At 46.6% G+C, this 60,948-nt stretch overlaps 1 protein-coding gene across 1 annotated transcript; it reads left to right on the top strand.

Annotated features, from left to right (window-relative positions):
* Window positions 1-7,766: 7,766 nt before the first annotated feature.
* PSME2 (proteasome activator subunit 2) lies at window positions 7,767-40,138 on the top strand. Its single transcript, XM_063913641.1, has 11 exons — window positions 7,767-8,500; window positions 18,621-18,653; window positions 21,127-21,189; window positions 34,779-34,865; window positions 35,540-35,576; window positions 35,652-35,749; window positions 35,832-35,900; window positions 36,053-36,120; window positions 36,300-36,354; window positions 36,532-36,618; window positions 39,716-40,138. The coding sequence occupies exons 1-11, from the start codon at window positions 8,453-8,455 to the stop codon at window positions 39,794-39,796; spliced, it is 726 nt and encodes a 241-aa protein (XP_063769711.1). The 5' UTR covers window positions 7,767-8,452; the 3' UTR covers window positions 39,797-40,138.
* Window positions 40,139-60,948: the final 20,810 nt, after the last annotated feature.

The following is a 60,948-nucleotide window of genomic DNA, read 5'->3' as shown; positions in this document are numbered from 1 at the left end:
ACGCCTGGACAGGTACTAATTTGTTTGCCGGCCGTCTCATGTCGTCAACCGACCTTGCATCGTGTTGACATTATCACGTAATTCCTAAATAAGCCATCCATTCCGGTGTCGACTCCCTAGAGAGTGACATCACCAATACAGGCAATTTGCTCCGCCTCCTCACCAACATCGTCCTCCTACATGTCGACACACACGTACCGACACACAGCACACACACAGGGAATGCTCTGATAGAGGACAGGACCCCACTAGCCCTTTGGGGAGACAGAGGGAGAGTTTGCCAGCACACACCAAAAACGCTATAATTATACAGGGACAACCCCTTATACAAGTGTTTTCCCTTATAGCATTTTCACATATGTAATCATATCGCCAAATAAGTGCCCCCCCTCTCTGTTTTAACCCTGTTTCTGTAGTGCAGTGCAGGGGAGAGCCTGGGAGCCTTCCTCACAGCAGAGCTGAGCAGGAAAATGGCGCCGTGTGCTGAGGAGAATAGGCCCCGCCCCCTAAAACGGCGGGCTCTTCTCCCGGAGTTTGTGAGATCTGGCAGGGGTTAAATACATCCATATAGCCTCAAGGGCTATATGTGATGTATTTTAGCTATAAAAAAGGTATAATACATTGCTGCCCAGGGCGCCCCCCCCAGCGCCCTGCACCCTCAGTGACCGCTGGTATGAAGTGTGCTGACAACAATGGCGCACAGCTGCAGTGCTGTGCGCTACCTTATGAAGACTGAAAGTCTTCTGCCGCCTGTTTCTGGACCTCTGGACCTCTTCAACTTCGGCATCTGCAAGGGGGGTCGGCGGCACGGCTCCGGGACGAACCCCAGGGTGAGACCTGTGTTCCGACTCCCTCTGGAGCTAATGGTGTCCAGTAGCCTAAGAAGCAAATCCATCCTGCACGCAGGTGAGTTTACTTCTCTCCCCTAAGTCCCTCGTAGCAGTGAGCCTGTTGCCAGCAGGACTCACTGAAAATAAAAAACCTAACTTAAACTTTTATTCTAAGCAGCTCAGGAGAGCCACCTAGATTGCACCCTTCTCGGCCGGGCACAAAAATCTAACTGAGGCTTGGAGGAGGGTCATGGGGGGAGGAGCCAGTGCACACCACCTGATCCTAAAGCTTTTATTATTGTGCCCTGTCTCCTGCGGAGCCGCTAAACCCCATGGTCCTGACGGAGTCCCCAGCATCCACTTAGGACGTTAGAGAAAATATATTTGTATATTTTCGTTGGTGGATTGCTCTGGCTCCTGAACTCTGATCCCCAGGTCCCCAGCACCTCCTGAAGGAGGGGGGGGAGGGGGGGATAGCTACTTTTTTAATCTCATTCAAAGTTAAAAAAAAATCTATTTCCAGGAACTTAAGATATCTGCAGTCAAGCAAGCTGCCCTCCCACCAGAAAATGATGAATATTAAGCCCACTCCACTATCCACCACTCCCCTACATATTAAAAAACCCCTACCACCCTGGAAGTCATGTACCTAGGCCCCTTCATTCAGCACAATGTAAACTTTCTACAGTTTAGTGTTCACCCTCCCACCACATCACTGACCACCTGTGCAGTAGAGGAGTAATTAGCAGAAATTACTGCTCCAGGTCCTACATGCAGAGTGGAATATAGGGCCTGGTTCAGGTTCCACCACCCCCCTTTTCCAAGCAGAAATTGCGATCACACCGCAGGGGACCTGCCTCCATCTTTTTGATTGCGGTGGCTGCGTGTGACGTCACGCAGCCGCCCCAATCATGCCCCTGTCATGTCCACCCCATTCATGCTGGCACGCCCCCCAATTCCAAGCCACGGCCCTGCAAAGCTAAGTCTCTGCCTTGGAAAAGGAGCGTTGCCGCACCCTGCCCCACGAACACTTCATTTGCATTTTCTGCGGGCGCACACAGAAAATGCGGGCGCAGGACAGGCCCTGTGCATGCACCGCATCCTTTTAGTAATTTTTGCGTTTGGATTGCGTATTGCGATCCGTCCTGAATTGGGCCCTGGTTTGTGTGTGTGTGTGTGTGTGTGTGTGTGTGTGTGTGTGTCTGTGTGTGTTATACTTACTTCAGCCTCCAGAGCAGCTGCTTCCACCTGGCTGCCGGTTTGTCAACCGCGCTATGTTCTTCTCCTACTGCGGACATTGGGAATTGGGAGGGGCGGAGCGTAGGTGGTACAGGATGCTGCAGTCACTGCAGCGTGCCAATGCAGGCTGCCTGTCACTGTGTGAGCAGGAGCCGGTATAGTACAACACTGGCGGGGCAGCGACGGAAGCACAGCTGTGGGGGTGCTGAGTATCTAAGGATGTATGGGTGTTTTTGCACCCCGTTCCAACACCCAGAACGATCATCTAAGGTGGTCTGCGTCCAATTCTGGCACCCAACAAGGCTATCTAAAGATGTCTCTGTGTTCTGCACACTAGCACGGTACCCAGAATAGGTATCCAAGGTGGTCTGCTGCCCGTTTCGGAAACCCAGAATGGGTATCTAAGGTGGTCTACATCCTATTCCGGCACCCGGAACAGCTATCTAAGGTGGCCTGCGCCCTATTCCGGTACCCGGAATGGCTATCTAAGGGTGTCTGGGTGTTCTGCACACCATTTCGGCACATGAAACAGCAATCTAATGTGGTCTGCACCCTGTTCCGGCACCCGGAACGGTTGTCTATGATGGTTTGAGCCCTGTTCCGGCACCCGGAACAGGTATCTATAGTGGTCTGCCCCCTATTCTGGCACCCTGAACAGTTATATAAGGTTGTCTGGGTGTCCTGCACACCATTACGGCACATGAAACAGCTATCTAAGGTGGTCTGCATCCTGTTCCGGCACCCGACACACTTGTCTATGATGGTTTGAGCCCTGTTCTGGCACCCGGAACAGGTATCTAAGGTGGTCTGCGCCCTATTCCGGCAACCGGAACAGCTATCTAAGGTTGTCTGGGTGTTCTGTACACCATTCCGGCACATGAAACCGCTATAAGATGGTCTGCATCCTGTTCCGGCACCCGGACCGGTTGTCTAAGATGGTTTGAGCCTTGTTCCGGCACCCGGATCAGGTATCTAAGGTGGTCTGCGCCCTATTCCGGCAACCGGAACAGCTATCTAAGGTTGTCTGGGTGTTCTGTACACTATTCCGGCACCTGAAACCGCTATCTAAGATGGTCTGCATCCTGTTCCGGCACCCGGACCGGTTGTCTAAGATGGTTTGAGCCCTGTTCCGGCACCCGGAACAGGTATCTAAGGTGGTCTGCGCCCTATTCCGGCAACCGGAACAGCTATCTAAGGTTGTCTTGGTGTCCTGCACACCATTCCGGCACATGAAACAGCTATCTAAAATGGTCTGCATCCTGTTCCGGCACCCGGACCGGTTGTCTAAGATGGTTTGAGCCCTGTTCCGGCACCCGGAACAGGTATCTAAGGTGGTCTGCGCCCTATTCCGGCAACCGGAACAGCTATCTAAGGTTGTCTGGGTGTTCTGTACACTATTCCGGCACCTGAAACCGCTATCTAAGATGGTCTGCATCCTGTTCCGGCACCCGGACCGGTTGTCTAAGATGGTTTGAGCCCTGTTCCGGCACCCGGAACAGGTATCTAAGGTGGTCTGCGCCCTATTCCGGCAACCGGAACAGCTATCTAAGGTTGTCTTGGTGTCCTGCACACCATTCCGGCACATGAAACAGCTATCTAAAATGGTCTGCATCCTGTTCCGGCACCCGGACCGGTTGTCTAAGATGGTTTGAGCCCTGTTCCGGCACCCGGAACAGGTATCTAAGGTGGTCTGCGCCCTATTCCGGCAACCGGAACAGCTATCTAAGGTTGTCTTGGTGTCCTGCACACCATTCCGGCACATGAAACAGCTATCTAAAATGGTCTGCCTCCTGTTCCGGCACCCGGACCGGTTGTCTAAGATGGTTTGAGCCCTGTTCCGGCACCCGGAACAGGTATCTAAGGTGGTCTGCGCCCTATTCCGGCAACCGGAACAGCTATCTAAGGTTGTCTGGGTGTTCTGTACACCATTCCGGCACATGAAACCGCTATAAGATGGTCTGCATCCTGTTCCGGCACCCGGACCGGTTGTCTAAGATGGTTTGAGCCCTGTTCCGGCACCCGGATCAGGTATCTAAGGTGGTCTGCGCCCTATTCCGGCAACCGGAACCACTATCTAAGGTTGTCTTGGTGTCCTGCACACCATTCCGGCACATGAAACAGCTATCTAAAATGGTCTGCCTCCTGTTCCGGCACCCGGACCGGTTGTCTAAGATGGTTTGAGCCCTGTTCCGGCACCCGGAACAGGTATCTAAGGTGGTCTGCGGCCTATTCCGGCAACCGGAACAGCTATCTAAGGTTGTCTGGGTGTTCTGTACACCTTTCCGGCACATGAAACCGCTATCTAAGATGGTCTGCATCCTGTTCCGGCACCCGGACCGGTTGTCTAAGATGGTTTGAGCCCTGTTCCGGCACCCGGAACAGGTATCTAAGGTGGTCTGCGCCCTATTCTGGCAACCGGAACAGCTATCTAAGGTTGTCTTGGTGTCCTGCACACCATTCCGGCACATGAAACAGCTATCTAAAATGGTCTGCCTCCTGTTCCGGCACCCGGACCGGTTGTCTAAGATGGTTTGAGCCCTGTTCCGGCACCCGGAACAGGTATCTAAGGTGGTCTGCGCCCTATTCCGGCAACCGGAACAGCTATCTAAGGTTGTCTGGGTGTTCTGTACACCATTCCGGCACATGAAACCGCTATAAGATGGTCTGCATCTTGTTCCGGCACCCGGACCGGTTGTCTAAGATGGTTTGAGCCCTGTTCCGGCACCCGGATCAGGTATCTAAGGTGGTCTGCGCCCTATTCCGGCAACCGGAACAGCTATCTAAGGTTGTCTGGGTGTTCTGTACACTATTCCGGCACCTGAAACCGCTATCTAAGATGGTCTGCATCCTGTTCCGGCACCCGGACCGGTTGTCTAAGATGGTTTGAGCCCTGTTCCGGCACCCGGAACAGGTATCTAAGGTGGTCTGCGCCCTATTCCGGCAACCGGAACAGCTATCTAAGGTTGTCTTGGTGTCCTGCACACCATTCCGGCACATGAAACAGCTATCTAAAATGGTCTGCCTCCTGTTCCGGCACCCGGACCGGTTGTCTAAGATGGTTTGAGCCCTGTTCCGGCACCCGGAACAGGTATCTAAGGTGGTCTGCGCCCTATTCCGGCAACCGGAACAGCTATCTAAGGTTGTCTGGGTGTTCTGTACACCATTCCGGCACATGAAACCGCTATAAGATGGTCTGCATCCTGTTCCGGCACCCGGACCGGTTGTCTAAGATGGTTTGAGCCCTGTTCCGGCACCCGGATCAGGTATCTAAGGTGGTCTGCGCCCTATTCCGGCAACCGGAACAGCTATCTAAGGTTGTCTTGGTGTTCTGTACACTATTCCGGCACCTGAAACCGCTATCTAAGATGGTCTGCATCCTGTTCCGGCACCCGGACCGGTTGTCTAAGATGGTTTGAGCCCTGTTCCGGCACCCGGAACAGGTATCTAAGGTGTTCTGCGCCCTATTCCGGCACCCTGAACAGCTATCTAAGGTTGTCTGGGTGTTCTGTACACCATTCCGGCACATGAAACCGCTATCTAAGATGGTCGGCATCCTGTTCCGGCACCCGGACCGGCTGTCTACGACGGTTAGAGCCCTGTTCCGGCACCCGGAACAGTTATCTAAGGTGGTCTGCGCCCTATTCCGGCAACCGGAACAGCTATCTAAGGTTGTCTGGGTGTCCTGCACACCATTCCGGCACCTGAAACCGCTATCTAAGATGGTCGGCATCCTGTTCCGGCACCCGGACCGGCTGTCTAAGACGGTTAGAGCCCTGTTCCGGCACCCGGAACAGGTATCTAAGGTGTTCTGCGCCCTATTCCGGCACCCTGAACAGCTATCTAAGGTTGTCTGGGTGTTCTGTTCACCATTCCGGAACATGAAACCGCTATCTAAGATGGTCGGCATCCTGTTCCGGCACCCGGACCGGCTGTCTAAGATGGTTAGAGCCCTGTTCCGGCACCCGGAACTGGTATCTAAGGTGTTCTGCGCCCTATTCCGGCACCCTGAACAGCTATCTAAGGTTGTCTGGGTGTCCTGCACACCATTTCGGCACATGAAACAGCTATCTAAGGTGGTCTGCATCCTGTTCCGGCACCCGGAACGGTTGTCTAAGATGGTTTGAGCCCTGTTCCGGCACCCGGAACAGGTATCTAAGGTGGTCCGCGCCCTATTCCGGCTCCCTGAACAGCTATCTAAGGTTGTCTGGGTGTCCTGCACACCATTCCGGCACATGAAACAGCTATTTAAGGTGGTATGCATCCTGTTCCGGAACCCGGAACAGGTATCTAAGATGGTCTGCCCCCCATTCCGGGACCTGGTACTGATATCTAAGGATGTCCTATTTCGGCACCCATAGCATATAAGTTTGTCTGGGTGTTCTGCACCCAATTCTACCAACCGGAATGGATATAACGGCGCCCCACCCCACAGGGGCGTGGAAAGCCATGCTGGGCCCCAGTAATGTAATGCGGTGTGGCCTAAATTGGGTGCGTATCTACACCTCTGAAAGATATGATTAATTAAAGTATTAATTGTGTGCAATTTATTCAAAGGGGCCAGGTTGCTTAATCGGAAGCAGGTCCCTCCTCTTCGGCCGACGGCGCCATCTGCCCAGTGACATCTGGGAACATGACGCATGTGCACTACAGGACGCTGCCCAGTACCGCGAAGCGTAAGTATATTTGGGAAGGGGGATGTGGACTCCCCTGTCCGTCCAGCAGCCTGGGACAGGGTAATTAATACCTGATTACCCGCCTCTTGGCACCACCACATGTGGCACTGCTCATAAATATTAGTTTTAATTATATTTTTTTATAAAGGCGGCGTGGTCACACCCCCTACCCTCCCAACAAAAACAATGGGCAAGTGGTCATTTATTTTTAATTATTTATTTATATATTTATACTGCTCTAAAAAAGAAAAAAAACCTGCCTATGCAGCCAGTGTGTTAGATGAGCTGCAGCAGCAGCTATGTCCGTTCTCCCCCTCCCTCCCTCTGCCCGAGTGTAGTACCAGCGGGGTAGGTGGGAGTGCAGCCGGGATCCGGATTGAAAGTCGACAGTAACTAGGTCGACAATGTCTAGGTCGACCACTATTGGTCGACAGTAACTAGGTCGACAGGGTGTCTAGGTCGACCAATAGTGGTCGACCTAGACATTGTCGACCTAGTTACTGTCGACTTTCAATACCACACCCGTGCAGCCAGTGTGTGAAATAGATGAGCTGCAGCAGCAGCTATGTCCGTTCTCCCCCTCCCTCCCTCTGCCCGAGTGTAGTACCAGCGGGGTAGGTGGGAGGCTGTCAGCCCTGCACAGCGGTTCCCCGTGTGACAGCAGCGCACAGACAGCGCCACTGTGCAGGGCTGACAGCCTCCTAGCAGTGCAGCAGCCTCGTGCGGGAGTCTGCAGTGATTTCTCCCTCCCCGCTGACAGGCCGTCCGCGGACCCGCCCCCCGGACGGGGACGCGCTTTCACAGCTTCCCAGCGGCAGAGGTCGCTGCAGGGAGCTGATCCGGTCCGGCATTCCGGAATTTGGTCCGGTCCGGTTTTCACCTAATCCCAGTGGACCGTGTGTGTGAAGGGGAGCTTTCACACACGTTTTTTTTTCAAGCCGTGTCTAATGCTGCGCATGCGCACAGCATCACACGCGGCTCAAAGCCGTTGTGTGTACTCTGCCGGATGGCAAAAAGCCGGACGAAGTTTGTCCGGCTTTTTGCCATCCAGGAGAAACCAGTGCGTGTGATACAGCCCTTACTAAATCGGGTCCATAATCCGTGAGCTAGCAATGAAGAAAGCAGCAGTCACTGTCAGCTAAGTGTCCACAAACAGCCAATCACAAGATGCTAACTAGTGCTGTGTCATTATCAACTGTCCACCTGCAAATAATACAGCTTTCCTGGGCACATGTCTCTTTTACCTGTATGCATGTGTTGGAAAAAAGGCAAACACACCCTTAATGCACTTGGCCTAATTGTACACTCAGCACATCCAGTTGTTAATTAAAGACAGTCATGCAAATCTGCATGGGCACATAATGGACGAGCACACTGTCCAGGGTAAACACAGTGTGAATTCGTGTAGTACTCGCTCTGCATCAGCTCCATTGTATAATCTCTCACTCCCTGTTTAGTACTGGAAATTCCCTCTTCTACACTAGTCACTCACCCCCCTTCTCGGAAACTGCAACACTAATCTAAAGAGAAACTGAAAGTTACAGAGTCAGAGGGAGGCAGCAAACACAGAGAGACGGAAGATACAGGAAGACTTCACGGAGAGGGGTAAAGACAAAAAATATACAAGAGTTAGCCGGACAGGGTGGTGAGATCAGGATCCAGAGTTGGAGAAAGAGAAGACCGACAAGAGACGTTATAAAATCTAACGAGATGGCTAAAGCATGCACCCTGAAGATTAGCCCTGCCAACAAGGAAAAGGTGAATGTGTTTCTAACAAGCGTCTGCAAAAAATGTATAAATGGGGGTGGGAGAGATACTGTAGTTTATGTTTATGTAACAGATACTGTAGTTTGTTTATGTAACAGTTGTTTGTTTAGGAATTAGATTTTCACTTGGATGTTGGATAATTCTATGTGAAAGATCAGTGACTCTGCTTTTACATCAGCTCAGGCCCATGAATATTTTTAAACAGGAAGACATTGTACATTACTCACTGACCTGAAAATGTACAAAGCTGTGAGTCTAGAAAGGGTTGTCTGTAGTATACACTTCTGGATAATTATTCTATGCTTGGGAACATGCAGACATGTAATCTTAAACACTCTTAAAGGGCCCTACACATTTAAAGATCCGCCGCCGAGCTGCCCGACCCTGCATGCACAGCCGACGGGGCACCAGCGATGAACGAGCGCGGGCCACGCATCGTTCATCACTGTTGCCTCCACACTGCACGATATGAACGTTATCTCGTTCATATCTTGCAGTCAGATCGCCCAGTGTGTAGGGCCTATAAGACAATGGTAAGGTTGGTGTGAAAAGCACTACATGAGAAAACATGCAGGTTACATTGCAAATAGTGTGATAAAGCTTGCAGTATTTATGCATACCTCCCAACCATCCAGATTTTAATGGGACAGTCCAGCTATTTGTACCGATGTCCCAACCTCGGGCCGTAGTGTCCCGTGGGCGGTCACGAAGTTGGAGGACATGCTATCAATGCCAGTGAGGGTGAATGATCATGTAGTTATGCCCCAAAAACGTCATTATTCAGGGTGCGTGGTATAGCTGATGAGGACACGTTTCCTTTTGGGCCCAGTTTGAATATCTAAAATGTTGGGAGGTATTTTATGTGTTCAAAGTATAAGCAAGGTTTAAGACATAAGGAAAGATTTATCAAAGCTTGGAGAGAGAGAAAGTGGAGAGAGATAAAGCACCAAGCAATTAGTCTGTCATTTTTTTCAAACACTCTACAATACAGATTGGGTGCTACTTTATCTCTACCCACTTTATCCCTCTCCAAGCGTTGATAAATATACCAAATAGTATATTTAGTGAGCACTAATACAAAAATGTAAAGGTTTAACTCCATTTTTATGTGACTGCGGAGTGACATTGCATTATTGGAGCTAAAGGCCTGTGAAACACAGAAATACTGTTAAAAACAAGACTTTCATTAATTTTAAGTGGAATCTAGCCATCTACACATTCATAATATTGGGGGGTGATTCAGACTGGAACACTGCAGCGGCTGCATTTGCAGTCCGGTCTCCGGTGTGGTGTGCGCACGTGAAGCGGCCGCACTACGCGTGCGCACACAGTGAGATGCTTGATTGACAGGCAGAGGCGGTCGTGGGCATGTTGACGACTTTTGGGGGGGGGGGCGTGACCGTGTGTGTTGGGGGGGGGGCGTGGTCTGGACAATGCAGGCGTGCCCGGACCGTTGCTGGGGTGGGTCGCGGCAGCTGCGTGACCTCCGCAGGGAGCTACTCGGCAGGGTTTTTTAGCACATCTACAATCGGCTCTGAATCACCCCCATTGTTCCATGCTTAAACTTAAGGGGGTACACACTAAAGAGATGTGTGCTGAGCGATCTATCACAGACCGCTCAGCACACATCTCTCTCCGGGCCGTGCATCACTATCGCTGGGGGGCATACACACGACAGATCCGTGCTTAAATTCTAAGCAATCTAGTCAGATTGCTTAGATTTTAAGCACGGATCTCCGTATGTACCCCCCTTTACTCATCACAAAGGTCCAATTATATGTCACATTACACCGCAAGCCACGTGACATATGGCTAATTAACAAAATGACTGACCCAGAAAGAGTCGTGTTAAAGGGATATTAAAATATAATCCCCTGTGTTAGTGTTGTTACCACGCTTGGGTTTACAATTGCTCCCTGCTAATCTAATATCTTTATTTGGCAATAGCATTATGGCAGTATGTACCCAGCTTTAGTTCTGTGAATAGAGTTAAACACTGAGGACGGGATGTACTAAAGCAAAAATGCTGTAAAACCCCCGGGGTTTTACCGCATTTTCATATTTACTAACACCCTACCGCCGCGTTTTCGGCATCCAGGGTATCGCCATCTCTGGATGGCGATACCCTATAGAAGCCTATGGGCTTCTTTTCGCCGACTGCTGCAACCCACCGACACCGCCGCGCCCCTACCCCCCAAGCTTACCTTCCTCCAGGCTGCCCTGGACCCGGAAGGTAATCTCCTCCTCCCCCTAGCAACGCAGCCGGACGTCCTTCCGGCTGCAGGGGGGAGGAGGAGGCGCCGGGGGCAGCCTGCTGCTGCTTCCCGGCATCTAGTCTGTGTGGGGACCCCTGGGAGGTGACGGAGACCCCCCGCAGACCACCTAACAGGTATCGCGGGGGGCCTCCGTCACCGCATTGCGATGTTGATCGCATATGTTAGTACATTTGCGATCAACATCGCTGCAGTAACTGGCGAGGGGCGGCGATGTATGTTAATACATCCCGCCCAGAAAGTGAAAAAGAGATGCAATACTGAGTGACCAGGTTCTTGTTGCTATGTTGCTTCTTTAGGCCTTAATGTAGTAGATTATTTACATTGCCGTTTTTCTGACATTTAGATCGCAGTAGCTCCTTGGGTTATTCCCGGCAAAATCTATTTTAGTGGTTTTAGGGAGTTTTCTGAACCTGAGGCCCTGAAGAAATAATTCACAATGAGGGAATTTCCATTATCTTCCAAGAAGAATGCTGGTCTTCTGCATTTACATGGTCCACGCATAACTTTACATATTATATATTCTCTTCCCCTGTATAAATAAGTGTTGATAAATAATATGAATAAATAGGCTTACAATGCTATCCCTTTAAACCCGGACACTCATAAATCACACAGGTTCTGTGGCTGGCTTAATTCAAATTTGCATTTCACCTGGTTTTAATGAGCCATAGAATCTATGTAATTCCTGAGTGTCCCAGTTGAAAGGGATGGTATGGTAAGCCTATGAATAAAGCACTGGTTTCTAGTAAATGAATAGTGTCTATATTTAAATTATCAATACAGACGCCACCAGACTGAAAGAGCTAGAGTGACACAGCAGACATCTTTGTAGCAGCCTTTGCTTTCACTAATCCATTGGTTAAATAGGTGCCATGGAACATCATGTGATCTTCGCTGGGCTGCTATTAATGACGTCAGGCTTTCTGTTACACCACAGGCCAATTGCAAAAGGCATACTGGCCCAGATTAAATATTTCACGCCCTAAAACACTTACGTTGTTGAATCGCTCCATCTTCTATGAATAGTAATAATAATAATTATTATCATTATTTACGTGGTGCAATCTGTAGCAGGAGTGACTTCAGGTAAAGGTATAGAATAATGGGAACTATTACAAGGAAAAATAGGACTTTTTCACGGGTGCAGTTCTACCTTTACTTCTAGCCACATTGCATGTACAGTATTTATGTATGGATAGCATACATATACATACACACAAGTACAGTATATAATCATTCACTTTTATTTATAAGTCGCTGTGCAGCGCCATACAAGGTAATCAGAGAAGACGTTTCACAGTAACAGGGTATAAGAGCATAAATACAATACTACAGGGCTAAGGGAAGGGGGATCCGGTCTCTAGGTCGACAGTAACTAGGTTGACACTATCTAGGTCGACCACTATTGGTCGACAGTGTTTCTAGGTCGACAGTATCTCTATGTCGACATGTTCTAGGTCGACAGCTCAAAAGGTCGACATGAGTTTTTCACCCTTTTCTCTGACGTCCTAGTGGATGCTGGGAACTCCGTAAGGACCATGGGGAATAGCGGCTCCGCAGGAGACTGGGCACAAAAAGTAAAAGCTTTAGACTAGCTGGTGTGCACTGGCTCCTACCCCTATGACCCTCCTCCAAGCCTCAGTTAGATTTTTGTGCCCGAACGAGAAGGGTGCAAGCTAGGTGGCTCTCCTGAGCTGCTTAGAAGTAAAAGTTTAAATAGGTTTTTTATTTTCAGTGAGTCCTGCTGGCAACAGGCTCACTGCATCGTGGGACTAAGGGGAGAAGAAGCGAACTCACCTGACTGCAGAGTGGATTGGGCTTCTTGGCTACTGGACATTAGCTCCAGAGGGACGATCACAGGTTCAGCCTGGATGGGTCCCGGAGCCGCACCGCCGGCCCCCTTACAGAGCCAGAAGAGCGAAGAGGTCCGGAGAAAGCGGCGGCAGAAGACGTTCCTGTCTTCAAATAAGGTAGCGCACAGCACTGCAGCTGTGCGCCATTGCTCTCGGCACACTTCACACTCCGGTCACTGAGGGTGCAGGGCGCTGGGGGGGAGCGCCCTGAGACGCAATAAAAACGATATAAAAACCTTATATGGCTAAAAAAAATGCATCACATATAGCTCCTGGGCTATATGGATGCATTTATCCCCTGCCAGTTTCCTGAAAAAAGCGGGAGAAAAGGCCGCCGTGAAGGGGGCGGAGCCTTTCTCCTCAGCACACAAGCGCCATTTTCTTTCACAGCTCCGCTGGAAGGACGGCTCCCTGACTCTCCCCTGCAGTCCTGCACTACAGAAACAGGGTAAAACAGAGAGGGGGGCACTATTGGCAGCTAATATATAAATACAGCAGCTATAACAGGGAGTAACACTTATATAAGGTTATCCCTGTATATATATATATATATATATATATATATATATATATAGCGCTCTGGTGTGTGCTGGCAAACTCTCCCTCTGTCTCCCCAAAGGGCTAGTGGGGTCCTGTCCTCTATCAGAGCATTCCCTGTGTGTGTGCTGGGTGTCGGTACGATTGTGTCGACATGTATGAGGAGGAAAATGATGTGGAAGCAGAGCAATTGCCTGTGTTAGTGATGTCACCCCCTAGGGAGTCGACACCTGACTGGATGGTAGTAATTAAAGAATTACGTGACAATGTCAGCACTTTGCAAAAAACTGTTGACGACATGAGACAGCCGACAAATCAATTAGTGCCTGTTCAGGCGTCTCAGACACCGTCAGGGGCGCTAAAACGCCCGTTACCTCAGATGGTCGACACAGACCCTGACACGGATACTGAATCCAGTGTCGACGGTGACGAGACAAACGTAATGTCCAGTAGGGCCACACGTTACATGATCACGGCAATGAAGGAGGCATTGAAAATTTCTGACACTACAAGTACCGCAAAAAAGGGTATTATGTGGGGTGTGAAAAAACTACCAGTGGTTTTTCCTGAGTCAGATGAATTAAAAAAAAAAAAACTGCTGATTTCTAATAAATTATTGGCACTATACCCTTTCCTGCCAGAGGTTAGGGCACGTTGGGAAACACCCCCTAGGGTAGATAAGGCGCTCACACGCTTATCAAAACAAGTGGCGTTACCGTCTCCTGATACGGCCGCTCTCAAGGAACCAGCTGATAGAAGGCTGGAAAATATCTTAAAAGGTATATACACACATACCGGTGTTATACTGCGACCAGCGATCGCCTCAGCCTGGATGTGCAGCGCTGGAGTGGCTTGGTCGGATTCCCTGACTGAAGAGATGCACAGAGGGATATTTGCACCCTGGCATCTAGAGTAAGTGCGATGTCCATTTCTGCCAGAAGAACGTTATGGACACGACAGTGGTCAGGTGATGCGGATTCCAAACGACATATGGAAGTATTGCCGTATAAAGGGGAGGAGTTATTTGGGGTCGGTCTATCGGACCTGGTGGCCACAGCAACGGCTGGAAAATCCACCTTTTTACCCCAGGTCACCTCTCAGCAGAAAAAGACACCGTCTTTTCAAACCCAGTCCTTTCGTCCCTATAAGGGCAAGAGGGAAAAAGGCCGCTCGTTCCTGCCCCGGGGCAGAGGAAGGGGAAAAAGACTGCACCATGCAGCCTCTTCCCAGGAGCAGAAGCCCTCCCCCGCTTCTGCCAAGTCCTCAGCATGACGCTGGGGCTCTGCAAGCAGACTCGGGCACGGTGGGGGGCCGTCTCAAGAATTTCAGCGCGCAGTGGGCTCACTCGCAAGTGGACCCCTGGATCCTGCAGGTAGTATCACAGGGGTACAAATTGGAATTCGAGACGTCTCCCCCTCGCCGGTTCCTGAAGTCTGCTTTACCAACGTCTCCCTCCGACAGGGAGGCAGTAATGGAAGCTATTCACAAGCTGTATTCCCAGCAGGTGATAATCAAGGTACCCCTCCTACAACAGGGAAAGGGGTATTATTCCACGCTGTTTGTAGTACCGAAGCCGGACGGCTCGGTGAGACCAATTTTAAATCTAAAATCTTTGAACACTTACATAAAAAGGTTCAAATTCAAGATGGAGTCACTCAGAGCAGTGATAGCGAACCTGGAAGAAGGGGACTATATGGTATCTCTAGACATCAAGGATGCTTATCTCCATGTCCCAATCTACCCTTCTCACCAAGGGTACCTCAGGTTTGTGATACAAAACTGTCATTATCAGTTTCAGACGCTGCCGTTTGGATTGTCCACGGCACCACGGGTCTTTACCAAGGTAATGGCCGAAATGATGATTCTTCTTCGAAGAAAAGGCGTATTAATTATCCCTTACTTGGACGATCTCCTGATAAGGGCAAGGTCCAGGGAACAGTTAGAGGTCGGAGTAGCACTATCTCAGGTAGTGCTACGTCAGCACGGGTGGATTCTAAATATCCCAAAATCACAGCTGATTCCAACAACACGTCTACTGTTCCTAGGGATGATTCTGGACACAGTCCAGAAAAAGGTGTTTCTCCCGGAGGAGAAGGCCAGGGAGTTATCCGAGCTAGTCAGGAACCTCCTAAAACCAGGACAAGTGTCAGTGCATCAGTGCACGAGAGTCCTGGGAAAAATGGTGGCTTCTTACGAAGCGATTCCATTCGGAAGATTCCATGCAAGAACTTTTCAGTGGGATCTGCTGGACAAATGGTCCGGATCGCATCTTCAGATGCATCAGCGGATAACCCTATCTCCAAGGACAAGGGTATCTCTCCTGTGGTGGTTACAGAAGGCTCATCTTCTAGAGGGCCGCAGATTCGGCATTCAGGATTGGATGCTGGTAACCACGGATGCCAGCCTGAGAGGCTGGGGAGCAGTCACACAGGGAAGAAATTTCCAGGGCTTGTGGTCAAGCATGGAAACGTCTCTTCACATAAATATCCTAGAGCTAAGGGCCATTTACAATGCCCTAAGTCAAGCAAGGCCTCTGCTTCAGGGTCAACCGGTATTGATCCAGTCGGACAACATCACGGCTGTCGCCCACGTAAACAGACAGGGCGGCACAAGAAGCAGGAGGGCAATGGCAGAAGCTGCAAGGATTCTCCGCTGGGCGGAAAATCATGTGATAGCACTGTCAGCAGTGTTCATTCCGGGAGTGGACAACTGGGAAGCAGACTTCCTCAGCAGACACGACCTCCACCCGGGGGAGTGGGGACTTCATCCAGAAGTCTTCCAAGTGATTATACACCGTTGGGAAAAACCAAAGGTGGACATGATGGCGTCCCGTCTCAACAAGAAACTGGACAGATATTGCGCCAGGTCAAGGGACCCTCAGGCAATAGCGGTGGACGCTCTGGTAACTCCGTGGGTGTTCCAGTCGGTATATGTGTTCCCTCCTCTTCCTCTCATACCAAAAGTACTGAGAATCATAAGAAGGAGAGGAGTAAAAACGATACTCGTGGCTCCGGATTGGCCAAGAAGAACTTGGTACCCGGAGCTGCAAGAGATGCTCACGGAGGACCCGTGGCCTCTACCTCTAAGGAAGGACCTGCTCCAGCAGGGACCTTGTCTGTTCCAAGACTTACCGCGGCTGCGTTTGACGGCATGGCGGTTGAACGCCGGATCCTGAAGGAAAAAGGCATTCCAGATGAAGTCATCCCTACCCTGATCAAGGCCAGGAAGGATGTAACTGCAAAACATTATCATCGCATTTGGCGAAAATATGTTGCGTGGTGTGAGGCCAAGAAGGCCCCTACGGAGGAATTTCAACTGGGTCGTTTCCTACATTTCCTGCAAGCAGGATTGTCTATGGGCCTAAAATTAGGATCCATTAAGGTTCAAATTTCGGCCCTGTCGATCTTCTTCCAGAAAGAACTGGCTTCAGTGCCTGAAGTTCAGACGTTTGTCAAAGGGGTACTGCATATACAGCCTCCTTTTGTGCCTCCAGTGGCACCTTGGGATCTCAATGTAGTTTTAGGGTTCCTAAAATCACATTGGTTTGAATCACTTGCCACAGTGGATTTGAAATATCTCACATGGAAAGTGGTAATGCTGTTGGCCCTGGCTTCAGCCAGGCGCGTATCAGAATTGGCGGCTTTATCCTATAAAAGCCCTTACCTGATATTTCATTCGGATAGGGCGGAATTGAGGACTCGTCCTCAATTTCTCCCTAAGGTGGTTTCAGCGTTTCACATGAATCAACCTATTGTGGTACCTGTGGCTACTAGGGACTTGGAGGACTCCAAGTTGCTGGACGTAGTCAGGGCCCTGAAAATATATGTTTCCAGGACGGCTGGAGTCAGAAAATCTGACTCGCTGTTTATACTGTATGCACCCAACAAGCTGGGTGCTCCTGCTTCTAAGCAGACGATTGCTCGTTGGATTTGTAGTACAATTCAACTTGCACATTCTGTGGCAGGCCTGCCACAGCCAAAATCTGTAAAAGCCCATTCCACAAGGAAGGTGGGCTCATCTTGGGCGGCTGCCCGAGGGGTCTCGGCTTTACAACTTTGCCGAGCAGCTACTTGGTCAGGGGCAAACACGTTTGCTAAATTCTACAAATTTGATACCCTGGCTGAGGAGGACCTGGAGTTCTCTCATTCGGTGCTGCAGAGTCATCCGCACTCTCCCGCCCATTTGGGAGCTTTGGTATAATCCCCATGGTCCTTACGGAGTTCCCAGCATCCACTAGGACGTCAGAGAAAATAAGAATTTACTTACCGATAATTCTATTTCTCGTAGTCCGTAGTGGATGCTGGGCGCCCATCCCAAGTGCGGATTGTCTGCAATACTTGTATATAGTTATTGTTACAAAAAAATCGGGTTGTTTATTGTTGGAAGCCATCTTTTCAGAGGCTCCTACGGTTATCATACTGTTAACTGGGTTCAGATCACGAGTTGTACGGTGTGATTGGTGTGGCTGGTATGAGTCTTACCCGGGATTCAAGATCCTTCCTTATTATGTACGCTCGTCCGGGCACAGTATCTTAACTGAGGCTTGGAGGAGGGTCATAGGGGGAGGAGCCAGTGCACACCAGCTAGTCTAAAGCTTTTACTTTTTGTGCCCAGTCTCCTGCGGAGCCGCTATTCCCCATGGTCCTTACGGAGTTCCCAGCATCCACTACGGACTATGAGAAATAGAATTATCGGTAAGTAAATTCTTATTTTTTTTTCTTTTTTTGAACTTTTTTTTATTTATTTTTTAACCTTTTCATACTTAACGATCCATATGGACTACAATTGAGAACGGTAACCTTGCCCGAAGCATGGCAAGTGAAGCGAGCCATGTGAGGGGACACGGTGCACTAATTGGGGTTCCCGGTCACTCTACGAAGAAAACGACAAAAACTCCCCATTAAAAACTCATGTCGACCTTTTGACCTGTCGACCTAGAGACCCTGTCGACCAATAGTGGTCGACCTAGACACTGTCGACCTAGTTACTATCTACCTTCCATACCACACCCCTTACTGTACTGTGTTGTTTGTAGCCTATACTAGTGCCGTATTGATATATACCATCACCATATATACCTTCCCTTAGGTGTGGTATGGAAGGTATATATGGTGATGTATATATCAATACGGCACTAGTATAGTCTACAAACAACACAGTACAGTAAGTGCATGATTTGAATGGAATAGTTGTGAATCACCTGGTGGTTTTATAAGCAGTTTTTATTATGCTCTTACCTTGCTGGATCTATCACCTGGTAAATGACTAGGTCCTCAGCCCAACCTGGGTAAAGAGCAAGGTTGGGGGCCTGGGTAGAGGATCCGGTCAAACCCTTTTCCACTGCCAAAAACCCAGGATTTTTATGTCAGTGGAAAAGGGGTATTAGTTATATAATTTCTCTGTACACAGTAAGCTTATATATGATTTGTTTATTTGTATTAATAGGTGGATGGATTCTCAGCAAATCTTTACAATCAGGTAACAAAAAATTCTATTTACTCTTTCTATGAAATGAATCCCATCATGTTGGGTAAAGATACATCTATCACTGTCACTGCATTCTGTGAGTAAAGCACCATTATTGATATTGTATATTGGGCCTGATTTATTGTTCTTTACGGCTATTGTTTACAGTTGTCACAGCTGCTACTGGTAAGTTATGCTAATGCCACAGGAGGTGCCCAATAAAAAAAAGACTCCTTCTGCCGGCATTACAGATCTGAGTGCTGCTTCAGAAGACACAGTACTGTATTACCATCGCCCATCTGAGCACATCTAGACTTGGGCGATGGAACTGCTCTGCTAGGACCAGGAAATCTGCATCGGAAGATGCTGACCCTAGTCTCAGCACACCTTCAATACGAGTATAACACAGCCCTGTTTTAATAAACTTGCCCAGTAGCCAGCCCCGCCCCGCCCATAAACGTCAATCATGCTGCAGCTTGGGGGCACTGGGAGCAATGTCGCTGATGGAGAGCTACACACGCGCAATACACATTCCGTGAGTGCGCAGTTTTCTCACTATTGGTGTTGCTTACAACGCTGAATCAGGCCCATTCTTGTTTACTGCGAAGGTATCAGGCTAAAGCTAGGTACACAACTTTACAATAATCAGAGAATTCTTTTGATTTCCGATCCATTCTTGAGATATCTTAGTGTGTACGCACCTCCGGTTAGGTTTTATCAGAATAAAACTTGGCTCATCTATAGATCAGGTTTTATGGACTTCCTAATATTCATCAGATACAATGGTACAATTTTGGAGAAAATTTGAAGTGTGTCCGCACTTTCGCCCATTCTGTCCAACGCTTCTGCCGATGCTCCTCCAACACTGCACAGCCACAACCTTTTCAGCACATATTTTAGACAGATGAGATTGGTGTATCGCAACTAAACGTAAAGGTGTGTATGCAGGTACCAGCACCTTGAATGGGATCATGTAATCATAAGTAAAATCGCCTCTGAAGTATGATTGTACAAGTTTGTACCTAGCTGAAGTAGATGTTTGGGAAGCTTTACTTTCTCATATTGTATTTCTCTGCATCTGCTAGTTACTTGTTTCATCTGCCCAGTAAACTCTCCTACCTGTGCTGGTTTAATAGACAGGGACCACTTTACTGATACACTAGTCTTTAAGGATTACAGAATGGGATTGTTGCATTTAAAACAGCCCACACAATGGCTGTTCCAGTACAAGTGTGTCTGGATACCAATATTGTATATGTGCAAATAGAGTATTGCAGTCAGACAATAGCAGCTACTGACCTACTATATTTTCTTATGTTCTTGGTCACATTTTGGTTTGAGTTGCTGGTCATTTTAGATCTACACTATCAATGATATCTGAGAAAAAGCTTTATAAAGACAAATTGTCAAAATAACTCACTGGGGAAAGTAAGTTATACACGAGGTTCCGTGATATACGGCTGCCCACAGTGCAGCAGTTATGGGAGGTATACCTTGTGCTTGCTCACATCTGTATGAGGTGTGAACAAAAACTGAACAAGACTTTCTTTCCAAATAACATGTTTTATTAGCATGCTAAGTCTTAGTGGAACTTTGAAGCTAATTAAGGGGTCTATTCATGAAGCAGTGAAAACAGTGGAGAAACAGACCAGTGGAGAAGTTGTCCATGGCAACCAATCAGCATATCCCTTACATTTTATAGACTGTACTTGATAAAGGCTTCCTCCAAAGCTGATTGGTTGCCATGGGCAACTTCTCCACTGGTCCTTTTTCCCCACTCTATTCACTGCTTCATGAATAGATCCCTGAATCTCCGCCATTGTGTAGACAGCTTACATTTTTGTCACCACACCTCATCACTTCATTTATATACCTCAAGTACTTTTTGCAGAGCTGTTAAGGCTTTTACATTACATCCTATTCATTACAACACACAACTCACCTTGGGGCCCATTTATCAACCAATATTTGCGGGGTTAGCCACAAATCTTAAGTATCACCAGAATGTATGAAGGAGGGACCACAGCAGATATCTCCGATACCTGCTGCAATCCCTCTATTCCCGCTGACAGCTGCATCCCCCACAGGGTCCTATGGGGGATGCAATGCTGCCAGATTTACCAATATCAAATATGCAAAGAGCCCCATGCGATCGCATTCTGCAATGTGCTCTTGGGTGTTAATATTGCGCCCAGATTGCAAATGCGATAAATGATAAATGGGCCCCTTTACCTCTTGCAGGACCAGACCAATATTGAGGTACAGCTCTGTGCCGTCCCAGCCTTGTGCAACTGCACCATCCATGTCTATTACTTGATATTGCTCCCTTAACAAATGTTTGTTCCATTATGCACAGCTTTCTTTATAGAGCAGTCACAAATTGTTATGCACCATGGATAGTTGTGCACCCATGTCACCTCATTGCCATACCTATAACGCAGTATTCTGTGATAGCACTGATTTTGCATTGAGAATCTCTCTACAGGTCCAGAGCTTCCTGTCAGAATTTGTCCCGGAGAAGATTCAGTACCTGGATAAACTTCTCAAGGTCATTAGTGATATGTGTGTTAGACAGATTCCACAATGTATTGTGGAAATGAGGCGGTGTACCTTTGTGCTTTATGTAGGCTTAAGCATGTACAGAATGTAGTGATTTCGGTATGGGCAAAACCTCTATTCACACTATAGGCATACCTCCCAACATCTGGAGGTTGCGACCCGGGACTTCATGCGTGGTGAATAAAAGGGGGCGTAGCCTAACGGAAAGGGGGCGATCGCGAGCCACGCCTCCCATTTCAGTCACAGTGGGGGCATACCCAGCGCTCTGTGAGCTGCTGGCCATGCCCCCAGTCCCTCTGCCTCACTGGAATAGACGCTGTGCGCATGCGCACAGCGTCTATTCACCGCTGCTCTGCTCTGAACTGAACAGAGCAGTGAGTGATAGGGAGTCTCCAAACTCCTCCCCCCGCCACCGCGGGACACTGCGGTCCGCAGGAGGGACAGACCTAAAAAAAAAACCAGGACTGTCGCACGAAAATCGGGACAGTTGGGAGGTATGCTATAGTGTATAATTATTAATATTATTTCTCTAACGTCCTAAGTGGATGCTGGGACTCCGTAAGGACCATGGGGAATAGCGGCTCCGCAGGAGACAGGGCACAAAATAAAAGCTTGAGATATCAGGTGGTGTGCACTGGCTCCTCCCCCTATGACCCTCCTCCAAGCCAGTTAGATTTTTGTGCCCGGCCGAGAAGGGTGCAAACTAGGTAGCTCTCCAGAGCTGCTTAGAATAAAAGTTTAGTTAGGTTTTTTTATTTTCAGTGAGTCCTGCTGGCAACAGGCTCACTGCATCGTGGGACTAAGGGGAGAAGAAGCGAACTCACCTGAGTGCAGAGTGGATTGGGCTTCTTAGGCTACTGGACGTTAGCTCCAGAGGGACGATCACAGGTTCAGCCTGGATGGGTCACCGGAGCCGCGCCGCCGTCCCCCTTACAGAGCCAGAAGAGACGAAGGTCCGGTGAAAGCGGCGGCAGAAGACATCCTGTCTTCAAGACTAAGGTAGCGCACAGCACCGCAGCTGTGCGCCATTGCTCTCAGCACACTTCACACTCCGGTCACTGAGGGTGCAGGGCGCTGGGGGGGAGCGCCCTGAGACGCAATATAACACACATATACCTTAGCTGGCAAAAGGAATACATCACATATAGCTCCAGGGCTATATGGATGTATTTTTTCCCCTGCCATTTTACACAAAAAAGCGGGAGTTAAGGACGTCGTGAAGGGGCGGGGCCTATCTCCTCAGCACACTGGCGCCATTATTCCCTCACAGCTCCGCTGGAAGGACGGCTCCCTGATTCTCCCCTGCAGTACTGCATCTGATTCAGGGTAAAAAAGAGAAGGGGGGGCATTTTGGCAGCAAATAACTAGATTAACAGCAGCTATAAGGGATTAACACTTATATAAGGTTATCCCTGTATATATATAGCGCTGGGTGTGTGCTGGCAGACTCTCCCTCTGTCTCTCCAAAGGGCTAAGTGAGGTCCTGTCCTCTATCAGAGCATTCCCGGTGTGTGTGCTGTGTGTCGGTACGCGTGTGTCGACATGTATGAGGAGAAAAATGAGGTGGAGGCGGAGCAGTTGCCTGTGTTAGTGATGTCACCCCCTAGGGAGTCGACACCTGACTGGATGATTGTGTTTAAGCAATTAAGTGATAATGTCAGCAATTTACAAAAAACTGTTGACGACATGAGAAAGCCGGCAAATCAATTAGTGCCTGTTCAGGCGTCTCAGACACCCTCAGGGGCCCTAAAACGGCCGCTACCTCAGTGGGTCGACACGGATCCAGATACAGATACTGAATCTAGTGTCGACGGTGACGAGACAAACGTAATGTCCTTTAGGGCCACACGTTACATGATCACGGCAATGAAAGAGGCATTGAACCTCTCTGACACTACAAATACCTCAAAGGCGGGTATTATGTGGGGTGTGAAAAAACTGCCAATAGTTTTTCCTGAGTCTGAGGAAATAAATGAGGTGTGTGATAAAGCGTGGGTTTCCCCCGATAAAAAACAGCTAATTTCTAATAAGTTATTAGCACTATACCCTTTCCCGCCAGAGGTTAGGGCACGGTGGGAAACACCCCCTAGGGTAGATAAGGCGCTCACACGTTTATCTAAACAAGTAGCGTTACCGTCCCCTGATACGGCCACCCTCAAAGAACCAGCTGATAGGAGGCTGGAAAATATCCTGAAAAGTATATACACACATACTGGTGTTATACTGCGACCAGCAATCGCATCAGCCTGGATGTGCAGTGCTGGAGTCGCATGGGCGGATTCCCTGACTGAGAATATTGATACCCTGGATAGGGACAATATTCTGTTAACTATAGAACATTTAAAGGATGCATTGCTATATATGCGTGATGCGCAGAGGGATATTTGTACCCTGGCATCAAGAGTAAGCGCAATGTCCATCTCTGCCAGAAGAGCATTATGGACCAGACAGTGGTCAGGGGACGCAGATTCCAAACGGCACATGGAAGTATTGCCGTATAAGGGGGAGGAGTTATTTGGGGCTGGTCTAACAGACCTGGTGGCCACGGCAACGGCTGGAAAATCCACCTTTTTACCCCAGGTTACTTCACATCAACAGAAAAAGACACAGTCTTTTCAAACTCAGTCCTTTCGTTCCCATAAGTACAAGCGAGCAAAAGGTCACTCTTTTCTGCCCAAGGGCAGAGGAAGAGGAAAAAGGCAGCACCATGCAGCCGCTTCCCAGGAGCAGAAGCCCTCCCCTGCTTCTGCCAAGTCTTCAGCATGACGCTGGGGCTTTACAAGCAGACTCAGACACGGTGGGGGCCCGTCTCAAGTATTTCAACGCGCAGTGGGCTCACTCGCAAGTGGATCCCTGGATTCTACAGGTAGTATCACAGGGGTACAAACTGGAATTCGAGGCGTTTCCTCCTCATCGGTTCCTGAAGTCTGCTTTACCAAAGTCTCCCTCCGACAGGGAGGCAGTTCTGGAAGCCATTCACAAGCTGTACTCCCAGCAGGTGATAATCAAGGTACCCCTCTTACAACAGGGGAAGGGGTATTATTCCACACTATTTGTGGTACCGAAGCCGGACGGCTCGGTGAGACCAATATTAAATCTAAAATCTTTGAACACTTACATAAAAAGGTTCAAATTCAAGATGGAGTCACTCAGAGCGGTGATAGCGAACCTGGAAGAGGGGGACTATATGGTGTCGCTGGACATCAAGGATGCTTATCTCCACGTCCCAATATATCCTTCTCACCAAGGGTACCTCAGGTTTGTAGTACAAAACTGTCGTCATCAGTTTCAGACGCTGCCGTTTGGATTGTCCACGGCGCCTCGGGTCTTTACCAAGGTAATGGCCGAAATGATGATTCTTCTACGAAGAAAAGGCATCTTAATTATCCCTTACTTGGACGATCTCCTGATAAGGGCAAGAACCAAGGAACAGTTAGAAGTCGGAGTGGCACTATCTCAGGTAGTGCTAAGTCAGCACGGATGGATTCTAAATATTCCAAAATCGCAGCTGATTCCAACGACACGTCTACTGTTCTTAGGAATGATTCTGGACACAGTCCAGAAGAAGGTGTTTCTCCCGGAGGAGAAGGCCAGGGAGTTATCCGAGCTAGTCAGGAACCTCCTAAAACCAGGACAGGTCTCAGTGCATCAGTGCACAAGGGTCCTGGGAAAAATGGTGGCTTCTTACGAAGCGATTCCATTCGGAAGATTCCATGCAAGAACTTTTCAGTGGGATCTACTGGGAAAATGGTCCGGATCGCATCTTCAGATGCATCAACGGATAACCCTGTCGCCAAGGACAAGGGTGTCTCTCCTGTGGTGGCTTCAGAGGGCTCATCTACTAGAGGGCCGCAGATTTGGCATTCAGGATTGGATCCTGGTAACCACGGATGCCAGCCTGAGAGGCTGGGGAGCAGTCACACAGGGAAGGAATTTCCAGGGCTTGTGGTCAAGCATGGAAACATCTCTTCATATAAACATTCTAGAACTAAGGGCCATTTACAATGCCTTAATTCAAGCGAAACCTCTGCTTCAGGGTCAGGCGGTGTTGATCCAGTCGGACAACATCACGTCAGTCGCCCACATAATCAGACAGGGCGGCACGAGAAGCAGGAGGGCAATGGCAGAAACTGCAAGGATTCTTCGCTGGGCGGAAAATCATGTGATAGCACTGTCAGCAGTGTTCATTCCGGGAGTGGACAACTGGGAAGCAGACTTCCTCAGCAGACACGACCTTCACCCGGGAGAGTGGGGACTTCACCCAGAAGTCTTCCACCAAATTGTAAACCGTTGGGAAAGACCAAAGGTGGACATGATGGCGTCACGTCTAAACAAAAAACTGGACAGATATTGCGCCAGGTCAAGGGACCCTCAGGCAATGTCAGTGGACGCTCTGGTAACGCCGTGGGTGTACCAGTCAGTGTATGTATTCCCTCCTCTGCCCCTCATACCGAACGTATTGAGAATCGTAAGAAGGAGAGGAGTAAGAACTATACTCGTGGTTCCGGATTGGCCAAGAAGGTCTTGGTACCCGGAACTTCAAGAGATGCTCACGGACGAACCGTGGCCTCTACCTCTAAGACAGGACCTGCTACTGCAGGGGCCTTGTCTGTTCCAAGACTTACCGCGGCTGCGTTTGACGGCATGGCGGTTGAACGCCGGATCCTGAAGGACAAGGGCATTCCAGAAGAAGTCATCCCTACTCTGGTAAAAGCCAGAAAGGAAGTAACCGCAAAACATTATCACCGCATTTGGCGTAAATATGTTGCGTGGTGTGAGGCCAAGAAGGCCCCTACACAGGAATTTCAACTGGGTCGTTTCTTGCATTTCCTGCAAACAGGACTGTCTATGGGCCTAAAATTAGGGTCCATTAAGGTTCAAATTTCGGCCCTGTCGATATTCTTCCAGAAAGAACTGGCTTCAGTACCTGAAGTTCAGACATTTGTGAAAGGGGTGCTGCACATACAGCCTCCTTTTGTGCCTCCAGTGGCACCTTGGGATCTCAATGTTGTGTTGAGATTTCTAAAATCACACTGGTTTGAACCATTGTCTACGGTAGATTTAAAATATCTCACGTGGAAGGTGTCGATGCTGTTGGCCTTGGCTTCAGCTAGGCGTGTGTCAGAATTGGCGGCTTTATCATGTAAAAGCCCTTACCTAAATTTTCATTCTGACAGGGCGGAATTGAGGACTCGTCCTCAATTTCTACCTAAGGTGGTTTCTGCATTTCACATGAACCAACCTATTGTGGTACCTGCGGCTACTAGGGACTTAGAGGACTCTAAGTTGCTGGACGTTGTCAGGGCCTTGAAAATATATGTTTCCAGGACGGCTGGAGTCAGGAAAACTGACTCGCTGTTTATCCTGTATGCACCCAACAAGCTGGGTGCTCCTGCTTCAAAGCAGACGATTGCTCGTTGGATTTGTAGTACAATTCAGCTTGCACATTCCGTGGCAGGATTGCCACAGCCAAAATCAGTAAAAGCCCATTCCACAAGGAAAGTGGGCTCATCTTGGGCGGCTGCCCGAGGGGTCTCGGCTTTACAACTTTGCCGAGCAGCTACTTGGTCAGGGGCAAACACGTTTGCTAAATTCTACAAATTTGATACCCTGGCTGAGGAGGACCTGGAGTTCTCTCATTCGGTGCTGCAGAGTCATCCGCACTCTCCCGCCCGTTTGGGAGCTTTGGTATAATCCCCATGGTCCTTACGGAGTCCCAGCATCCACTTAGGACGTTAGAGAAAATAAGATTTTACTTACCGATAAATCTATTTCTCGTAGTCCGTAGTGGATGCTGGGCGCCCATCCCTAGTGCGGATTGTCTGCAATACTTGTATATAGTTATTGTTACAAAAAATTCGGGTTATTATTGTTGAGCCATCTTTTCAGAGGCTCCTTTAAATTTATCATACTGTTAACTGGGTTCAGATCACGAGTTGTACGGTGTGATTGGTGTGGCTGGTATGAGTCTTACCCGGGATTCAATATCCTTCCTTATTATGTACGCTCGTCCGGGCACAGTATCCTAACTGGCTTGGAGGAGGGTCATAGGGGGAGGAGCCAGTGCACACCACCTGATATCTCAAGCTTTTATTTTGTGCCCTGTCTCCTGCGGAGCCGCTATTCCCCATGGTCCTTACGGAGTCCCAGCATCCACTACGGACTACGAGAAATAGATTTATCGGTAAGTAAAATCTTATTTTTTACTAAAATAATGGGGGTCATTCCGTGTTGTTCGCTCTGTATTTTTTTCTCGCAACGGAGCGATTAGTCGCGAATGCGCATGCGCAATGTCCGCAGTGCGACTGCGCCAAGTAAATTTGCTATGCAGTTAGGAATTTTACTCACGGCATTACGAGGTTTTTTTCTTCGTTCTGGTGATCGTAATGTGATTGACAGGAAGTGGGTGTTTCTGGGCGGAAACTGGCCGTTTTATGGGAGTGTGTGAAAAAACGCTACAGTTTCTGGGAAAAACGCGGGAGTGGTTGGAGAAACGGAGGAGTGTCTGGGCGAACGCTGGGTGTGTTTGTGACGTCAAACCAGGAACGACAAGCACTGAACTGATCGCACTGGCAGAGTAAGTCTCGAGCTACTCAGAAACTGCACAGAGAAGTATTTTCGCAATATTGCGAATCTTTCGTTCGCAATTTTGATAAGCTAAGATTCACTCCCAGTAGGCGGCGGCTTAGCGTGCGCAAAGCTGCTAAAAGCAGCTTGCGAGCGAACAACTCGGAATGACCACCAATGTGTTTTCACACCTTTTTCACATTATTTAAGTTTTACTGAAATATATTTTAGAGCAGTTTTCGTGAAAAACTTCTCTAAACAATTTAAGTCACATACTTGTAAAGGGAAATGCCATCTGGCCGAATCTACTTTAAAAAAAAAAAGTGAAAAAAAAAAAAATACCAGAGGCAGCGGTAGCTGAGCGAGGCACCTTGCCCGAAGCATGGCGAGCAAAGCGGTGCACTAATTGGGGTTCCCCGTCACTTTACGCAGAAAACGACACCAAAAAAGTAAAAAACAACAACAACCCATGTCGACCTTTCCATGTGTCGACCATTTTCATGTGTCGACCATGTGTCCATGTCGACCATGCCAATGTCGACCAATAGTGGTCGACCTAATGACTGTCGACCATAACATGGGTCGACCATTCATATCGAAACCAGGCTGATCACTGATAAAAAAATAAGAATTTACTTACCGATAATTCTATTTCTCGTAGTCCGTAGTGGATGCTGGGGACTCCGTCAGGACCATGGGGTTTAGCGGCTCCGCAGGAGACAGGGCACAATAATAAAAGCTTTAGGATCAGGTGGTGTGCACTGGCTCCTCCCCCTATGACCCTCCTCCAAGCCTCAGTTAGGATACTGTGCCCGGACGAGCGTGCATAATAAGGAAGGATATTGAATCCCGGGTAAGACTCATACCAGCCACACCAATCACACCGTACAACCTGTGATCTGAACCCAGTTAACAGTATGATAACAACGAAGGAGCCTCTGAAAAGATGGCTCACAACAAGAATAACCCGATTTTTGTAACAATAACTATGTACAAGTATTGCAGACAATCCGCACTTGGGATGGGCGCCCAGCATCCACTACGGACTACGAGAAATAGAATTATCGGTAAGTAAATTCTTATTTTCTCTAACGTCCTAAGTGGATGCTGGGGACTCCGTCAGGACCATGGGGATTATACCAAAGCTCCCAAACGGGCGGGAGAGTGCGGATGACTCTGCAGCACCGAATGAGAGAACTTCAGGTCCTCCTCAGTCAGGGTGTGCCCCTGACCAAGTAGCAGCTCGGCAAAGTTGTAAAGCCGAGACCCCTCGGGCAGCCGCCCAAGATGAGCCCACTTCCTTGTGGAATGGGCTTTTACTGATTTTGGCTGTGGCAAGCCTGCCACAGAATGTGCAAGCTGAATTGTACTACAAATCCAGCGAGCAATCGTCTGCTTAGAAGCAGGAACACCCATCTTGTTGGGTGCATACAGGCTAAACAGCGAGTCAGATTTTCTGACTCCAGTCGTCCTGGAAACATATATTTTCAGGGCCCTGACAACGTCAAGTAACTTGGAGTCCTCCAAGTCCCTAGTAGCCGCAGGCACCACAATAGGTTGGTTCATGTGAAAAACAGAAAACCTTAAGGAGAAATTGAGGACGAGTCCTCAATTCTGCCCTGTCAGAATGAAAAATTAAGTAAGGGCTTTTATATGATAAAGCCGCCCATTCTGACACACGCCTGGCTGAAGCCAGGACTAATAGAATCTTCACCTTCCATGTGAAATATTTTAATTCCACAGTGGTGAGTGGATCAAACCAATGTGACTTTAGGAAAACTCAAAACAACATTGAGATCCCAAGGTGCCACTGGGGGCACAAAAAGAGGCTGTATATGCAGTACCCCTTTTACAAACGTCTGAACTTCAGGCACTGAAGCCAGTTCTTTCTGGAAGAAATTCGACAGGGTCGAAATTTGAACCTTAATGGACCCTAATTTTAGGCCCATAGACAGTCCTGTTTTCAGGAAATGTAGGAAACGACCCAGTTGGAATTCCTCTGTAGGGACCTTCTTGGCCTCACACCACGCAACATATTTTCGCCAAATGCGGTGAAAATGTTTTGCGGTTACATCCTTCCTGGCTTCGACCAGGGTAGGGATGACTTCATCTGGAATGCCCTTTCAGGATCCGGCGTTCAACTGCCATGCCGTCAAACGCAGCCGCGGTAAGTCTTGGAACAGACAAGGCCCCTGCTGGAGCAGGTCCTTTCTTAAAGGTAGAGGCCACGGTTCTTCCGTGAGCATCTCTTGAAGTTCCGGGTACCAAGTCCTTCTTGACCCATCCGGAACCACGAGTATCGTTCTTACTCATCTCCTTCTTATGATTCTCAGTACTTTTGGTATGAGATGCATAGGAGGGAAAACATACCCTGACTGGTACACCCACAGTGTTACCAGAGCGTCCACCGCTATTGCCTGAGGGTCCCTTGACCTGGCGCAATATTTGTCTAGTTTTTTTTTTTTTGTTCAGGCGGGACGCCATCATGTCCACCTTTTGGTTTTTCCCAACGGTTTACAATCATGTGGAAGACTTCCCGCTGAAGTCCCCACTCTCCCGGGTGGAGGTTATGCCTGCTGAGGAAGTCTGCTTCCCAGTTTTCCACTCCCGGAATTAACACTGCTGAGAGTGTTATCACATGATTTTTCGCCCAGCGAAGAATCCTTGCAGTTTCTGCCATTTCCCTCCTGCTTCATGTGCCGCCCTGTCTGTTTACGTGGGCGACTGCCGTGATGTTGTCCCACTGGATCAATACCGGCTGACCTTGAAGCAGAGGTCTTGCTAAGCTTAGAGCCTTGTAAATTGCCCTTAGCTCCAGTATATTTATGTGGAGAGAAGTCTCCAGACTTGATCACTCCCTGGAAATTTTTTCCTTGTGTGACTGCTCCCCAGCCACTCAGGCTGGCATCCGTGGTCACCAGGACCCAGTCCTGAATGTCGAATCTGCGGCCCTTTCATAGATGAACACTCTGCAGCCACCGCAGAAGAAAAACACCCTTGTCCTTGGAGACAGGGTTATCCGCTGATGCATCTGAAGATGCGATCCGGACCATTTTCCCAGCAGATTCCACTGAAAGGTTCTTGCGTGAAATCTACCGAATGGGATCGCTTTGTAAGAAACCACCATTTTTCACAGGAGCCTTGTGCAATGATGCACTGATACTTTTCCTGGTTTTAGGAGGTTCCTGACTAGCTCGGATAACTCCCTGGCCTTCTTCTCCGGGAGAAAACATCCTTTTCTGGACTGTGTCCAGAATCATTCCTAGGAACATTAGACGTGTCGTCGGAAAAAGCTGCGATTTTGGAATATTTAGAATCCACTCGTGCTGTCGTAGAACTACTTGAGATAGTGCTACTCCGACCGCCAACTGTTCTCTGGACCTTGCCCTTATCAGGAAAGCGTCCATATTTCTTTTAGGAAGAATCATCATTTCGGCCATTACCATGGTAAAGACCCGGGGTGCCGTGGACAATCCAAACGGCAGCTTCTGAACTGATAGTGACAGTTCTGTACCACGAACCTGAGATACCCTTGGTGAGAAGGGCAAAATTTGGACATGTAGGTAAGCGTCCCTGATATCCAGTGACACCATATCGTCCTGGTTCGCTATCACTGCTCTGAGTGACTCCATCTTGATTTGAACCCTTGTATGTAATTGTTCAAATCTTTTAGATCTCACCGAGCCGTTTGGCTTCAGTACCACAATATAGTGTGGAATAATACCCCTTCCCTTGTTGTAGGAGGGGTACTTTGATTATCACCTGCTGGGAATACAGCCTGTGAATTTTTTCCCAATACTGCCTCCCTGTCGGAGGGAGACGTTGGTAAAGCAGACTTCAGGAACTTGTGAGGGGAAGACGTCTCGAATTTCCAATGTACACCTGGGATACTACGTGTAGGATCCAGGAGTCCACTTGCGAGTGAGCCCACTGCGTGCTGAAACTCTTGAGATGACCCCCCAGCGCACCTGAGTCCGCTTGTATGGCCCCAGCGTCATGCTGCGGACTTGGCAGAAGCTGTGGAGGACTTCTGTTCCTGGGAATGGGCTGCCTGCTGCAGTCTTCTTCCCTTTCCTCTAACCCTGGGCAGATATGACTGGCCTTTTGCCCGCCTGCCTTTATGGGTACGAAAGGACTGAGACTGAAAAGACTGTGTCCTTTTCTGCTGAGATGTGACTTGGGGTAACAAAAGTGGATTTTCCAGCTGTTGCCATGGCCACCAGGTCCGATGGACCGCCCCTTTATACGGCAATACTTCCATGTGCCGTCTGGAATCTGCATCACCTGACCACTGTCGTGTCTATAAACATCGTCTGGCAGATATGGACATCACATCTACTCTTGATGCCAGAATGCAAATATCCCTCTGCGCATCTCGCATATATAGAAATGCATCCTTAAAATGCTCTATAGTCAATAAAATATTGTTCCTGTCAAGGGTATCAATATTTTCAGTCAGGAAATCCGACCAAGCCCCCCCAGCGCTGCACATCCAGGCTGAGGCGATTGCTGGTCGTAGTATAACACCAGTATGTGTGTATATACTTTTTTGGATATTTTTCAGCTTCCTATCAGCTGGCTCTTTGAGGGCGGCCGTATCTGGAGACGGTAACGCCACTTGTTTTTATAAGCGTGTGAGCGCCTTATCCACCCTAAGGTGTGTTTCCCAACTCGCCCTCACTTCTGGCGGGAAAGGGTATACCTCCAATAATTTTCTATCGGAGGAAACCCACGTATCATCACACACTTTAATTTATCTGATTCAGGAAAAACTACAAGTAGATTATTCCCACCCTACATAATACCCTTATTTGTGGTACTTGTAGTATCAGAAATATGTAACACCTCCTTCATTGCCCTTAACATGTAACATGTGGCACTAAAGGAAAATACGTTTGTTTCTTCACCGTCGACACTGAAGTCAGTGTCCGTGTCTGTGTCTGTGTCGACCAACTGAGGTAAATGGGCGTTTTTACAAGCCCCTGACGGTGTCTGAGACGCCTGGACAGGTACTAATTTGTTTGCCGGCCGTCTCATGTCGTCAACCGACCTTGCATCGTGTTGACATTATCACGTAATTCCTAAATAAGCCATCCATTCTGGTGTCGACTCCCTAGAGAGTGACATCACCAATACAGGCAATTTGCTCCGCCTCCTCACCAACATCGTCCTCCTACATGTCGACACACACGTACCGACACACAGCACACACACAGGGAATGCTCTGATAGAGGACAGGACCCCACTAGCCCTTTGGGGAGACACAGGGAGAGTTTGCCAGCACACACCAAAAACGCTATAATTATACAGGGACAACCCCTTATACAAGTGTTTTCCCTTATAGCATTTTCACATATGTAATCATATCGCCAAATAAGTGCCCCCCCTCTCTGTTTTAACCCTGTTTCTGTAGTGCAGTGCAGGGGAGAGCCTGGGAGCCTTCCTCACAGCAGAGCTGAGCAGGAAAATGGCGCCGTGTGCTGAGGAGAATAGGCCCCGCCCCCTAAAACGGCGGGCTCTTCTCCCGGAGTTTGTGAGATCTGGCAGGGGTTAAATACATCCATATAGCCTCAAGGGCTATATGTGATGTATTTTAGCCATAAAAAAGGTATAATAAATTGCTGCCCAGGGCGCCCCCCCCCAGCGCCCTGCACCCTCAGTGACCGCTGGTATGAAGTGTGCTGACAACAATGGCGCACAGCTGCAGTGCTGTGCGCTACCTTATGAAGACTGAAAGTCTTCTGCCGCCTGTTTCTGGACCTCTGGACCTCTTCAACTTCGGCATCTGCAAGGGGGGTCGGCGGCACGGCTCCGGGACGAACCCCAGGGTGAGACCTGTGTTCCGACTCCCTCTGGAGCTAATGGTGTCCAGTAGCCTAAGAAGCAAATCCATCCTGCACGCAGGTGAGTTTACTTCTCTCCCCTAAGTCCCTCGTAGCAGTGAGCCTGTTGCCAGCAGGACTCACTGAAAATAAAAAACCTAACTTAAACTTTTATTCTAAGCAGCTCAGGAGAGCCACCTAGATTGCACCCTTCTCGGCCGGGCACAAAAATCTAACTGAGGCTTGGAGGAGGGTCATAGGGGGAGGAGCCAGTGCACACCACCTGATCCTAAAGCTTTTATTATTGTGCCCTGTCTCCTGCGGAGCCGCTAAACCCCATGGTCCTGACGGAGTCCCCAGCATCCACTTAGGACGTTAGAGAAATAAAATAAATGTGATTATTATATTTTTAAAAAAAATACTTACAGCCCCTGGTGAGCTTCTCCGTGCCGCCTGTCATCTTATTGCCGGCACCTGCACTGTGACCCTGATCATGTGATGTCTGCTGTAAACCTGTATTTCAGATGACTGAGTCACAGAGCTGAAAGTCAGCAATCAGATGACCGGACCCACAGGAGCGCACTGGGACACCGGTCATCGGTTACGTCCAGGGAGGGGGTGTACCCGGTGGGTGTGTCAGCGGCACTTGCGCAGCGCATACCTGGGGTATTTTTTGTGAAAATTACCTCAAGTAGGCTGTAGGGTGCTTTCGCAGGGACCAGGGGTTAAAGTGGGCCGGAACGGGGCAGAACTGCGTTCCGGCACTTGCAATTGTAGGCGGAACGCAGTTCCCGCCCACTTTTTTCAAGTTGTTAGCCTATCTACAGCACAGCACTACAGCAGCACTATTACTGTCTGCCAGAACACGGCGCTCTCCACACTGTGGGCACGGTTCTAATCCCACTCTATGGGTGTCACGGACACCCACGAGTGGGAATAGCTCTCAGCATTCTGGTGGCTGGGGTCCCGGCGTCGGTATGCTGACCGCCATGATCCCAACTACCAGGATCGTGACTACATCCCATCTACATAACTGTATCAGAAAATATACATATTTATTTAAAAAGAAATTGACAACTAATCATTGTAAACCCATTAAGACCTGTAAGGTTTCTTATAGTGCACAAGCGTATTGCACTATTATGTAGTGAACTGAACCTCGATGGCATGACCATTTTTTCCTCCACAGGGTGATCTCTTCACTGTCAAGGACCTGACAACACTTCATTCTGAGCTGAACATTCCCATTCCTGACCCTCCAACTCCTGAGTCTGAGGTGAGTGCCATGGGACAGGAATGAAAAACAAGACTACAGATTTCTGGGTTGAGGGGTGTAGGGTACCGGATAATTTTCAAGGTACAAACTGTGGCAGGTTGTCACAGTGAATAAGAGCAATTACTAGTGTTGACAATGTAATACAGATAAGAATGTTACTTGTGTCAAGGTGAAAATGAACACAGCTGTCTTATACCCCTTTCACATCGAAAGTCAAATTACCAGATGAAGAAGTTCTACCGGGTAATTTGCTGATCAACAGGGGTCCTTTTTCTTTGAGAAATGGTCAACCCAGGTTGAAATTCCAGGGACTTCGACCCGGGTTGACCCTTTCACACAGATGATATATCCGCGTTGATCCGCAAATTATTGGGTAGAAATTCTTGACCCGGTAATTTGCTTATCTGTGAGAAAGAGGGGTCAGGCAGAGACCGGCAAAACTACCCGGCACTCAAATGCTGGGTAAAAGTCGGGATTTTCAGACATTTCTGTCTGAAAAGGGTATTAGTAATAAATCTAGGTATGGATGATGATGATCTAAAAGTGAATCAAGGCTAGTGTATTGGACCGTAAACTGTGAAGGTGGATTAGAGCTTTTTGGTTTTATCACATGATGATTATTATTATTATTATTTTTTTTAATCACACAGAGTGAATTTTTATTCTATTTTCAGGACTCCAAAATGGAAACAGACAAAGAAGAAAAGAAAGGTAACTAATCTCACTTGCGACTTTCTAATACTGTTTTTTAGCCAGGATAATCACATGTGCTTCTGGATTTCACAGTTCCTAAATGTGGATTTTTGAAGGAGAACGAGAAGTTGCAGAAATTACAGAACATTGTCCAAACTGAGATAAGAACTTTAAGAGAAGGTCTCGCTGTGGTAAGATTGACAGCAGTGACCTACGTGTGCCATTGCCATGTGAGTGGCCTGACCGCAGCATGTCATCATTTCTCTCCTGTAGATTATCACGTGGATCCATCATCTAATTCCAAGAATTGAGGATGGAAATGACTTTGGGGTATCAGTGCAGGTACATAAATGTTAATTTGCATCAATAAATTAATATATGAAAAGTATTAATCAACATATAACAAGGCATACAAACGTTATAAGGAAACAGAAAATGAACATAAGTTCTTTAAGTAGATTTTTTTTTTTTTTAAATCTTTCTTTATACATCAGGAGAAAGTATTAGAACGTGTAACAGCCTTAAAAACTAAAGTGGAGACATCTCAGACCAGCATCTTCAAGTAAGGATCAGTGTTCCCAGTGTTCTAGTTACCCGATTGCCACACATTTGTATGTGCAAGTATTTAATGTTTCCAAGCATCAAATTCCCCATTACTTTTCTATTTGTGTCACACTGCATGGATTTGTGTAATACTGTACTTCTATGGTGCTGATGTGTGACACGGTTTTGTGTTATCAGGTACTTCACAGAAAGGGGAGATGCTGTTGCTAAGGCTTCAAAAGAGACACATGTGGTGAGAACGTTTTATTGTGTACACTACTATCATAGATACTGTTCTTCTATTCTCATTATATGATACTAAGACCAATATCACTTTGCTTCCCTCCTCCAATGTCATGCTCTACTCATCTGGCTTCTGCTTAAGCCTACTCATGTGTTCTGTATATGTTCTCTTTTTTCCTTAACCCAGATGGACTACAGAGCTCTGGTTCATGACAAAGATGAAGGTGCCTTTGTAGATCTAAGACTAACTCTTATTGAGATCAGAAATATCTATGTGAGTTTCAACTTCTTTGAATCTAAAAATCATTGTTCAGCAAGCATGTCTTTAAGAAAATGGCTACTTATTATTTAAATGTCTTCCTAGCTGAGAAAGGTATATACTCATATGGGTATTGTTTAAAGTTGACCTAAGCATAGATAATATTTTTATATGTAATCTTTTAGCAATAGTAAACAAATTATGCAATATTTCTACGCAAGTCTATCTCACATCTTTAACTAAAAGATTTTTATTATTATTCTTAAGGGTTAAATGTACAACTTTTACTTAGAGGGTCTATTCACGAAGCAGTGAAAAGAGTGGAAGAGTGAGACCGTGGAGAAGTTGCCGATGGCAACCAATCATTTATAAAATGCATTCTATAAAATTATATGTAGCAGCTGATTGGTTTCCATGGGCAACATCTCCACTGGTTCACTTCTCCACTCTTTTCACTGCTTCATGAATAGATCCCAAAATTACCTATTTTGCAAGTTTAACCTCTTATGTATAAGCGTCTTGTCATCTTCAGTGGGCAATGGGAATGTTAAACTAAGCCAGGACCCCTCCAGATTGTTACAAACTATAAATAACAAATAAGTGGACCTTGGGAGCTGTATCAAGCAATAGAAAATTGGACCAGTGGAGAAGTTGCCCATAGCAATCAATCAGCTTTGAGGTAGCATCAAGTACATTCTGTAAAATGATAGGTAGATGCTGATTGGTTACTATGGGAAACTTCTCCTCTAGTCCACTTCTCCACTAATTACACTGATCAATACAGTTCCCCTGTCTGTAAGATTTGATCAATAAATACATTTCAGCAATATAGCTTAGAACATTCTTTTATTTATCTTGACAGTCTTTAATGTAACTCTCTAGACGAAATAGACCATAGCATTCCCAAAGAGACGCCTTTGCTCTTGCCATACTGTACTTTCATAGATGCAACAAGGGCGAAACCGGCCATCTGGCACTTCTGGCAAATGTCTGACGGCCCGATAGGTAATGCTCCCAGGGACGGGCTCCTGTTGCAGTGCATGTAACTGATTGTGATGTTTGATACAGTATGGTGAGCAATAATTTCTTATTGCTACAATAATTATGATTATTAGGTCTAAAAACCCAATAATGAATAAACGTGGCCTTTAAAGTTTTAAAGCAACACAATTGTTCTATAAAACAGTAGAAACTAAATAATGACACACATCTATATGATCTATTATTTTTATCATCTGCCATTACCGGATAAGAGTCAGTGTCCGCTCTTATACAACTTCAACCTCTCCTTGGTATGACCCACGTCTTCCTATTGCAGCTGCATCAGAAATCCGTTACTCTAGTCCCTACATCTGGCAGCAGGGTGGCTGCCAGGACTTGTAGTTTTACACTACATTTGTCTTAACAGCATGCTCAGCTGGGCACACACCCCGAGGCCGCTGCTGCTGATGTACCCTGGGGACAGGCGCTGGCACATCACTGAGAGAGCAGCCAGCCAACCATAGAGCGACAGCACGCAGGAGTAGCTGAGAGCCATAATTACAATGCTAGATATATATAGTCTGTGATTAGTTTACTTACGGACTCCTGATAGTCCCTGTGATTAATGGACCATCCAGAACATTCTCGTACAGATTGTAACCCTAAGATAGTTATACACATATAAAAGAATTCAGAATAAAGGAAACTTACTGAAGTATTTTATCATTTATGCTGTACTGTTTTGTATTATGTGTAATATTTCCTGACATAAGTATCATTATATCATTGTCCCAGGCTTGATCTAAGAGTATATGATTATCTTTTTGTACTGTATCGAAAAATATGTATGTAATTGGCGGGAAGGAAATTACTATGTACCGTGTGTATTATTTTAAGTTCATATATGTTGTTTGCTATGGTATGTGTCTGAATGATATCTATTGATGCATATGTCTAACACAAAGTACACTTGAGGGGTCATTCAGGTGCGGTCATTCCTGCGCATGCACAAAGTACCCATGTTCAGTCTGCTTGTGCGCAAATGGGTCCTGTGATGACAGCAGCAGGACAGCAGCAGGCTATCAGTGATTGACAGTCCGCTGCCTTTCAGGAAGTGGGGAGGGCCAGCAGCGGCCTTCGTTTGTGAGACATGACACTGCCGTTTAGGGGGTGGGAAGAGGTCAGGGATACCCGTTGTAGGACGGAGATTTCCTGGCCTCTGCAATGGGTGGCTTGCATAAGCCACCCAGTGGTGACTGAGGGGGAGATGTACTCAGCAGTAAAAAGAGTGGAGAAGTGAACTAGTGGAAAAGTTGCCCATGGCAACCAATCAGTTGCTCTGTATAATTTTATAGTATGCAAATTATAAATGTTACTTCAATGCTGATTGGTTGCCATAGGCAACTTCTCCACTGGCTCACTTCTCCACTCTTTTCACTGCTTAATACTGCTCCCCCACAGTAATCCGATGCTGTGTCGAAGAATGCAGCTCGGCTCACTACTGCAGCAGGAGGCGTCTGCTTGTAACAGATGCCTCCTGCTGCATAACCATACAGCGCTATCCCTGCTGCTTCCAAGGAAGTGAAAGCAATGCCATCCTCATCTGAATCAGGCCCTTAGAGCTTTAAAGAAATAGTATTTCACAGATAAATTGGAAACGGGTGTGTATTGCGTGACTGGCAGTCAGAAGACTGCCGGTCAGCATACCGACGCCAGCATCCCGGCAGCGGAATGGCGCGGGGGGGCCCTTGCCGCTCGGGGGAGGGGGGGCGGGGCCCTAGCCCCTTGCGGCTTGGTCACTCGTGGGTGTCCACGACAACCATAGAGTGGGAATAGAACCTGTGGCCAGTGCAGCAAGCCACCGAGCCCGCAAGGGGACTGTGTGCGCTCGCCCCGCTGCCAGCATACTGACAGCTGAGATGCTGATGTCTGTATACTGACAGCCGGCATCCCGACCGTCGCTAATACATACTGATTCCGATATAACAGAATTAGGACACCTTAATGTAGTTTTTGTAGTAAGTGAGGGTGGTATTATAAAGGGGATGATATTTAGAGGGAGCACTAAATTATAAATTGTTCTTTGCACAACTGTTCCTGCAAGTAATACATACATTTCTATCTCTTTCAGGTTGAAATATTTGACATTATTCTCAAAAATTTTGAGAAAATTACAAACCCGAAGGGAGAAGAGAAGAGCCCAATGTACTGACTTCTATTCATGAGTGCTTTAGAGTACGACACCTGCCCTCATATGCCCACCAGAACGCCTGCATTTCAGTCCCATGTCTCTTATCTCATTCTACACTGGATACAGTTGCAACAATAAATTGAATTATAGAAGACAGTGGTGCTGGGTTAAATTTCATATATTAGCACCAATTGTCCTATTGCATTTTGGAGCAATGTATTTTAAATGGGTTTAAAATAAAATAAATTACACTTAATTATTTTGAAGAATGGATGTGATATTGGCACATTGTGTGTGCTTGTTATTGTGTTATATTGTGTTATATGCGTAATATACACATTAAAATAAAAACCATTAAAAATGTGGTGCTGTTTGGGTTGGGTTACGTTAGATAAATAAAAGAACATGTGCTTACACAATCTAGGGGGTAATTCTGAGTTGATCGCAGCAACAAGTTTGTTAGTAATTGGGCAAAACCATGTGCACTGCAGGTGGGGCAGATATAACATTTGCAGAAAGAGTTAGATTTGGGTGGGTTCTTTCGTTTCTGTGCGGGGTAAATACTGGCTGCTTTATTTTTACACTGCTATTTAGATTTCATTTTGAATACACCCCACCCATATCGAACTCTCTCTGCACATGTTACATCTCCCCCCCCTGCAGTGCACATGGGGGGTAATTCCAAGTTGATCGCAGCAGGACATTTTTTAGCAGTTGGGCAAAACCATGTGCCCTGCAGGGGAGGCAGATTTAACATGTGCAGAGAGAGTTAGATTTGGGTGTGGTGTGTTCAATCTGCAATCTAAATTGCATTGTAAAAATAAAGCAGCCAGTATTTACCCCGCACAGAAACAAAATAACCCACCCAAATCTAACTCTCTCTGCACATGTTATATCTGCCTCCCCTGCAGTGCACACGGTTTTGCCCATCTGCTAAAAAATTTCCTGCTGCGATCAACTTGGAATTACCCCCATGGTTTTGCCCAACTGCTAACAAATTTGCTGCTGTGATCAACTCAGAATTAGGCCCCTAGCCCCTATTTTTGCAACAATATAAGCTGATGGTATATACTGCTGGGTGACTGCATTTTTGGGATGTAGTCCATAGGTCAACATTAATATTGTTGAAAACTATGATGTCAACATTGTTAAAATGTCGACATTGTCAAAATGTTAACAATACGGTTAAACTGTGGGAAGGGAGAGTTAGAGTTAGGCATGAGGGGAAGGTTAGGGAGGGAGGGGTAGGGATTGGGGGAAAATACTGACCAGAACCACTGCTCCTTAGACGTTTCACACTCACATAAGACCCAGAAATCACCGCTGGGTCACCATGGACAATACTGTATGTTGACATTTCATCAGTGTCTACGTGATAAATATCAACATGACCATGTCGACGTATCATACCACACCCGTATTTTTCCCCACAAACTGCTTGCAGTTATCAATTGTTTGCCCCATAGTAGTGACCTAGTTTGTTTTATGAACCATAGTAGTGCCCTAGTTAATATTATGCCCCATTGTAGTGCCCTAGTTTGTTTTATGAACCATAGTAGTACCCTAGTTAATATTATGCCCCATTGTAGTGTCCTAGTTTGTTTTATGAACCATTGCAGTTCCCTAGTTTACATAATGTCACACTGTAAGGCTGCCAGTACACATTGGGCTTAATTCAGAGCTGTTCGTAGATGTGCGAAAAAAAACACACATCTATGGTCAAAATCTTTGACATGCGGGGGGGATGCCCAGCACAGGGCAAGTCCGCCCAGCTTGCCGAATCCATCCTCCCCGCAGATGTGCAAAAGCATTGCACAGCAGCGATGCTTTTGCACCTGCCAAATAGTTTCTGCCTATGCAGCTTAGCTGCGGAGGCAGGTGGCTGCCTGCAATATTTTTGGCCACAGCGGCTGCGTGTGACGCCATGCAGCCGCCGCGGCCTGCCCCACAAACAGCCTGGACACACCTGCATTGTCCGGACTGTGCCCCAAAAATGCCGCTAACATGCCTCGCGACCGCCTCTGCCTGCCAATCAGGCAGAGGGGATCACACAAGTGAGGTGCCGTTGCATCTCACTGTGTGCGCACATGCAGTGCAGTTACGCTTGCGCACACAGCACAGGGCTTCAGTGTCCCCAGTTCAAATTATGTCACATAACAGTGTCCCTTGTTTATGCGGTGTCACATTATAGTGCCCTCCAGTTCATATTATGCCACATATAGTTCCCCATTTCCATCATATCATCCACTACACACTCCTCTCACTGAAAATGTAATGTCATATAATTAAGGCTGGACAATGGATTAGACCCAATTGCTTAGAAGGCAAATCTGGGAAATTTTATGCAACTTTATAGCCTGGGTCCAGGCCCCCTAAGCCTCTAGGCCCCACAGCAATGGCACCCCTTGCACCCACTATAGTTAGGCCCATGGCGTGCTTTAACTTAAACTAACTGGTCTTGAATTACAATATTGCTCTGTGAAGCAAACAATAATTCCTGAAAAAATATAAAAAATGTTCGTTCTTCTATAAGTAAGTGATAATTTCTAGTGCAAGCTCTCAAGTTATCCTTAACAGGCGAATAAAGAATGGGGAAAAAATACTTTTTGTAAAACAAAAAACTGCATACGAAATGGTATGTTACTGCATTTTCTAGAAAAACACTGAATGTACCATTTCATATGCAGATGCATACAGGGTCGCACACAGAATATAGGCATGCCGCATATCATTGTTTTGTGAATAAGATGCATTTTAATGGAAAAAGTTGCACATAAAGACACTCGGCGATACCAAGTCATACCACAGCATGGCATAACTAGAAGGGCTGTTTAACGTACAGGGAGGCTAGGTGTAGGGGATACATCTGCATACCTCCCAACATGACCCTCTCCAGGAGGGACACAATGCTCTGCTTCTGTACTTTTCTCTTAATTTAAGATTGCTGGCACCTGTGTTAAACAGGTTAATGGATAAGAAAGGTGTTTCACTACAGGTGAGGGCAATCAAAAGTTAAGAGGGAAGTCCAGGAGCAGAGCATTCTGTCCCTCCTGGAGAGGGTCATGTTGGGAGGTATGCATCTGTAGCATCTGTGTTTCATCATATCTGCATTTAAAGTTACATGCATAGCAAGACTCGCTCGTTTCTGCTCTCAGTCTTTTGCCTTTTTACCCACACAGTTACTCCATGCCATACTTACCGACATTCTCTGTCTCCTCTCCGGGAGAGGCCCGAAGGGGAGATGCTGCTGCAGGGAGGACGCAAAAGAGCTGTCTACTCTTCTGTGGTGGCGGGGGACTACCTGAAAAATCATGAGTCTCCTGTAGTTTTCCGGAAGAGTAAGCATGTATGCTCCATGCAATGCCAGTAGGATGGTCCAGGATACTCATGCATTGTGCTTTATCATATTAATTAAGTGAATATGAAGCAAAATTGGTACAAAACTATGTTGGAAGATGCATTCCACGGCTTAAACACAAATTTGAGTCTAGATATACAGTATTTATACTGCACGCCCATTTTCAGATCTCTCCAGAGATGTTCTATCGGATTCAAGTCTGGGCAAGGACATTCACAGAGTTGTCCTGAAGCCACTTTGATATCTTGGCTGTGCTTAGGGTCGTTGTCCTGCTGAAAGATGAACCGTCGTCCCAGTCTGAGGTCAAGAGCACTCTGGGGCAGGTTTTCATCCAGGATGTCTGTACAATGCTGTATTAACCTTTCCCTCTATCCTGACTAGTCTGCCAGTTTATGCCGCTGTAAAACTTCCCCACAGCATGATGCTGTCACTCCCATGCTTCACTGTAGAAATGGTATTGGCCTGGTGATGAGCGGTGCCAAAGAGTTCAATCTTTATCTCATCAGACCAGAGAATTTTGTTTCTCACGGTCTGAGAGCTCTTGAGGTGCATTTTGTCAAACTCCAGGCAGGCTGCCATGTGCTTTTTACTAAGGAGTGGCTTCTGTCTGGCCACTCTACCATACAGGCCTGATTGGTGGATGGCGGCAGAGATGGTTGTCCTTTTGGAAGGTTCTCCTCTCTCCACAGAGGAATGATGTAGCTCTGACAGAGTGACCATCGGGTTCTTGGTCACCTCCCTGACTAGGGCCCTTCTCCCTCAATCGCTCAGTTTAGATGGCCAGCCAACTCTAGGAAGAGTCCTGGTGGTTCCAAACTTCCATTTACAGATGATGGAGGCCACTGTGCTCATTGGGACCTTCAAAGCAGCAGATATTTCTTTTTCATCCACTAGGGGTCACTGGAGTACTCTTGGGATATGGACGGTGCGTAGCAAAGGAAGGCACATTTAAATATTTAAATGAGCAACCCTCCACTTCCCTCCTCCATACTCCCTGGACATACAGTGTTTTTATGTGCCTCAAGGAAGCACATCATGAGCTGAAAGCTCACGTTTGATTTTACTTTTTATCATTTTTGATTGATTTTACTTTTTATCATTTTTGATTGATTTTACAGACAATACCTTCCCCACTTACTAAAAAGTGTGGGTCCGGAATTGTACTGCCTCCAGCCGCTGCTGACACGTGGGCGCTTGCAGGAAAAGCACGGCCGTGTCAGCCAGGCAGCATGCGGTCCTTTCCCCACTTACAGAGAAGTGAGGGTCCAGGATTGAGCGGCCATCTCCTCCAGCTGAGTGGAGGAGATTTTAGAGGAGTCGTAATTTTTTTCACAGGCGCTTTCAGCGCTGCTGCCACAAGACGAAGGAGAGACTGCATCGTGCGGTTAGCTTCCACAGCTTCCGCAAGGTTAGTGTACTCCCCCAGTACTGCACGCTCCCAGACACACAGCAGGTGCTGGGAGCGTGGTCTTCTGCACTGGCCGCCCGCTCCATGCTCCCCGCTGGCCGCCGCTACAGACCCCGCGGGACGCCGCTACATACACCCTGCTGGCCGCCCGCTCCATGTTCCCCGCTGGCCGCCGCTACAGCACCCCGCTGGCCGCCGCTACCTAGACGCCCGTGCCTAACTGTCCGCCCGGTGCTCTGGCCGCACGTTGCAAGGGGGGATGATTATCTCAGCGGGAACACACTGATCACAGTGCACTCCCGCTGCCCGCTATTCAGCCCAGCCGCGGACAGACAGGCTGCCGCCGCTGGGCTTCTACCTCCGTCCCCCGCTGCTCTCCGGCTCCCCGGCTCTCCTCTGCTAGCTATGGTGAGGGAGAAGGGAACAGCACTACGGCTGCACAGGGAGATCGCAGGACACAAGGGGGAATGATTATACAGCAGCACGAGGTGCAATGTTATCAAGAATAGGCATATTATGTTAGAACTAAAATATGCATAGGGATTCACTATGGATATTGTAGTATAGGAGTATACTACATATGTATATAGGCGGTAATATGTAATGTATGCCTGATCTGTTGTAACTAATATTACTGTAAATTGAAAATGCTCAATATTGGTTATTTTTTCTTATACTTAAGATATGGTGAAAGCACATGGCACTAAGCACATGGCTGGACACCATTTTAACTCCATTTCCTGGTTCTTTATCCAGGAATTTCTTTCTGCTGTTCTACAACACTTCCCCACTAGAGGAGCAGGGGTGGTGTTAGGAATTTTCTGTCACAAGAAAGTGTGCAGCAATTCTTTTCTAGTTATGTGCACGTTACTTATCTAAGGGTCCACGTGCACAGTGGGAATACCAGTACGCATCCGGATATATATCCTAATCCTTTTTGAGCGGCTACATCTAACTGTTTATAACGTAGTCACAGGCTCATCTGGAGGGTTATATATTATCTGTGAGAGCGCTGCGGAATATGTCTGCGCTATTTAAGTAACTGATAATATATAATAAGAAAACAGTACCCATCAAGGGCGCATGCTAACATCGGCTGTGTGGTACAAAAAGATTCAATGCCAGACGCAAGGTTCTGAGTTTTTAATGCCACTAAGGAACCTAGTTCAGATGCAAGCGTTCCTATACGATAGAACGCAGCGAGCACCTGTGCGGGTGTGTGTGGGTTCATAGTTCTAATTCTATTATTAAGCCATTCAATATACCAGAGGCTATGACAGCATTTCTTGGTGTCAAAACTGTCTTGGTCCCGCCTGCACCTACACTTAATAACTAGTCAGAGTGGACATTCCACCTATGCTAAAGACAATGGTTATGCTGTAGTTGGGGTTTGGGTTACCGACATTATAGTCGCAGACGTAGTTAATAGCCAGTTCTGGCCTCAAATCAGTTTCGACGGCTTGTTACTTACATTGGTATATCGCCTGAGAATTTACGCATGTCTGCTATAGCTGTCAGCCATGTTAGTTCTCGTAGTCCGTCATCACTCTTTGTAGTGGACAGACGCTTTGCGTGGCCTTACACGAAAATGTGTTCTTTACTCCTAAATTAGAACGTTTTCAGTTCTTACGCTCCGGTGTGAGAGTCTATTTACAGCCATTGCCACACCAGTTCTTACAAGGAAAACTGCACCAGGGTTCAAATCTTTTTAACCTCAGTCTTTTCCAGTTGTTCTACAACACACGACACGTGCTCGAGAACGTGGTTTAACCGTCGTTCAGACAGAATGGCTGCTGCCAAGCCAATGGCATGGCAAGGTTTTTTAATTGTCTTGTTTCGTCTTTTGGGCAAGCAATTCTTCGGATGTCTCATTCGACATTATTACTGAAATCCACAGATCTGCGGTTACAGATCGGCGGTTACATAATTAGTGTTCAATCACACATAGAGTTCCATTGTCTACCACCTTTGTTGTGGTTTGTCAAGGCTACATCCAAGACTAGCCGGCCTGTGTCAGAAGACAAAAAGGCAGTTCTGTAGACCGCAATTCAGTGGCTCCTAGATTCAAGGTATTACAATTTTGTTTGTAGTACCGCACCCAGCCGACTGTTATATGCCAAAAGTGGCTCAATCAGTGGAATTCACGCGGTCAGTGATTGCAGGTTTACAACCATTGAAATCATATTCTCCCTAGAAGTCAAGAATGCGTTTTTGCGTATTCAAAATTTTGCCACTACATCTGGCATAATTAGACGTGGGCAGTCCATCATTCAAACTCTCCTGTTTGGTTTCTCATCAGCGCCTCGGGTTGTCACGGGGGTGATGTCTGGGATAAGTTATTCTCAGATCCCGGCTGGTGATAATGGTTCTGTGCTTTGATAACCTTCTCATCACAGCTCTAGTTCAACAAATATTACTAACATACAATGACCTAGTTCAACACGGTGGAATTGTCAGATTCAAGATATCACTTCTGAATTCGTCTCAATCACTTAAATTCCTAGAAATGATTCTCCATACGGTAGATCAAAGAAATTACCTACCAAAACATAAAGTACAGACAATTCGTGCTCAAGCACGCACAGTCTCGGTACATTTGTGCATTCGCCTCTTAGGCACAAGGGTGACGGCTTTCGAAGCGATTCAGTTCGGAAGGTTTCACTCACGTCCTTTTCAACTGGAGGTGCTCGCACAATGGTTGGGCTCGCATCTGCAGATTCACCACAGGGGGAGGTTGTCGCCACGGCCCAGAGTATCTCTAATCTGGTGGCTCAAAGTACACAATCTAACCGCACAATTCAGCGCCGGTCATTGGATAGTTCTAATGACGGACTCTAGACTCAGAGGTTGGGGAGCTGTAGTTCAAAATTATCAGCTCCAGAGTCTCTGTGCGGATCACAATAGATTGCTGTCTATAAATGTCCTGAAACTACGGGCAATTTACAATGCGCTCCGACAAGCAGTGCACATGCTTCGGTTTCAGTCTGTCCAGGTGCAGTCAGACAACGCGACGACGGTCGCATACAACAAACAAGGAGGAACGAGAAGCCGCATGGCAATGCGGAAAGTAGCTTGAATCCTCATTTGGCCCGAGCATCACCAAGTGATATTGTCGGCAGTGTTCATTCCGGCAGTGGGCAACTGGGAGGCCGATTATCTCAGTCGTCGGGATTTTCATCCAGGAGAATGGGCATTAAATCCAAAGGTGTTTCAAATGTTGGTCCAGAGGTGGGGTTACCCTCAAGTGGACCTGATGGCACAATCACCAAATGCCCAGTATGTGTCCAGAACGCCAGATCCAACGGCAGTGGCGGCGGATGCTCACAATCGCGTGGCTGTACAGCCTCGTGTATCTATTTCCACCGTTTCCACTCCTCCACTTGGTTGCTAAAACGGATCACAAGAAAGTCCGCCACAGTCATACTAGTAGCGCCTCATTGGTCTCTGAGAGCTTGGTTCTCGGATCTTCGCAGACTACTCGCAGGTCCAGCGTACCTCCTTCTTGCTACCGGTAGAGGCAATGGTAAGAAAACAGACTTTCCTCCCGTAGCCTCAGCAATCCATGCGTCCAATTCAGGACCAAACAACTTAACCATACCAGGGCCAGCAGCTACTACGTGCAGGTATGTGAGCGGGGCGGCCAGCTTCCGCTGCCGCCCCGAGGTGTTTGTCCGCTCCCCAAGTTAGCGCGGCGGCGTTTAACGGGGCGGCTATTGAGACCGCACTCTTAGGAAAATTTATACCAACCATGTTACGAGCTAGGAAGCCGGTTAGGGCAGCTCATTATTACAGAATATGGCGTGCCTATATAGGTTGGTGGGAAGCTCGGAAGTTTCCGACATCATCTTTCAAGTTATTCCGTCTTTTGTTGTTTCTACAGACGGGGTTAGATGGAGGACTGCGTTTATCTACACTAAAGGTGCAGGTATCTGCTTTGTCAATTTAATTTCAAAAACGTTTGGCTCTATTGCCGTCTGTACACACTTTTCTGCAAGGTGTCCTCAGAGTACAGCCTCCATTCATTCCACCTACAGCGCCATGGGACTTGAATCTGGTTTTAGATTTCTTACATATTTTGAACCCTTACAACAAGTGAATATTAAGTTTTCACTTGGAAAATTATTTTTCTTCTAGCCCTAGCTTTGGCAAGTCGGGTTTCAACTTTGGGTGCCTTGTCATGCAAGTCACCGTATTTAATGTTTCATGATGACAGAGCGGATCTTCGGACCAATCCCGCTTTCTTGCCAAAAATAGTGTCATCTTTTCACATCAATTAACCAATAGTAGTTCAATCAACCAATAGTAGGTCCTGTGTTAACAGGAAATAATGAAACTTTGGTTGTGGTACGCGCATTACGCGTTTATGTATCCCGAACGTCTACATTTCGTAAGACGAATACGTTGATGCGGCCAAGCTGGGTTGGCCAGCTTCTAAGCAGATCTTATTCATATAGATTAAACTGACCATACGTCAAGCTTACCTTCATGCTAGGTTACAGCTGTTTCCATTAGTAACAGCTCATTCCATACGTTCTGTGGGAACTTCATGGGCAGCTGGTCGTGGGACTTCTACGATGCAGTTTTGCCGTGCCCCTACATGGCCAGCAGTGCACACGTTGGTGCGCTTTTACAAGTTTGATACGTTGCGGCATCAGCTTATAGCTTTGGCCGCCTAGTGTTACAGGTGCCAAACAGCTCTCCCGCCCACGGGGGAAGCTTTGGTACGTCCCAAGAGTACTCCAGTGACCCCTAGTGGATGAAAAAGAAAATAGGATTTTGGTACTTACCAGGTAAATCCTTTTCTTTGAATCCATAGGGGGCACTGGACGCCCACCCAGAGCAGTTTTTACCTGGTTTGTGGTAAGTTCAGGGGATCTTATGGTAACACATTCTCACCGACTGGTTTAAACTTTCAAGTTCTATCGGTTATAGTGTCAACTGTTTAGTTGTCAGTAACGTTATGTGTCAACTTTATTGTTGTCAGTTATTTTATAATGTAAGTAATTCTCCATTGTTCACTTCTCTGTCGCTCCTATTCGGCTCAGTAAAAAACACTGAATGTCCAGGGAGTATGGAGGAGGGAAGTGGAGGGTTGCTCATTTAAATATTTTAATGTGCCTTCCTTTGCTACGCACCGTCCATATCCCAAGAGTACTCCAGTGCCCCCTATGGATTCAAAGAAAAGGATTTACCTGGTAAGTACCAAAATCCTATTTTTTCTGTACCCTTCCCCAGATTTGTGCCTTGAGACAATCCTGTCTAGGAGGTCTACAGACAATTCCTTTGCCTTCATGCTTGGTTTGTGCACAGACATGCACTGTCAAGTGTGGGACCTTATATAGACAGGTGTGTGCATTTCCAAGTCATGTCCTATCAACTGAATTTACCACAGGTGGACTCCAATTAAGTTGTAGGAACATCTCAAGGTTAATCAGTGGAAACAGAATGCACCTGAGCTCAATTTTGAGCTTGTCAAAGTCAGAAAAATATCACTATGCGCACTGCCATATTTGCACCTCATACATGTCCGCTCTGCGCATGCGTACACTCTCCCGTGCGTGCACAAACACGCAGTCCAGTGCACCCGCAGGCGCACGGTATGTGCATTTACGGTAGAGTTTATGTGTTCGTAGCGTGCGACTCAATCGTTACATATTTTCACTTTATAATGTATTTTGTAGATCATGGTCCCTTTGATAGATTCTGAAAGTTTAGTTAATGTAGCATGTTCATGGACAGAGAGATCCCTCTTTTTCTGATACAAAGGGTCAGACAGGGATTATACAGTGGTGTTTAGTATCCATCGGAAGAGTATTTAATTAGCAATATTCCGGTGTTGGTTGGAAGTAAATTAATCGCTCGTGCGAATAGTTATGGACATAAGAAGTTTATGTCCATTTACTATTATTTGCACTTACTTATCAATGCGGCGGGAAACCTAGTTTCCCACCCACCTGAGCAGTTGGAAGTAGTCACAGCCCACCTGTATGAATCAACCTATGACCTTTTGTTTTAGTGCGAAGACGAATTCCTGTGTCCAATGAACAATGAGATTGTAGGGACCATTGAATTGTATTGTGTGTGGGGCATAAATAGACAAGCCGATCACATCCAGCTCACTCTTCAACGGTTCTCATTGCTGATAATCGGGAGCTGGATGTCCAGAGGCGCATGCGATCGTTCCCCTTTGTGCGTAAGTTTTTCTCCGCAATCATATTGTTTTTCTTGTTATTGTGAGCCATATCTCTCTCTCTCTCTCTTCTCCTCTTTCTCTCTCGTACTCCCTTAAAACGTAATTGTATTGTATTGTATTTCCTGTGTAGTTATCTGGTTAGTTAGTCTGTTATATTGTAGTGTATGACTTGTATTGTATTAATTCTTTTGCAAGTATAACATTCATAATATATATATAAGGCGTTGGACCCTAAGCCCAGGTATCTGTGTATTTCTTATAGTGTTAAGTATTTTCAGAGCGTCGGTGACGCTCGAACAGCTTTTAAGATAATCAGGCTACACAAGGTTGCATCTACACTCTATCATTACACTAAGGTTTTACTGCATATTACATTGTTTATGGTTTAGATATAAAGGTTTAACATTGTGAGCGTCAGCGCCGCTGGTGATCTCCTCGTGGTCCCGAGCGTCCGCTACGCTATAGCGAATCATTACGTTAGTCGGCAGCCAATAGCGTGCCTGCCTGTGATCTCTTGGCCGTGAGCGAACGTGACGCTTGAGCGTCTCGACTACGGCTAAGCGATTGTTACGCAACGTGCGTACCCTTACGGTACTCCATACGTGAATAGCGTACAGTGTTCTTAGACCTCATAAAGGGTTTTATATAAGATAAATATTTAGCTTTATCAATTGGCGGCTCGTCCTGTCCTTCACATATCTCTGCTAGGTAATTTCAGCAGACATTATCCATCAGCAAAGGGCGGGAGATCATATTCTTCGCAGTGCTGACGGGATAAGCGTCTGCTTCGCTTAGTAAAGGGTGCTGAGGGAATCCGGAACCGGAGGTAAGAACAACACGCTAGTGTCTTTTAAAACTGTTTATTTCTATCTTGCGTACGCACACACGCATATCTGCATTTCTTTTTCGTGTATTTTCATATATCACTCTCCTGTTTGCCATTTTATAAATTGATAAAACGTGTTAAGAGAGATTTGTCGCTATTTCATAGTTAAAGTGTAAAAGTAATGCATTAAAGGGATAAAGTGTAAAGCACACATGCAGCTCTACCTAAAGGTACAAGGAGAGATTGGTGTGGGGTTCAGTAGAGGATCGAGGATCATCTACATTGATAAACGTGTACATTGTGTTACGGTGGACATTGGTTTTGTGTACACGTGTCTCTAACAAAGGGCTGAGACTCGCGTACGCAAAGGCCGACGCACGCAGCGTAAATTACGCAACGGAGCGTCTGGGTACGCCCACGTAACTCAAGTCACACGATAGTGTTCATTTTACAGGCGATAAGTAGCGCAACAGGCGATAAGTAGCGCAACAGGCGATAAATAGCGCAAAACGCGATAAATAGCGCAAATCTATTTTAATATCCGAAAATTAAATTAACAGATCCTTCTCCAAATTCACAACACATCTGGTCTAAAGAAAAAAAAAATTCTGCGCAGAAATAGAAATAGAAACAAAAGTGTATATGTGGTGAGTGAGTGTTTGTTTTTACAATTTTGGGGATTGAACCACAGAAATCATCGAGTTCTCGTGAAGGTACATACGTGTAAGTGACACACGTGGTGGCTAGGGAGGCATCTCTGGTTAAACATAAAATTTGAGCATTAGAGTATAGCAGACCAGGAGGTCATACCAGGAGGTATAGCAGACCAGGAGGTCGTGTAACAGACCAGGAGGTCTAGGTACAAAGAAGTCCGCTATAGAGACAAGGCACAACACCAAGAAGGGTTGGTGCAACACCCATATAGGCCATAAAGCTCAGGCTGAAGGAATTCGCAGCTGCTGAATGTCGATTCCACTGGTCGCTCCGTACATAAGATTAGTTGCTTATGTACTGAACGATTGTACCGCACGTAATTGTGTGCATTAGTTAGTCTGACCAGTACCATTTGTGTACGAACCCGGTCATAAACACTATTTGTACATTCTAACGTGATTTGTGTAATTTTTTATTTTTTCAAAAAGGGAAGTTCGCTGGTCACTCAGGAATTATCCGACAACCCCACCTTTACTGGAAAGGGTTAATGCTCTTCGGATCACACACACATGTTCCAGTAAACGAAGGTTAATAGGGGCCCTGGGTCGAGTACGCCAGCACTATATCAGTGTGTGGGCATATTGGTCGGCGTGGGCGAGTGAGTGAGGTGCTCGGTAAACTTCACCGTCAACCTATCTTTGAATATTTTGTTTTTTTGTAAGGGTTCGCTGAAGACCCTGATATAAAGGTCAGAGGTAGAGCAAGCAACACCTGCAAATTATGGGGGCCAGTTGTTCAGGAAGGGGGCGATCAACCTCGGTTCGGGTTGATTCTGTAAACCGACCAGTCGGGTCGGCAAGGTATGTAATGTGTGAAAAATACGGAAGACACACAGAAACTTTTTGTGACGAATGGACACGAATGACTGTGGGGGATAAAGCACCATTTCCTGGGATAGGTAGTTTTGACTCAGAGGTATTGCATAATTTAAGGCGAAGGATCTGTCTCATAAAATCCTGGAAACAACGAGTTAAACATTATGATTGTTTGCAGTTATGGCAACAGGAAAGTGAAATGCAAAGAAATTTAACTTACATACCTGACTTTCATCTTGAGAGGAGAGACATGGCAATGGAGAGGATTATGGTTGCGGAGAAAGGCACAATGTTGTACGATAAAAATGCACTTAGTAACTATATTAAGAATGAAAGTAACAAATGTAGTAAGGTTTATAAAAATGAAAGTGTTAAATGTACAACTACTAACCCATGCAAGTCGCACCCCATGTTAAACTTTCCTCAGGATCACCAACAAGAAAGTGAGCCCAGCACGATGTCGGCACCTTTTCCAGCAGCCATCACACAAGACATCCAGGTGGACGCGACCAAATCGGTAAAGACTGTAATCAAACCCCCTAACGGAGGGTCAGGTGAGGTCGTGTCCACAGGTACGTATGGTGTTATACATCACGCACAAACAAATGTACCTCATATCGTAGAATCAATTCAGAATGACGTCATTGGACTTAATCCTGTCAGGGTAATTGCAGTACCAAATGGGAAAACTGACACTTCAGGAGTCACTCCTGTCAGGAACATCGCCATGTACTGCCCCTTTTCCCGAACAGAATTGAGAACAATTTCGTCTGAATTCCCTGACCCCAGGGAATACTTAGTTGCTTGTCAAAAGTATATTAGAGAGCTAGGAAATACTGCAGAGCCAAATAACAAAGATTGGAGGACAGTTTTGAGGGCATGCTTACCCCCCGATGTTGATTCATTAAAGTTTATCGCTGATTGCAAGTTAGATGAGGAAGTACCACTAACAGACAAGTATAACCAAGATAATGTAAAAAGAATAAATCTACAGTTAGGAGTATATTTTCCTGCAGTAGTAAAGTGGAATAAAATCTTTACAATAAGACAAAAAGAAAGTGAATCCACACCAGAGTATTTTCATCGGGCTCTGCAGGATATGGCTAGGTACACTGGTATAGATGACATTGAAACTAATGTACACCACAGAGAGGTAGCTGTGTCCGTATTAATGGACAGCTTAAAAGACACACTAAAAATCAGGGTACAAACCTCTCTACCTCACTGGAGAGGTATCTCGGTGGCTGCATTAAGAGAGTCCGCTATCGAGCATGACCGCAATATCCAAAGAACCAGGGAAGCGCAGGGAGAGCGGTTGATGGTAATGAGCATCCAAGCACTAGAGGAGGCATCAAGTCGACCGAAACCCCAGGCCCCTAGCACATGGAGGAAGCCAAGGATTTGTTATCTTTGTAGAAGAGAAGGGCATTATGCCGGCAACTGTAACAGCCCACATAAAGTCAGACCCCCTAGACAGAGAAATGAGCAAAATTATAACACACCAAATTATAATCAGGGATCATATAGGAAGAATTTTGGGCCACACCCATAATATATAGTCCGGAAAGGTGATCATTAGGACTGATGGTAAGCCTGAGGTAACGGTTAATAAATTGGGAGGTCATTCCCTGAAGACACAGGAATGACCAGGTGAAACGTTGTATATGTATCTGTGAAATGTTTCTTTTTCTCTCCCCATCCCTGACGATTATTGGTAGGACTCAAACATTGCATATCTGCTTGGTCTTTGCAGAAGTCTACCAAACCCCAGCATGACCTATCCGCATCAATGTATCCTGGCCAGATACAGAGGGTGGAGTATGGAGGTGCTGGTGGGAGGGACTGCGCAAGGAAACCATGGGACATGTAGATATGACAGCCTGATGATGATCTGACAATGTTTTAAAAATGTTTGAAAAATGTTTTTTTTTCCTGTTGTTGTTTATTGTTGATTTATGTGATATATACATATGTGAACGGTTCTCTCTCTCTTGTTGTTTTTTTCCTCTCCCTCTTCTCACTCATGTTTTCATGTTTTAAAAATGGTATGTCACACATCAGTTAGACAAATGGTAATGCAAGATTTTTGCTCCTTACAGAAAGATCGCTGGTTTGGAAGGAATATTGCATCACCGGAATGTTCGTTTGGAAGACTGAGAGACAGCACCTTTGAGATGACAGCAGAACAAGAAGAACGACAAGACTAGAGAACTAATTATCGTAGCAAGTTTCTCTCCCCCTCAAACTGTTTTTCTGTACCCCCATTACAAATTTCTTCTTTTCTCCTCCTGTAAGATGGACTTGCCCCAAGAGACTGTGATATGGATTTTCCTGTTGACCATGATGTTGACCAGAGCAGTCTGTTCCGGCGAGAGTACCATGGAGGTCGAGAAAGGATCCAGAAAGGTTCTGATGACTGAGACGGAGGTGTAAATTTCCAATAGCAACACAACCACCAAGCAAAGGCGAGTACCGGAAACGATCTAGCAGCCATGTTATTTGTAAACATTGTGAAGGATTGTTAGCTGAAAAGAGAACTGTATCTGTAGGCTCTGTGACAACGTAGTTGAGGATGGGTGCATTAAGAAATGCCAATCCAGTTTTAATATCCACATGGACCGGCATCCATTGAGTGACTATCACTCCTTAGTGGGTAGTGTGTTAAATCAAACAGATTGTTGGGTATGCTCTCAAGTACCTCAAGGTCATAGCAAATCAGGACTAGTACCATTTCCTTTAACGATAGGGGAGGTACTTGAGCTAAAGGGTGGGAGACCGGTGAACAGGAGGTTTAATATCTCCAGTCCTCCTAGTTTGAAGCTCCACCAATATCATGTGGATAGATCCCTAATATGTTTTAACATTTCCAATCCCCGAAAGCCGGGAAATTGGGAAGTGTCATGGAGTAACCAAACCATGACCTTTTCATATAGAGTAGATAGAATGCCGACAGATACAGAGCTTATACGCCACATAGCCGGTAAGGAAAAATCTTTCCGATATAGGTATACCCTAGGAAATAGGATCATGAGAGTTGGAGAGGTATCACCAGGATACTGTGCACATATCGTACAAACTGATACGTGTACTAGACAGATGGGAGAATTAGGGTTAGGAGATTTCACATGGAAGATGTGTAATATGGTTATGTCCTACTCCGTCCCATATGTTCTCCCCGATGATGCATATTTCATATGCGGGAGGAAGGCGTATAAGTGGCTTGCCCCAAACTCTGAAGGATTGTGTTATATTGGAAAAGTACTGCCTGAGGTAATGACTGTATCACATGCCAAAATGAAAGATATACACCGTGTTGCCCAAGCTCCTTATACTCACACTCATTACGAGCACGTAGTTAAACGGCACCTGATAGAAAGAACAGAGCATCCGGCCTCTGACATGATCCATGAATCCACCGGGATTCAGGTCCTACTCGCGTTAGACATCACTCGCACCGCCAGAGGAGTGTTGAATTATAAATACATATCTGCGCTCGCAAATTTATTAGACAATATCACAGAAATGTATGATGACACGTTTAGGTATACTGGAAGAGAACTTCAAGCTTATAAAACAGAACTGGTTCAGCATAGAATGGTTCTTAATTATCTCACAGCAGTAACAGGTGGATATTGTGTCACACTGGCAACGCAGTACGGCGTGAAATGCTGCACATATATAACGAATAGTACCGAGGATCCGGTCGAGGTCATAGACCAAAAGATGGATGACATTCTCCAATTAAAGTGGGAATTTCGCAGGAGACACAATCTCACTCTTGCTGCTGTAGGTAATAAGCTGACTGGTTGGGTGTCATGGTTGAACCCGCGAAATTGGTTCTCTGGTTTAGGAGAATGGGCTCAAGGAGTCATAATGGATGTTGGGAAGTTCCTCCTATGTATCTTAGGTGTTGTCATATCGATTGGCTTGATATTTAGATGCGGTCAGGCTTTAACGAAGTGTAAACGAAGTACTAGGGTGATGAGTTTAAGGAGTGAGGAAATTATAATTCCAATGGATTTGATTTATGACCCAAATGTAGAAACAATGATGTGATGAAAATGCGATTTCTACGGTCCGTTTCTTTCACCTGTTTTTCTGGTTTTTCCAAGGTAAAAAGACCCACTTTTGACGAGGAATTTGATGATCCTGTATACAGACAACTGATGGATTAAAGAAGAAGTTTTGACAACCTTATACACAGATATTTGATGAACTATGCCATAGACCCCCAGTTTCCCTAGAAATTTTAAAATTACGCTAGCCCAACACTTTTGTAAGCCTATGGACATTGACAAAGCTTTTTGCCCACACGCCTTTTGGCAAAAGCACAAAGAAGACTGCATTCAACAGACACCGAACAAGACTTCAACCGACAAAATGTTCATTAACCTGACATAGAATACCACTGCATTTACCGTAATTATGTCTTTTCTTCATCTCTACAACCTTCAGGTAATGACACACATAGTCGATAGGGAATACAGGCACAGATATCAGCAATCACATATTCCCCCATTCATGTATCATCAACTAAAATGTGCTCCCCCATTTTTGTTGCAACCAAAATCCGAAAAGAGCTCGGTAAAGTTTGACAGCCCATCCACAGACCCGTACCGCGGGATAAGAAGGAATTCAAATGTATACTTCGCAATACCTCGAAGCTTGATTTAAAACACGTACGGCACGATGATACATGACCCCCAAACACGGATTCATACACACATGCTTCTGCTATCTCACTAGGTCATACCCTTTTTCCTACCTTCTCCTCTCCTCCCCTACCCAACCATGGAAATGTATTTACACTTGACATATATTTTTCTCTTTTTGAAATGTTTTAGGAAGTGGCAGTTATTGTTGACTGCCAAAGGATGGACTGTCAAAGTCAGAAAAATATCACTATGCACACTGCCATATTTGCACCTCATACATGTCCGCTCTGCGCATGCGTACACTCTCCCGTGCGTGCGCATACACGCAGTCGCGTGCACCCGCAGGCGCACGGTATGTGCATTTACGGTAGAGTTTATGTGTTCGTAGCGTGCGACTCAATCGTTACATATTTTCACTTTATAATGTATTTTGTAGATCATGGTCCCTTTGATAGATTCTGAAAGTTTAGTTAATGTAGCATGTTCATGGACAGAGAGATCCCTCTTTTTCTGATACAAAGGGTCAGACAGGGATTATACAGTGGTGTTTAGTATCCATCGGAAGAGTATTTAATTAGCAATATTCCGGTGTTGGTTGGAAGTAAATTAATCGCTCGTGCGAATAGTTATGGACATAAGAAGTTTATGTCCATTTACTATTATTTGCACTTACTTATCAATGCGGCGGGAAACCTAGTTTCCCACCCACCTGAGCAGTTGGAAGTAGTCACAGCCCACCTGTATAAATCAACCTATGACCTTTTGTTTTAGTGCGAAGACGAATTCCTGTGTCCAATGAACAATGAGATTGTAGGGACCATTGAATTGTATTGTGTGTGGGGCATAAATAGACAAGCCGATCACATCCAGCTCACTCTTCAACGGTTCTCATTGCTGATAATCGGGAGCTGGATGTCCAGAGGCGCATGCGATCGTTCCCCTTTGTGCGTAAGTTTTTCTCCGCAATCATATTGTTTTTCTTGTTATTGTGAGCCATATCTCTCTCTCTCTCTCTTCTCCTCTTTCTCTCTCGTACTCCCTTAAAACGTAATTGTATTGTATTGTATTTCCTGTGTAGTTATCTGGTTAGTTAGTCTATGTTATATTGTAGTGTATGACTTGTATTGTATTAATTCTTTTGCAAGTATAACATTCATAATATATATATAAGGCGTTGGACCCTAAGCCCAGGTATCTGTGTATTTCTTATAGTGTTAAGTATTTTCAGAGCGTCGGTGACGCTCGAACAGCTTTTAAGATAATCAGGCTACACAAGGTTGCATCTACACTCTATCATTACACTAAGGTTTTACTGCATATTACATTGTTTATGGTTTAGATATAAAGGTTTAACATTGTGAGCGTCAGCGCCGCTGGTGATCTCCTCGTGGTCCCGAGCGTCCGCTACGCTATAGCGAATCATTACGTTAGTCGGCAGCCAATAGCGTGCCTGCCTGTGATCTCTTGGCCGTGAGCGAACGTGACGCTTGAGCGTCTCGACTACGGCTAAGCGATTGTTACGCAACGTGCGTACCCTTACGGTACTCCATACGTGAATAGCGTACAGTGTTCTTAGACCTCATAAAGGGTTTTATATAAGATAAATATTTAGCTTTATCAAGCTTCATGGCAAAGGCTGTGAATACTTATGTACATGTGATTTGATTAGGTTTTCTTTTTATACATTTTCAAAAATCACAAAGTTTTTCACGTTGTCATTATGGGGTATTGTGTAGAATTTTGAGAGAAAAAGTGACTTTATTACATTTTGGAATAAGGATGTAAAAAGCCATGGTCGCTGTATCATAGAGCACTCTGGAGCAGGTTTTCATCCAGGATGTCTCTGTGCAATGCTGTATTAACCTTTCCCTCTATCTTGACTAGTCTCCCAGTTCATGCCTCTGTAAAACATCCCCACAGCATGATGCTGCCACCACCATGCTTCACTATAGGGATGGTATTGGCCTGGTGGTGAGCGGTGCCTGGTTTCCTCCAAACATGACGCCTGGCATTCACACCAAAGAGTTCAATCTTTGTCTCATCAGACCAGAGAATTTTGTTTCTCATGGTCTGAGAGTCCTTCAGGTGCATTTTGGCAAACTCCAGGCGACTTCCATGTGCTTTTTACTAAGGAGTGGCTTCCATCTGGCCACTCTACCATACAGGCCTGATTGGTATATTGCTGCAGCAATGGATGTCCTTCTGAAAGGTTCTCCTCTCCACAGAGGAATGCTGTAGCTTTGACAGAGTGACCATCGAGTTCTTTGTCACCTCCCTGACTAGGGCCCTTCTCCCCCGATTACTCAGTTTAGACGGCCAGCCAGCTCTAGGAAGAGTCCTGGTGGTTCCGAACTTCTTCCATTTCTGGATGATGGAGGCCACTGTGCTTATTGGGACCTTCAAAGCAGCAGATATTTTTCTGTACCCTTCCCCACATTTGTGCCTCGAGACAATCCTGTCTAGGAGGTCTACAGACAATTCCTTTGCCTTCATGCTTGGTTTGTGCACAGACATGCACTGTATAGACAGGTGTGTGCCTTTCCAAATCATGTCCAATCAACTGAATTTACCACAGGTGGTGTCCAATTAAGCTGTAGGTACATCTCAAGGATGATCAGTGGAAGCAGAATGCACATGAGCTCAGTATTGAGCTTCATGGCGAAGGCTGTGAATACTTATGTACATATGAATTCTTAGTTTTTTATTTTTAATATTGTGTGTAGAATTTTGAGGGGAAAAAATTAATTTATTCCAGTTTGGAATAAGGCTGTAACATAACAAAATGTGGAAAAATTGAAGCGCTGCAAATACTTTCTGGATGCACTGTAGAACACCATATACACATCATGCCAGGTAGAGACCCTGATATACATTATGCCAGGTAGAGACCCTGATATACATTACGTCAGGTAGAGCCACTGGCATACGGTACAGCCCCTGATGCACATTATGTCAGGTGTGTATGTGAGATAGAGAGAGGTGTCTGAACCCCCCTCCCCCCACAGCAGACAACTTTACCTTATGATTAAACCGTGACGGGCAGAGCATGTACACACAACCTGCAGTGCTACCCGGCTACTGCTCTATGCAGCTACTGTTACTTGCATGGACACACAGGGTGGTGCAGCGGTCCTGCGGGTGTTGCCGGTGGCCCTACGCCTACAGTACACATGCACTGTGTGCCAGGCACTGTTGGCACACACA

The sequence above is a fragment of the Pseudophryne corroboree genome, chromosome 1, assembly GCF_028390025.1.
Source record: "Pseudophryne corroboree isolate aPseCor3 chromosome 1, aPseCor3.hap2, whole genome shotgun sequence".
NCBI classification, from domain to species: domain Eukaryota; kingdom Metazoa; phylum Chordata; class Amphibia; order Anura; family Myobatrachidae; genus Pseudophryne; species Pseudophryne corroboree.
Note: the sequence above shows the minus strand (reverse complement) of the source record. Positions and strands in the feature narration are given on the sequence as shown.

Excerpts from the sequence above, each read along its gene's own strand:
- PSME2 (XM_063913641.1), top strand. The coding sequence starts at position 8,453 with ATGGCTAAAGCATGCACCCTGAAGATTAGCCCTGCCAACAAGGAAAAG. Across the intron at positions 8,501-18,620 it reads GCCCTGCCAACAAGGAAAAG|GTGGATGGATTCTCAGCAAA; the intron begins GTGAATGTGTTT and ends TTGTATTAATAG. Across the intron at positions 36,121-36,299 it reads TCTCAGACCAGCATCTTCAA|GTACTTCACAGAAAGGGGAG; the intron begins GTAAGGATCAGT and ends TTGTGTTATCAG.